The sequence below is a fragment of the Lepisosteus platostomus genome, chromosome 5 (assembly GCF_059453375.1).
Source record: "Lepisosteus platostomus isolate fLepPlt1 chromosome 5, fLepPlt1.hap1, whole genome shotgun sequence".
Taxonomy (NCBI): Eukaryota; Metazoa; Chordata; class Actinopteri; order Semionotiformes; family Lepisosteidae; genus Lepisosteus; species Lepisosteus platostomus.
Genome location: NC_142615.1, coordinates 65,611,674 through 65,683,762, shown reverse-complemented (window position 1 = coordinate 65,683,762; position 72,089 = coordinate 65,611,674). Strand labels below are relative to the sequence as shown.

General features: G+C 42.3%; 2 protein-coding genes, 2 non-coding genes and 1 pseudogene across 4 annotated transcripts; 2 read left to right on the top strand and 3 right to left on the bottom strand.

Moving 5' to 3' along the window:
- Window positions 1–1,068: 1,068 nt before the first annotated feature.
- On the bottom strand, window positions 1,069–4,767 carry LOC148671456 (uncharacterized). The gene has a single exon (XM_088631765.1). The coding sequence runs from the start codon at window positions 4,684–4,686 to the stop codon at window positions 2,275–2,277; it is 2,412 nt and encodes an 803-aa protein (XP_088487891.1). The 5' UTR covers window positions 4,687–4,767; the 3' UTR covers window positions 1,069–2,274.
- An 11,675-nt stretch (window positions 4,768–16,442) lies between these two features.
- On the top strand, window positions 16,443–16,514 carry trnaa-cgc (transfer RNA alanine (anticodon CGC)). The gene has a single exon. It is a non-coding gene; the product is annotated as a tRNA-Ala (tRNA).
- A 2,459-nt stretch (window positions 16,515–18,973) lies between these two features.
- LOC148671454 (antigen WC1.1-like) lies at window positions 18,974–28,734 on the bottom strand. Its single transcript, XM_088631049.1, has 14 exons — window positions 28,588–28,734; window positions 28,420–28,458; window positions 27,667–27,981; window positions 26,437–26,739; window positions 26,143–26,211; window positions 25,631–25,942; window positions 25,272–25,310; window positions 24,778–24,921; window positions 24,302–24,400; window positions 23,938–24,009; window positions 23,393–23,479; window positions 21,431–21,517; window positions 21,171–21,242; window positions 18,974–19,472 (listed from the first exon to the last, which is right to left on the bottom strand). Exons 1-14 carry the CDS (start codon window positions 28,610–28,612, stop codon window positions 19,297–19,299), a joined length of 1,839 nt encoding a protein of 612 aa, XP_088487175.1. The 5' UTR covers window positions 28,613–28,734; the 3' UTR covers window positions 18,974–19,296.
- Window positions 28,735–29,059: 325 nt separating this feature from the next.
- LOC148671453 (scavenger receptor cysteine-rich type 1 protein M130 pseudogene) lies at window positions 29,060–46,634 on the bottom strand (annotated as a pseudogene).
- Window positions 46,635–69,862: 23,228 nt separating this feature from the next.
- Window positions 69,863–69,935, top strand: trnak-uuu (transfer RNA lysine (anticodon UUU)). The gene has a single exon. It is a non-coding gene; the product is annotated as a tRNA-Lys (tRNA).
- The last annotated feature ends 2,154 nt before the right edge of the window (window positions 69,936–72,089 follow it).

The window sequence follows — 72,089 nt, the reverse complement described above, 5'->3', positions numbered from 1 at the left end:
GGGAATGCAACAGCGTTTGCGAGGGAGAGTGTGGGGTGTGACAGGGACAGAACAGCGTTTTCAAGGTAGAGTGTGGGGCATGACACCACAGAAATTAAAGTAATATATTATTCTGCTTACTTCTCATGCAGTCTTCTCAAGTCTTTGGAAGGACTGTGAATTGGCTTTCCCGCAGATGAAATGAAAAACTTCTCTGTCTCCCTTCACAGCTGCTGACCTGGGCATTACAGCTTAGTTTAAGATTAAACATCTGATAAAACACAAATAAAATGCAAGAAAGGTACATTCCAGATTTTCTCAAAATACTGTTCAACATGGAAGCTATGGAGGTGGAGGACATGGATTTTAATTGGCTTCTGTGAAAATTGGCCATGGTGTGAGTGAGTCCTGTGATGGACTGGTGTCACATTATCTGTGATAGTGCTTTGCACCCACTGCTTGCCAGGATTGTTCCAGTTCCACCACAACCCTGAATCGAGTGGATGGGTATATTAATGTAGCCATCAACTTACATGTTCCTCTTCTTCACTCAATGCAAAGGAAGATAGCTGCTGTTTGAGGTTTTGTGCTCTTTAACAGCAATTATTACCATTTTTGTGCCCACGTGTTGACACAACACTTTCTTTGCATCCATTCCTCGACCTGTAATAGTGAGAAAATAAAAATGAATACACCAAACTGTAAAAATCCCATATATATGTAATTTACTCTTTTTGTTGTTTGAAAGTATTCTTACTGTCATGTTCTTTACCACCCCTGGGTGCTATAGGTGGACTGGTGTCACATTATGGGCGATACTCTGCTTTGCACCCACTGCTTGCCAGGATTGTTCCAGTTCCACCACAACCCTGAATCGAGTGGATGGGTATATTAATGTATATTTATCATCTTACATATTCCTGTTCTTCACTCTATAGGCATCCTCTCACGAGGCACCAGTAAATGTAGCGTTTTCTTGCTTAACAGGGACAATTATTAATTATAGCAGCAAGTCACAAAACGTATTCTTTTGATGGTTATTAGAATCAACCTTGCAGGATGACTCAAACAACGCACACACGCAGATACTAATACACAACAATACATTTATTAATACAAAAAATGTGCATAAACATAACAGATCTTACAGAGGGGGTTAGCAGTATACAAAAGGTATATATTCAATCACGAAGAGTTAAAAACCAAGAGGGACATACATTCCGTATATCATTCATTTAGACCGTTTTGTAAATGAACTTTGTTACAACTTGTACATTAGATACTCAAAAGCAAGTACATGACTCATAGGAATTAAATTGCTATCAACTCAGGTTGAGGTAACAATTGAATTCTCAAGCTGTAATGCAGAAAGATGAATACTCATCCGCTCTATGGGGATTCAGATCTCCCGAGGATGCAAAGAAGCAGTGGCAGGCTGTTGCTGTGTCCAATCGGCGCTCTCTGCCCTGGTGCAAGGCAGTGCTGGTTCGACGTGAGAGAAGGAGAAGGAGGGAGAGATTTCTGCTGCGGTGCGCTGCTGATGCTCTCTGAAGACCGGTGTTGGCTGAAACTAGCAGAGTTTGCACACAGAAAAGTCACACTCTTTGAACAGGAAGAAGACCGGTTCGTTCCCGATGTAGCGCGAGTCCTGAATGCTGATATTCAGCTGTCCACAGTTCCAACCGTAGTTCACTCGTTGATCAGGTGAGCGTTCGCGGTGGGTTCACGAGGCTTGCTGCTGGGCTAACCTCGGGTGAATCCTTTGGTTACACGCTGGCAACCTCCGTTCTCAACTCTTAGAACAAGGAAAAGTCCTGGCACTGGGACACACTGGCCGTTACGTGACTGTCTGAGCCGAGTCTGAGGATGTCCAGGGGGAGCTGGAGTTGTACCTGGAGGAACTACGGTCGCTCATTGGTTGAAAGTTCGTTGGGCATTCGAGAATCATTTCGTGACTTACTGCTACAATTAACAATTGTCCCGGGAAATGCACAAACCCCTACAGTTATTGGTGCCCTGTGTGAGGATGAGTAACCATGAACTCTGACCTCGGGGTTGTAAACCACTTGGGATGAGACTCTGCCTTGGAATCTCCCAGACAGTGAGGCACCAGCGAGGCACGTGTCTCAGCTTTGGGAGTTGTTCCTTATCAGAACACACTGTCAGCTAGAAAAACACCTTAAATGTGAACCAAATGGAATCGCCTCTCTGTGTCCAGCACCACTTGAGATGAGGGAGAGAGAGACTGGCAAGGGAGCAGCAAACTTAATTCCTGTATTTTAATCAACCTTGCCGCTACAACAGTCTCTCTCCTGAGTGAATGCGCTGGTGGGTTTTTAAGTCACTTGACAGACTAAAACTCTTCCCAAACTGACTGCAGCTGAACGGTCTCTCTCCTGTGTGAATGTGCTGGTGGCTTTTTAAGCCACCTGACCGACTAAAACTCTTCCCACACTGACTGCAGCTGAATGGTCTCTCTCCTGTGTGAATGCGCTGGTGGGCTATTAAGGTACTTGACTGACTAAAACTCTTCCCACACTGACTGCAGCTGAAAGGTCTCTCTCCTGTGTGAATGCGCTGGTGGGTTTTTAAGCCACCTGACAGACTAAAACTCTTCCCACACTGACTGCAGCTGAACGATCTCTCTCCTGTGTGAATGTGCTGGTGAGCTTTTAAGTTACTTGAGTTACTAAAACTCTTCCCACACTGACTGCAGCTGAAAGGTCTCTCTCCTGTGTGAATGCGCTGGTGTGTTTGTAAGTGGCTTTTCACACTAAAACTCTTCCCACACTGACTACAGCTGAACGGTCTCTCTCCTGTGTGAATGCGCTGGTGAGCTTTTAAGTTACTTGAGTTACTAAAACTCTTCCCACACTGACTGCAGCTGAAAGGTCTCTCTCCTGTGTGAATGCGCTGGTGGGTTTTTAAGTCACTTGACCGACTAAAACTCTCCCCACACTGACTGCAGCTGAACGGTCTCTCTCCTGTGTGAATGCGCATGTGGGCTATTAAGCTACTTGACTGACTAAAACTCTTCCTACACTGACTGCAGCTGAAAGGTCTCTCTCCTGTGTGAATGCGCTGGTGTGATTGTAAGTGGCTTTTCTGACTAAAACTCTTCCCACACTGACTGCAGCTGAAAGGTCTCTCTCCTGTGTGAATGCGCTGGTGGGTTTTTAAGTCACTTGACCGACTAAAACTCTCCCCACACTGACTACAGCTGAACGGTCTCTCTCCTGTGTGAATGCGCTGGTGGATAATTAAGCTACTTGACTGACTAAAACTCTTCCCACACTGACTACAGCTGAACGGTCTCTCTCCTGTGTGAATGCGCTGGTGGATAATTAAGATACTTGACTTACTAAAACTCTTCCCACACTGACTGCAGCTGAAAGGTCTCTCTCCTGTGTGAATGCGCTGGTGGGTTTTTAAGTCACTTGACCGACTAAAACTCTCCCCACACTGACTGCAGCTGAACGGTCTCTCTCCTGTGTGAATGCGCATGTGGGCTATTAAGCTACTTGACTGACTAAAACTCTTCCTACACTGACTGCAGCTGAAAGGTCTCTCTCCTGTGTGAATGCGCTGGTGTGATTGTAAGTGGCTTTTCTGACTAAAACTCTTCCCACACTGACTGCAGCTGAAAGGTCTCTCTCCTGTGTGAATGCGCTGGTGGGTTTTTAAGTCACTTGACCTACTAAAACTCTTCCCACACTGACTACAGCTGAACGGTCTCTCTCCTGTGTGAATGCGCTGGTGGATAATTAAGATACTTGACTTACTAAAACTCTTCCCACACTGACTGCAGCTGAATGGTCTCTCTCCTGTGTGAATGTGCTGGTAGGGTTGTGAAATGCTAGACTGACAGAAACGCTGCTCTCCCCTATGCCATAATATCAGTTTGTCCACTCCATCTGAGCAAGGCCTTGAGTGATTCTTCCTCATCCCCTGATCGTGCTGGGGTCTCTTATTCTGCAAATGCTCCATGGAATGGTCTTGCTCTGTGTGCTGAAAGTGAGATTTGTTTTCTTCATTATGTCCCTCAGTGTTCTGCTCAGCAGTGTGAATCATCTGGGGCTCCTTCTCCAGCTCTCTGAGACTAAAACCGCCCAGTTCATTCAGTTGTTCCTCTCTTTGCCTAAGAAAAGACACACTCTCCAGTTCATTAAAACTTTCAACAATTTTCTCAGTAACCAGATTATTAAACCTGTGTGTAAAGTCATCAGATGCTAAGGGATTACATGATTGTTTGAGACTGTGCAATGACAGTCTCTCCACTTGAACAGAACAAGGCCTAATGATCAAGCCCTGTAGGAGCTGCTGTTGCTCCTCCCTGTACTGACTCTCCTCTCGGTGCTGTATCTCAACACTGTTCTCTTCACCAGGTACATCAGTCTGCTGCTCTGCACAGTCAATCAACTGGGGCTCCATGTCCTGCTCTGTAAGATTAAAGACATCCAGTTCTTCACTGTGCTCTTGTATAGAGATGCAGCCCAGTTCATTACAACCTTGTGTAATATTGATTGTGTCCAAATTATTCATCTTCTCGTTAAAATCATCACATACTAAGAGCCCAGGTGTCTCACTCTCAGGGTCTGTCTTCATCGTGGGTACAGAGTCCAGATCCTTGACACTCTGTCTGCTCTCTGTGTGCTGCTCACTGAGTTTCTCTTTCCCTTCTGCGGCAGTGAGCTCTGTCTCCTGCATCAGACTGGAGCCCCACTCCTCCTCACTGTGCTGCTGTTCAAGAGGAGCCCTTTCCCCAGCTTCAGAGAGAGTACTGGCCTCTGAGCCTGTAAACACAGGACAAGAAAACAAGACCTTTATAATAATAATAAAAAAACTATTTTATATAGCAACTTTAAAGGTGGCTTCTCAAAGCGTTTTATAGAATGACAACAACAAAAAATACACAATATAAGCACGATGAGAATACACAATTAGAGGAGACAGTAGATGGTGGTACTAAGTACAGTAGGAGCAGAGGGGTAAAGAACAGTTAAATAAAGGCTCTTCTGAAGAAAAAGGTTTTGAGTCTGGATTTGAAGGAGTTTAGAGAAGGTGACTCGCCGATATCCTTAGGGAGAGAGTTCCACAGCTTGGGGGGATAACAGGTGAAGGCCATGTCACCTATACAATGTAGACGGGCTTGAGGGACAGTAAGGAGAGCAGAATTAGAAGAGCGAAGGTTGTAAGGTGGGGAGTAGGGTGATAACTCAGACAGGTACCGAGCCATGGAGAGCCTTATAGGTGAGCACGAGGATTTTTAAGTCGACAGGAAACTTGACAGGAAGCCAGTGCAAGGACTCCAGGACAGGAGTAATGTGAACACTTGCACTAGACCTGGTCAGGATTCCGGCTGCCGAATTGTGGACATACTGGAGTTTGTTCAATGGGGATTTAGAAACCCCAGAGAGTAGAGTGTTACAGTAGTCGATTCAAGATTAGACAACACTTTTCAGCCACAGTTAGTGATAACATAGGGCGGTCGAGGAATATTTCTAAAGTGAATGAAAGATGTTTTGACAACATTCTGCGCATGTGGGTCGAACGTCAAATATCATCCTCAAGGTTTTCAGTTTAGACTGAAGCTCAAATACAAGACCATCTACAGATAGGGTTTCACACTGGTTTTATAAAGTTGATGGGTGGTGCCAATAAGCATGGTTTCAGTCTTGTCACAGTTAACAAGAAGGACATTTTGAGTCATCCAAGTTCTTATGTCAGAGATGCAATTAGAATAGAGACAGCCACATCAGCATAAGGTTTGGTATGTATATATGAGTATCATTAGCATAGTAATGATAGCTGAGGCCATGTGATCTTAAAAGCTTCAAGCTAAAGCTGTAAGCTTTAAGCTACACAAACACACGTCCAGAATACTCGCAATCAATTAGGGTTGTTTAAGCACAGAGGAATAAGAGGGTTTAAGTGGGTTTCTGATAATACGTGATTTTAGATATACAAGCTTTGTCAGAAACCTAATTACCGTGTAAAAAGTAAGACTACAGAAATAATAGTAATACATGACATTTACATTAACACTGCACTGAGAAAGAGAGGGGTTAATACAGACACACTGACTGGACACTCCAGTACATGAACACCACTGAGAGAGAGAGGGGTTCATACAGACACACTGACTGGACACTCCAGTACATGAACACTGCACTGAGAAAGAGAGGGGTTAATACAGACACACCGACTGGACACTGCAGTACATGAACACTGCACTGAGTGAGAGAGGGGTTCATACAGACACACTGACTGGACACTCCAGTACATTAACACTGCACTGAGAGGGGGGTTAATTAGCTCCGTAAAGCTGCCCCCCTACAGACAGCACAAACGATGAAACTTACCTCATTCGTTAGTGCTATGTTTGCGTCGGTTTGTGCTGTTAAAAATAGCGTTTGTGCTGCTTTCATTCCCAAGCGCCTTGTTTTTCCATTGATCACGTGACCATGCATGGTGACTTTGACCTCGAGTAAATCCGTCAACCGAGTTCAAGCGCTCTGTTACCAGCGCGAGAGTAACAATTCTGCAATTTTGTTCCTCTGTTTGCCCAGGTACGGGGGGGCCGTGGTGGATTTTGCATTTAATATCATTATCTTCTATGCTTTTGTGTGAACAAGAAAATTAAATTTGTCTCCAATATCATACCCGAATTAGAAGAGTTTCAAGTGTAGCCTTAAAAAGCGACATTAGCGAAATTGTATTTTCTTACAAAGAGGCTTTAACAAACAAGTCTTAAAACCTCGTAGCGGTGACCTTTTTTAAAAATCATAAGAAGTAATCAGTTTCGCATTGTCTCCTTCTTAAATAAACAGGCATCAAGGGACGTGTGAAGATTCAACCTGTCTGTCGAGCCACGTACCATTCTGAACCATTGATGCTCTTTTTTATGCAAAGCCAAAGTGAAAAAGAACCAGGACTTCAGGACTTTTTTTTTTTTAAGGGGCACTATGTACAAAGTATACACAAGTTAATAACACATCCGAGAAACAAGAGTCTTACTCTCTCACACATGAACACCGCGGCAATATTGGAAAATATTTTTATTTTCACAGAACAGAATTGAACATATATCTAGGTTCTCTGAAAAATTGGCATTATCCACGTGTTTGTATTTACAGGGGTCTTATGCGCAAACATGAAACGATTAGCTCACAGTTCTTTTATCTGTGTTTCTGGTCAGTCCTTGGTGTACAATACAGCATGAGGGCACACCTTGACCTCTGAATACACAGATATGACTACAAGGATGTTTACAGGTACCAACACACTCAGTACTTAAATTACTGGATGTGATGAAAACAATAGATGCAATTTGTTTTCCGACTCTGTCTGGTCGGGTGGGGGTGGATGTTTTACATTTTAATACACTGCCTTCTTTTTCTGGCCTTGACGTCACTCTGTGCCGTTGGCACCATACAAAAACCGCAAGTTCGAGACCACCAGATCTTTCAATTGTGATCTCTTGATCAGCTGACCCCAGCCTTTGCAGTTGATGTTTGATTTATTATCTGCATCTCTGGCGAAGATCTCTTCTTCCAAATCGTAAGTTACTTTACAAACTAGAAATGCTATACTGTAATTATGATGCTACGTTGACATTCCCATGAATTTTTTTTAAAGTAAAGATATTTGAGAAACTTGTTTTATATCGCGGGGAATACTACAAAAATTAGTAAGCTGCATTTGCCGTTATCATGATATTTGTACACATGCAAGTGAAACTTGAAAGGATTTGTCACACTTCTGAATTTAAATTGTAATGTTTTGTTTCTGTAAGTGTTACAAGGAGAACTGAACCCCAAAAAAACTCTGACATGTTAGAAATTGCTGATGTGAAAGCAGAAATGATTAAGTGGTGAATGCAATGCTTTAAAAACATATCATAAACAAAAGAAGTGGTGATGGGCCTTGGTATTGCAGTTAACGTGAGTAGGCAGCTCTAAAAAATATTAATTTATCAATTTCTATCTACATATACAGAGACCTTTTGATGTGCACTTAAACTGTAATCCATAACAATGTAAAAAACGTAGTTATTTTCATTTACGCGGTGGAGGGAAGTCCCCATTACCTGTAGAGCGCCTTCACTGGGGTTTCCAGAGAAGCACTATGTAACTGAAAGGATATTATTATAAATCACGTAAAAATTGGGAAGAAGCACAGTTTAAGCCAGGTTTGGTGAAATTCATTTTTTGTTACATTTTTGAGTGTTAATCGGACTTCTCTATACTTTGCATTAAACATTTCCCATAATACCCGGGCCATGGGTCTAGCTAGGGATTCGGCCATCACATGAACACTAAGATTAAAGGGTGACATCATGGAGCTAACAAAAGAGAAGTGTAAAGCTCACCACGATTTGTTGTTTGAGACTTCAGTTCTAAGCAATATACAGTGTTTTGCATTCATCCTTATTTCTTTCTGGGGATTTAAACTACTCATCAATTGCTTGATTTTTTTTAAACCTTGAGCGGTCAGATTCCACGTACTGCACTACATATTTGTGATTTTTGATTGTTAATTCTTAATTGTGTATGAAAAGTAGATATCAGACCTACTGCATGCAATAGCTTATTAAGGACCTGTTGCCTTTCTATTGTTCCATTACCTGTAGAGGAGGAGAGGGGTTTATAATGCACGTTGAAGTACCTGCCTCTGTGAAGTTCTGAGCATCTTTGGGAATGTTTGCACGGTTTACGTTGTTTGTATCATGTCCCAGAAGCAGCAGGCACAAAACTGGTGATTCCACTATTGTAGTAAATGTAGTAGAGTTAACCATTTGACAATATATTAAGGTCTGCCTTCACAGAGCATAGAACAGGATAAAATGAGTTTTGTGTGAGCTTTATTAAGTTATACCCTCACACAACAGAGTATATTAAGGAAGTACAGAGTTGGTATAAAATTGCATCATTTGGTGTGTTACACTGTTACCACACTTAAGAGACCAAGGAAATATACTGGATTAAAGCTCTGCATTGTTCATTGTTATTCTGACATTGTTAAACATTTTACACATTGTTTGGTTACAAAAGTCGATGTGAGGACAGGATTTGTTTTTTTGTATTTTAAACAATGTATGTTGTTGCACCATAGTACTCATTCTACATATTTGCCCTTCATTCCAGGATTCATCACCTACAGGCACTGTTAGGAGGGTAGGAACTTAACAGTACTAACATTCAGGCTGTGCTGCCAGACATAACCTGACAAAAGAATATACCCAAGTGCTGCAGGGCTGCAAAGGTAACAAAGAATCAATGTATACATGCATAACAGAGTAACTGCAAACTATAAAATCACACTTAAAACCTCACACTTAGAACAAAAAAATAGCAGAAGGATACGATGCTTTTCCTTCTGATGAAGTTCTAGAAGAAATAGGTGAAGCAGGGGACCAAGAGCCAAGCTGTACCCTTGATGCATGCCCGACAGCATTGAAAGACTGGGTAACAGAAATCTGTGAAGAATGCAGGTTGCTTGCTGTGGACAGTGGTGATAGAGATAACCTGCATTTCCTACCGGAGATTGTTCCTCATCTCACCAGGCTTGCTTGCTATCTCCCACTCTGGATAGGCTTAATGGTTCCACTTTTCAAAAGTGTGAACATTACTGCAAGTTCAGCCAATGAGGAGGCGGATTTCTAAAACCTAATACAATCAGTGCTGAAGCATGACACTCTGCCAATGCGAGATGACAGGTTCCTTATGAAGCACCTAGCACACATAGGAGGTATGAGAATATCAATGGGTGCTCATAGTGTTTCCCAGCAGTGTGAGAGGGCCGTTGTCAGTGCTACCACCTGTGAGGCAGAGACATCCAGCACTACCTAAAAAACGGAAACCATCTTTTTATCTTGTGCCTTGTTCTGAGTGGTTACAACATAGATTGTTCGGTTCCTGTGAAAAAGGCTGTAGTGGCTCTAATGAGGAACTGAAGCAGCAGAGACCTGCCCCCAGTAAAGGTGAGTGGAGACACTGTGAGTGTACTGAACACTAGTGCCTTTGATGTCAGTGCCTATGCAGTGCCTATTGCGATAGCAGGTCTTATAGCAGGTCTTATAGCCTGATGTTAATCAGGCTGTAGATAGCATCTACAACTGGTGAAACATTTGGCACAGAAAGGTGTGCACAAAGATGTTTATGTTCTAAGAGCTAAAATTTTGAGGGACATCTTTGGTGCAATTAAAACAGAGTCAGAGCTACAATAAGTGAGAGCTGAATGTAATATTTCAGAAATCATAGCAAAAGTGTTGTTAACACTTGTTCAAATTACAGATGTGCAGAACACTCTGATAGAAATGCAAGTTTGTGACCCAGCTTTATCAGAACACATCTTGTGTAATGGTACTGTAGAGCACAGCTTGTCAACTGGGCAACATCCTGTCATTGACTGTGACGTGGGAGATTGGCTGAGTCGTGAAGAAAACACTGTCCAGTCTCAAAATATCTTTGAGAGTCAACTTTCAGATTTTCCACATAACCTGGAATTAAATGGGACCTTCAAATTAAGAGGTGTCACTGCGTTCTGCCCACCTGTCCTGGGTCATTACATTGCATATTGCAAAAGACACAACTTCACCTGGGAGAAATCTGGCGATCTAACAAAGGCAGTCATATCTGTGTCTTCAGAGCTCAAGGTGTGCCCTCATGCTGTTTTCTACACCAAGGACTGACCAGAAATACAGATAAAAGGACTGAGCTAATCATTTCATGTTTGTGCATAAGACCCCTGTAAATACAAACACGTGGATAATGCCAGTTTTTCCAAAGAACCTACATATATGTTCACTTCTGTTCTGTGAAAATAAAAACAATTTCCAATATTGCCACGGTGTTCATGTGTGAGATGATAGACTCTTGTTTCTCGGTTGTGTTATGAACTGTGTAAACTTTGTACATAGTGCCCCTTTAAAAAAAAGTCCTGAAGTCCTGGTTCCTTTTCACTTTGGCTTTGCATAAAAAAGAGCAACAATGGTTCAGAATGTTGCAAATTCAAGTCTTTTTAAATACGTGGCTCGACAGACAGGTCGAATCTTCACATGTCCCTTGATGCCTGTTTATTTAAGAAGGAGACAATGCGAAACTGATTACTTCTTATGATTTTTAAAAAAGGTCACCGCTACGAGGTATTAAGATGTGTTTGTTAAAGCCTCTTTGTAAGAAAATACAATTTCGCTAATGTCGCTTTTTAAGGCTACACTTGAAACTTTTCTAATTCGGATATGATATTGGAGACAAATTTAATTTTCCTGTTCACACAAACACATAGAAGATAATGATATTAAATGCAAAATCCACCGCCGCCCCCCCGTACCTGGGCAAACAGAGGAACAAAGTTGTAGAATTGTTACTCTCGCGCTGGTAACAGAGTGCTTTAACTCAGTTGACGGATTTACTCAAGATCAAAGTCACTGTGCATGGTCACGTGATCAATGGAAAAACAAGGCGCTATATCTCGGGAACGAAAGCAGCACAAATGCTACTTTCAACGGCACAAACAGGCACTATCCCAGCACTAATGAATGAGACCGGTCCGGTTCTCCTAAGACGTTGAAGGGGGCTGAGTGATGTCACAACCCCCCAAAAAGAAGGCGCTATATCTCGTGAAAGAAAGTAGCAGGGAAGTTACTTTCAACGGCACAAACACAGCACTAACGATTGAGACCGTTCCGGTTCCCCAAAGACGTTGAAGGGGGCTGAGTGACATCACGACTCCGAAAAAACAAGGCGCTATATCTTGGGAACGAAAGCAGCACAAAAGCTACGTTCAACGGCACAAACATAGCACTAACAAATCACGTGGGTTTCATTGTTTGTGCTGTCTGTAGGAGGAGCAACTTCACGGAGCATACTATTTGAATGCAGAATCTCTTCCTGCGTGTTTAAGTGTTTAGAGAAAATTCCCACGAAACTACAAAAACTTTGCCCCTCTACTGAGCATATACTATATTTTCCTGATATAGGAAACAGAGCAAATAAAAGTATCACCATTTAATTACATGCAATACCAGATGCAATCTCTCACCATCTTAAGAGCAAGAGTTCACATGAAAGTACATCAAAACCTGATAGTTTCAACAAAAAAGTGTCTCTTGTGGGACAAATATTCAGGAAGCCGCTACAAATAATCATCTGGTACCAATTTTTCTATGTATATCACCATTCTCTCTTGTGTGTTAGACTTTCAGCGATCCACAACCTTGAATTACAATGGAAAATGGTTTTATATATATACTATGTACCAAGATCTCTAAGTAACAAAAACAAAACCACAATAATATTATAAGAAGAAGGAGACATGTTCTCCTGGTTCTGTGGCTGAACCATATATATACACACAAGAATATGCAAAAACTTTGTTTTAATCTGAAATTTTATATACAAAGATTTTAAAGTCACTACGTACAATAGATATTTATCATTAAAATCTTAAAATCATTCACTGATGATAACTTCTCAGTAATATGTATATTATATTGACATTTATATTGGTTATATATACATATCACAGCCTGTTAAATATTCACTTTAAATTCATGAGCTCTTAAGCCCGTAGTGGTAGTGAGGACGAATCAGATGTTAAATCGAGGAAGGGAGACAGTAGATTGAGCCCCACCCCCCAGACAGACTGAGAAAGGGTTCATTGTCACACAGATGAGCACATTTGCAAGACAATGCGAGGCTCCGAACCGCAGCAGCCACAAATCCTGCTCCTGTGTCAATGTTAAGAGGGTTTATAAGACATTCAACACACATTTATTGATTCATGGCGTAACTTGTCCTCCCTATTCACTAACATTATAAGACCACGTCCCAATTTCCAAACTGTACCCTAAGCCCTTTCTCCAGGTCCACACCTCCATGACGCAGCGTAAGAAGTGTGGACTTCAGTGCATGTGGACAGAATTTCTTAAATATGTTTTTGTTTTCCTTTCTCCATTCGCAGGCTGATGAAATTGAGTCTCATCGCGTCTGTCCCCGAACCAAAAGGGAGTGACACGTTGTGTTCATTTGTCTTTAGCAGACTGAACTCCAAATGGGCGAAGTAAACAAAGGAAAACGTGGTGATACCGCCGTTTTTGCGTAACTAAATACATTTCAACTCGACTATCCCGGTACACAAATCACAGTCTGGGGAAAATAACTCATTCATTCGCTTTCTTTCAACACAAACTAGGCAGGACCTCAAAGCTTTGTACTACTGAATACGTCTACTATTAAATATTCCATCTACAAAATATACTGCAGGTAAACCAATATTATATTTATCAAAATGGGGTGACGAAATCAAATCTGTACATCAAAACCTAGAACACAAACAGGATGAATCTGAAAGTAACACATAATCTACAGATAAATACTTAAAGTAGTTCAGGTGGGGAGCTGCGTCAGCATGCGTAGGCTGCAAAGGAACAAGTAGAGGTTTATTCCTGTGCTGAAAAGAGAAAAAAAGAAACATTTCGGCTGTGGAGCCTTCTTCCGGCGTCAAAACCTTCTTCAACAGCTGAAATGTTGTTTCTTCTCTTTCCGGCAGGGAATAAACCTTTACTTGCTCCTGAACCGAAGGTAGTCCAATTTATGTAATTTTGTTTTACATAAAATATGCACGTATTAAAACCATAAAAAATAATATTTTAGTTTCCAATTGTGGGGGAAAAGCAAGCGCTGTCTTGACATTAGTGGTTCTATAATAATTAAGCCTGCTTTACTACACCAGCTACATTAGTTCATCATTGGGTATTCCTCAGACTATATTCAGAAGATGGCAAAACAGAGCACAAAGCAATAACTCATCGCAGCAATTAACAGGGTCTAGGAGGGGAAGCTGATCGAACAAAGTTGTAATCATTTTCTTAAGACTCTTTTGTGCTCAGCAGAAGATTGAAAAGGGCAGCAGAGGACAGTCGGGGATGTAATTTCACAAAAACATTTGTTCTGTCTAAACTTTTTTAACACACTGACTGGACACTCCAGTACATTAACACTGCACTGAGAGAGAGGGGGATTAATACAGGCACACTGACTGGACACTCCAGTACATTAACACTACATTGAGAAAGAGGGGGGTTAATACAGACACACTGACCGGACACTCCAGTACATTAACAGTGCACTGAGAGAGAGGGGTTCATACACACACACTGACTGGACACTCCAGTACATTAACACTGCACTGAGAGAGAGAGGGGTTCATACAGACACACTGACTGGACACTCCAGTACATGAACACTGCACTGAGAGAGAGGGGTTCATACAGACACACTGACTGGACACTCCAGTACATGAACACTGCACTGAGAGAGAGAGGGGTTCATACAGACACACTGACTGGACACTCCAGTACATGAACACTGCACTGAGAGAGGGGGGTTAATAAAGACACACTGACTTGACACTACAGTACATTAACACTGCACTGAGAGAGAGAGAGAGAGGGGTTCATACAGACACACTGGCTGACTGGACACTGCTTTAATGTACAATAAGGTACATTAACACTGCACAGAAGAGATAGTTACCGCCACGTCGATAAATAATCTGCCCACAAACATATTTCCAAGACTCCAAAGTCTCCTAAATTGGTTTTCACATAAAGAAAGTGTATCAGTTGATGACAAATTCAATAATACTTTTTTATTTATTGTTGTTGTCATTCTGTAAAGAGCTTTGAGAAGCCTCCCTTTAAGGCGCTATCCCCATGTACCCCATGTATTAAGAAGACCCCCCCCCCTATTCCAGTATATTACCTGTAGTGTTATATTAAAAAAATCATAAAATAATAAAGAACACTTTCACAACCCAAAGCAAGGTTGTATAAGGTGAGGGGGGGCTGTCTGGTGTGTAAAACACTTGGTTGTAGCATTGTGAATGTTGTGCTTCAAATGCTATTGAGTCATGAAGAGGACCTCCCTATCCCAGTGTATTGCGTGTCTAATAGGTGCCGTATTGAAAAAATCATAACAAAAACTGAAAGAGGTTTCACAACCCAAAGCAAGGCTGGGAAAGGTCAGAGGACCTGCTTAGTGTGTAAAACACTTACTTGCAGCATTGTGGGTGCTGTGGTTTAAATGCTATTGGCTTGTGAACAGCATCCCCCTATCCTAGTGCACGGTGCCACATTCAATAAAACCATGAGAAAAAGAGATTCACAACCCAAAGCTCTGCCAGTCTTCTGTGTAAACAATCATGGACATCATGATTTGAACATCATGGGTGCTGTTTTTAAAAAGCTGTTGAGTAAAGAATAGGAATTTTCCTGCAGAATGAAAACAGGAAATAAAGAAAGGGTTTCAGAAATAAAACAAAGCTTTATTCCCGTGCTGACAGTCTGGGTAATTGGAAACTGCTGTTCTGCTGGTTTTTCGCATGAAACTCTATTGAGCAGTATTTCTGCGTAGTGAATGTATGTATGTATACAGCGGTCCCCCAGTGTTCCAGATGGTGCGTAATTGTGCATCAATCAAAACCCCGACTGTCAGAAAAGGATAATTAGCTCACTGATATGTTTATGGAGGGGTTGTGAAAATTTTCAAACTCGTGGTCTTTAAAATGCATTTGGTTTGAAGGCGTTCTGTGTTATATGATATGTGATATGGACACAAGAATATTCGTGCATGGAATAAAAAGACAAACTGAAGGCTGTGAGAACATTCACAATGTAATTTATACACAGAGCAATTATATATACAAAGCAATTGTTTCATAAAAACAGCCATGCCAAAATCGTTTTCGAACTTCAAGCTATCTTTACCCCGGTCAAAGTGATGAAGACACAGACATTCAATGAAAACGAATTTGATTCACTCTTTTGTTGTGATGTCATTTTAATTAATGTTAGCTGTGATTAGGTGTCGTTTTTGTCTCTTTTAACTTAAGTCTGCTCCTTTCTTCCTGGTATAGAAATAACATGTTCCATGTTTACAACCACCACTATAAATTATTTGTTCAGCTCTAACACCTGTCTGCGTTGACAAGGCATCTCAAAATGACATATTAAATTAGAACACGATCCTTCTGGTTACCATTCCTGTGGTTGGAGCGTTGTTTCACCCTTTTTCGTTCTTCTACAATATTTACAGACAGGGCTTTATCACTGGAGTTGTACAGAAGAAGTGTGCATCGGTCCATGAAAATCATCAGTACTGCTGTTGTTCTATGCATAGTTTAACCGAGAGCACTTAAAAGATGCAAAAAGCTTTCAAAGAAAACAGAATTAAAAGACAGCAGAGTAAGGCGGTAAAAAAGCACTCCCCCGTCGAGAATTAACCACTGTCGCCCGTGTGACTGGATATAAAAATAACTGATTTGTTTTTGCCCAGTCTCTGGAAGCTTCAATGCGATTATTTTTCCTTCCTTATTTCTTCATTCCCATGAATTTACTCTGTAGTAGAGGAAACACGAAAGTGGGAAATTGCAGGCATTCTCCCTGAGCACACACCACTGGGGATGTAGCTCAGTGGTAGAGCGCATGCTTCGCATGTATGAGGTCCCGGGTTCAATCCCTGGCATCTCCACGTGCTTTATATTATTGTGCTCACATCGCAATCTTCTGTTGAGTGAGAACTCTTTGTCGGTGTTCATAGAGAGCCAGGTTTACACAATTAAGTTCAGTCACACACAAAGTGCTACAGTGTTGCTCTGCTGTTTTAAATGTACCTCCAAAGCATTTAGTTCTGTTAACTACCAAATGATTTGAACTAATTTAACGTCATATTCAGGAAATCCAGAGAACGTCTCCACACTTGTCGTGGCTGTTGAAGAAATCACCTGTTAAATCTCACCCGGGATTTCTTGAGAAATCATTCAGCGAGTGAGTCCTCCCTCTGGACTCCGCACTAAACTGAAAGCTGCGCGAATTCCTCACTGCGTGTCCTGTACTGTTACAGGTGCTCTCGTGTAGATGTGGAGCACAGCCATAAGGACACTTTGAACTTTTTCCATATGTTAAGGAAAAGGCAAAAGAGCATGAATAGTATTAATCGTTTAAAATATCCATGGTACAACTCGAGAAAGTACTGAAGGACTAAACAACGACTTTTGATGATTACAAGAGATTCAAGAAACACAACCATCCACACACGGGCTTGGATCCTGAACGCTTAAGTTAAGACCAAGCGAAGGATACGAACTGTAAACTCTCTTCACGTCTTACCGTTTGTGAAATAAAACAATTTCTTACTTTCTTAATAATTTCTTACTGCTGATAGACGATTTATTGCATTTTAACAAAATCACAATTACAAACATTTTGGGTTAAACTGTTATTCACACACTCTAACGAAGATAAACGTTAGTGTCTCCCGGTGTGTGAGCCCATTTCTAATAAGAATAAAAAATAAGTTATATAAATTGAATTGTTCTACTTTTTATACTTACATAGTCTTATTAATATTTCAGTTAAATATTTTCTTCTGTAGTAATACTAGTCTCGATTTACAATTTTTGGACATGGTGCATCTTAAATAACTTTGTTATTAGTTTCGGTTTTGGAAAATCGCGCCCAGAAGCTACCAAAACTGGTAATGCAATAGCAGCCTTCTGGGTGGAAAACAAAAAGTATTTCTTGGTATGAATCCTAGCTCATTTATAGGCGGCATTCTAGGACTTCTCGCTTCAGAAATCCTGTCAACGCATCGTACGTTTCTACTCCATCAATATCAGAAGTGTTATCACTACCAAACGCTAAGAATAGATCCTGGCAATACAAGATCTTCGTTGGAAAATTGTTTATTTTATTTTTTAAAAATATTTTCAATACCATCCAAAAAGTCAAGTTTCAATTGTATGCAACTGATGAGATCTCTCTTCGATGGAAGTTATAAGTACATCCAAAACACGTTTCTTGTGGATCCAGAAGAGGATCATTATGAGGCTCAAAACATGCCTGTCTATTCATTTTTTGAGGACGAATTGATTATTGAGGTGTAATCATTGGTTCAAAACCCAAATCATCTGCTATTGCTGCTGTTTCTTTGATAGTTTCTTCAAATCCTTCAATTGGTCTTCGATATCGAGGGATAATATCATACAAATTGTGGTTTTCTTTTAATCACCAATTTTATTAAAATTTCACCTTCTTTTACAGATGTCTTGCATGTATCACAAGATATAACAGTCCCCTTGCGTCCTCAGGTAAAATGTTTTAAAAAGTACAACAAAAGTACAATATACTGAACAGCATTTATGCTTACATGTATATTAAAATGAAGGTACATATACCAAGATATTAAAATACAATTGTACAGATTTGTGAAGTTTTCCACCAAATCTGCAGTGTAATTTTGAAGTATTATAGCTGAGAATGCAAGGTGAGTATGAAGATCAAATTCAATGAGTGAAAATGATTTTCTTGGAAGTTGCCGATGTTGGTCATTATTGTTCATTCCAGGTGATATTGACTTAGGTACTCAAATGTTTACTTGTTGTAGCTTGAAATGTGCAAAACACTCACATTTCTTTCAAATATAAAGATGTTTTACTGTATCTAGTGCTCTGTACTGGTCAATCTGGGTGCTATAAAATACCTATGGTTTGAGGTGCAGTATAAAGTGAATATTGGGGTGTCTCTAGTGCTGTGGGATGCTGCGTTTTAAATTGAGCAGCTCCTGAAGGCAGGACAAGGAGTCTTAGATAGATAGATGCAATTTCTTCTCATGGGATCCATAAAGTATCTATCTATCTTAACCTTTTGATTTGAAGGGAATGTAAATAACAGCCAGGTTGTCTCTTTGGTTGTGTTGTGTCTGGCTCTGTCGACAGTGCCTTTTGTTCCTTGTGTGGATTAAATCATACTTATGAATTGATCACAAACATTTAGGCATTCTCTCCTTCTGGGGTTGATTTTATCATTGTGAGTGGCCAAAGGTTTCTTATATATTTAATTAAAAGTCTTTAATTGTACAAAATTAAGAAATTACAAATGAATGACAAAATGATTTTAAAAAGTTTATTTTTAAAAAGGAAACGTTAAGAAAATGTCTTTACATTTCTGCACATCAGAAATGTTACATTCAGAATTCTATATCAATTAATCGTTTTATTTCAGAAACATATCATATTATACAAGAAAAAAGACTGAATGGAATAGGGAACTTTAAGGTCTCCCTGTTTTAAAACACAAACTGCAGGTCTTGTAGACAAAGTCAATGAGGACAGTGACTCACTGGTCAGAGCTCTCAAGTGACAGACAGTGTCAGTGTGGAAGCAGTGGAGTGAAGTGGACTCAGGTCACAGACAGTCTCAGTTCTCAAAACTGTTGTAAGACTGTGTGACTCTGTTGGTGAAGCTCTTCTGTGTCTAGACCTGCTGGAGGAGGTTCTCCCAGACAGCTCTGTCAGTCTCACAGCGCCCATCCTCTCCTTGAGAGTCATCCCCAACATCATCGTAGTCAGTCCTGTCAGGGGCAGGGGCTCCTTCTTCAGAGGGCAGTGTGGGCAGGACCCTGTCCACTCCAGGGCCAGGCTGGAGGACACCTGACAGAGAGACAGACTCATGATTTGTCAAATGAGCCAGTTATTGAAATAATATTGTTACATATTAGGATTATGAAAATTGTGAATATCAAAAATGACTGAGTAGATAAATTAAAAAATAAATTAATCATAACCCCCAACTTTTAAAGATTTTGCCAAGAATATACCCAAGCATTTGGTATAGTTAAAGGCACATAAGAGATTTGTTCTTTGGAACAGCTTTATTGAAAAAAAGTAATAGTTGAGACAATTAGTTAAATATTTGTTAACAACACTACACACAACATAAACATACAACACGCAATTACAAATTTGCTAACAAGGTGTTTTAGACACCTACATCCTAAACACCCAGAAAACCCTCAAACTGCTACCAAGTATTCAGCTTTTACAGAACACCTACTTAAAAGAAAGAGATAAACCAAACCTTCTAAACCAAAGACATTATAACCTACAGTTAAATCTCTTTCTTTGTGAACCCAATTGCTACAAAATGAATGGGAACCTATCTCCCTGTTCTAAAGATGCTCCCACTAGCAAGGAGAGGCACTTTTTAACTAAGGGATTATATAAAAAAGAAATAAAAGTTTCTAAAAACAACAGAAAGGCAAGCTCTCTTTATGAGGTTCAAAGACTAAACTCCAGTCTGGTCTTTCCAGTTGATCTGGACAAGTAGTAGAAGCAAGAAGTAGCTCTCGCCTTCTATCATTCCTGGACAGTTGATTGACAATCATTTACCCAGAACTTTATGGCTGCTTTGATCTCTGAATCTCACACCTCAGCATCTCAGCAAACATCTCCTTGCTTTGCAGCCACTAGCCATGTACAGTAATTGGAATTGGAATTGATGACATTACCCAGGTGTACCTAGATTTTTTAAAACACTTACATAGTCACAATAGTGTAGTGAATGGGGATTTTAATTTTCTGTAACAATCAGAAATTATAGCAGTATATTTTGAGAGTACTTGTAGACTTTTAGGAACTAATCAAACATAATAATCTATAGTCTCACACATATATTCTAACCAGACAATATACAATTTATTGATATAATCATAATTTGCATAACAAACAATAAGCATAATAGAACATACTGTATCTGAGAAGTACTCTGCTTTGATATCAATGGCTATTAGTGGGCTAACAGTTATAGTATACAGAATAGATGTTACAATATTGTACTCAAAAGCATTTAATAGGTTTTTTTAATTCAATTGTATCTTTTTGGAAGAATTGATGATTCAGTGTAGAATTCACTTATACTTATGAAGTATCAATGCTCTAAAACCACAGTGAGGAAGACCTAGTAATTTCTGAGCCTAGTAATTCTCTCTGCAGTCAGAGGTCTTGGGGAATCTAAAGCTTTGTTCTGCCCAGACCTCATTCCCTCATCATTAATCAGCTGCTGATCAATTTAAATCAATTTAAATCTGATTGGCTAGGTGTGTCAGTAGGTGGGTTTCAGTGACACTGTGATCTTTGTGATCTAACTTTGTACAATTCAGGTCACTCAGCCTTTATTGGCTGTTATTGATCCTTGTAGGACATGACAGAGTGAAGCTACTGCTACTGCAAAATGCCTGATTCCCCCCTGTCTTGGATGACAGTGCAACAGAGATGGATTACTGGAGGTTATCTCTCTCATCCCTGAACTACCTAACCCACACTGAGCCCCCTGGCTGTAGCCCCTTTTACCTGAAGTGGGGTCTCCCTCACCGTCGCCCACATCACTGTATCCAGAGGGTGTCTCATCAGAGAGGAGTCTCCCTGTGAACAGAAGAGCAGGTCAGTAATGGCTCTGTCATTCTGACACAGACTGGCCTGTAAGAGACCTCTTCTCTTCTAGGTAGTGTTTATTTGCAGATATGAAATTAGGTTGAGACTAATTTCTAATGACAAAGGCTACTGTGGGCTGGTACAGGGGGTACTCCTTAGTCTTATTTATAATAACTCACCTGACACAGTGTCTGGACTCTGGGGCACAGTGATGGCATCATCATAGTACTCAGGGGCCTCTTCTTTCACAGAGAACATCAGCTTTCCTAAAGCACACAGAGCACAGCATCACTGTCACACATCAGCACACTGAGTTATCTAGAGCACAGGACTGCTGGAGCTCATCAGAACACACTGATTAACTGAACATCACACAGGATCTAAAACTCCAGGCTCTAAGTACAGGAGATCAGGGGGAACCTGATTTCCAGTCCTTGAACTTGAACTTGAACTTTATTGCCATATGTAACCGGTACTGGTACAATGGAATTCTTACTTACAGAAAGTCTCTCGATTATAAAACAAGTGTAAAAAACAAAACAAAGTGCAAACAGTGCATCAAGACAATGTACAAACAAACAATAGACAATGTGCAAGTAAACATGCAGACAGTTTGAATGTAAACAATACAGACGTGTAAACAATGACTGGAGACGTACAATTAATAAATTACAATGAGGTAGATGGTGATGGTGTAGGTGTGGTCCGAGGGGGATGGCTAAATGTGTTCGCCAGTCTCACTGCTTGTGGATAGAAGCTATTGAAGAATCTAGTGGTAAGTGTCCGTATGCTCTTATATCTCTTGCCTGAGGGCAGTGGGGTGAAGAGCTCATGCCCTGGGTGGTGACTGTCCTCTGTGATGGCCAGAATTCTACCACGGCAGCGGTCCTCATAGAGCTGTTTAATCTCGGTGAGACCGCAGCCGATGATCTTCTGGGCCATATTGACCATTCTCTGCAGTGCCTTTCTTTCTCGCGAAGAGGTGTTGCCATACCACACGGTGATCCCGTTGGTGAGGACGCTCTCGATAGTGCAGCGGTAGAAGTTCACCAACACATGTGTTGGCATCCCCCATTGCTTGAGGCACCTCAAGAAATAAAGGCGCTGCTGAGCCTTCTTCATGATAGAGTCAGTGTTCACAGTCCAGGTTAGATCTTTAGAGATGTGAATTCCCAAAAGCCTAAAGCTGGTGACTGTTTCCACTTCCGTTCCATCAATACTGAGTGGGCTGTGAGTGTGTGGCCTGTGTCTCCGAAAGTCCACTATTAGCTCTTTCGTTTTCTTTATGTTCAAGTCCAGGTTATTGCTATGACACCACCTAAGCAGCTGTACAACTTCATCCCTGTAAGTGGACTCGTCATCATCACTGATCAGTCCTATTATAGTGGTGTCATCGGCAAACTTGATGATGCGGTTATTGCTGTGTCTTGCTGTGCAGTCGTGAGTAAATAGGGAGTACAACCTTGGACTCAGACAGCAGCCTTGTGGGGTTCCAGTGCTCAGGGTGAGTGGTGTTGATGTTTTATTGCCTATCCGCACCACCTGTGGTCTCTCGATAAGAAAGTCCAGCAGCCAGTTGCAGACAGAGTTGCACAGACCTAATCCCCTGAGCTTTGTCACCAGTTGACAGGGTATGATGGAATTAAATGCTGAACTGTAGTCCACAAACAGCACTCTCACATACGAGTTCTTATTCACAACTGTCCCAACTGGGCATCTGGACTCTGAGGTACAGTTACAGCATCATCATAGTACTCTGGGATCTCTTCTTTCAGAGAGGTTATCGAGTCTCCTATTCACAACGAGTTCCTATTCACAACTGTAATAAATGTAAAACAATTCCTAGATTTTCAAATAAGATGTTGAAGGAAAACAGGGCAGAGAAAGTTTGGCTGTATTTGTACAGTGAGGGTGGTGATGTGAACCCTATGAGATACTGAAGAGGAGCCGGACACTGGCAGCAGTGACCCAGACTGAGTGTGCAGGGCTGAGATCACAGAGAGAGAGTCAGATTCATGTAACTGGTACAGAATAGTACAGACTCCGTATTCAGAGGCTTAGATCCAAGAAAGAGTAGAGAGATTCAGACTCTGTGGGATTGGTGCAGAGTTTCCCCATGTGATTGGACTGAAATAACCCACCTGACAAGGCATCTGGACTCTGAGGTACAGTTACAGCATCATCATAGTACTCTGGGATCTCTTCTTTCAGAGAGGTTATCGAGTCTCCTGAACCACACAGAGAGACAGAGAATTTACACTTCAGGACTCAGACTTACTTTGACCATAGAGCTGCAAAGTAATTGGAAAGTGTGATTTTAAATGTTTTGTGGTGTATAGTTAAGCCAAAACTCTAGGGTCGCTGATTTATCTGATCTGAAAGGCAGCATGCTGTTCCGCAGTCTCCTTTTCTATCAAAACCAATGAGAGCAGCACCCTGTTTACCACCCCAGTATTGACCAGGTCTAGTTTTGCTCAGCATCTATGATTTGCTGAGATAATGCTAGTGTGAGGCAACACTGAAAAACAGACTTTATAAAGTATCAAACACGTGTGGTTATATTTATATAATTCAGGATTTTCTACATAAGTTCTCTAAATGTCAGCGTGGTTTGAGGTGAGAGTGAGTACTGAACTGAAGACCTCCTCACTCCCACACTGAGCCCCCTTACTTAACCTCCGCTCACCTGGTACTGGGTCTCCCTCACTGTCCTCCACATCATCATATCCAGAGGGCAGCTCATCAGAGAGGAATCTCCCTGTGAACAGGAGGACAGATCAGTATTACCTGCAGTCAGACAGCAGCCTCACTGTCCTCTACTGGAAGAGAAGCCAGTGTGTGAGTTTGTGTTTATAAGGCAGATCCAGAATCGTGCTGTGTTGATTTTCTTCACTTAGTTTGACACCAGTTGAGAAAAAACCCTACAGGTTAAAACTAAAAAATACCCTTTTTGTCAGAAACCAGTTGAGTGAGATTTTCTACAAGTGTAAGTCCTCAGATTTTCCTTAGAGGGTGGAGACTAATTACACCTGAAGACTGTCTCCACTCACCTCTCCTGGGGGCGCTGTAGGTTCCCTCTCTGGCCAGTTTGTACTCTATTTCCTCGTAGACGGCATCATGATAGGGGGCGAGTGCTCCCTTAGATAGGGCTGTGTGAGGAAACAGACACTCAGGGTTAACATGCAGGGAGAGGAGTACAAGATAACAATTTTGTCACTCCTAAACCTATTTTGGACATTTGAGCACAAAAATGTTATGATTCTGGATTTGCAAATTTCCTGATATCTCCACCTGTAATTGTTGCTAATCTTTTTCAAATAATCTTTCTTAAACTTCAAATGGATTTCTCTACACTATTAAAATTGCTCACATCCAGCACACCTTTAAATTAGACAGGTTTTACCTCAGGCAATTGTGATTTTAAAGCAGGTTTATTCCTCAAGGTAATTATGTAAATATAAGTTCCATGTGAGTGACAGAACTGACCACTAGAGGTCACTATGTGGATGGAGAGTTCCCTCCCTACCTTTCCTCAGATTCCTGTTCTGGATCAGCTGCCCCACTAACAGGGCCAGCACCACGAAGAGCAGAGCCCCCAGCAGCAGGAGGACCAGGGGCGAGGCAGACAGGCCTCCCAGCGGCTGTGTCTGGGGTGTTGTCCTGGTTCTGCCTGAGAGAGGGGGAGACAATGGATGAACAGGGATCAGGAGAGGTGCTCTTGGGCTCATATATGCTTCGACAGATGGAATGTCCTGTTCTCCTCATGTTCCCATATGGGGCTATCATGGCTTCAGGGTGAACCCAAGATCAACGAAGAATAGTTAAGAATTCCAAATCTAAACCACCAGGACTGTCAGTAAATCAGTGATGAAAGAGAGGACACTAGCAGTAGATCTACACCGGGAAACTGAAAACACTGATCTTCACAATGAGGGAGGAGAGGAGACACTACAGCAACACTGGGAATCTGAAGAGACAGAAAGACAGGAGTTATCAATGACAAGGAGGATTTATGTTCACCTGTAGCTGTTGTTGGACTGGCTGTTGTCTCTGACAAACCTGTAAAAGAGATAGGAGAGCTGTCAATATATTGCCTTTGGTTTTACAGCAGGTTGAATCCACAGTGGTCTTAATAAAAAAAAATCTTTACATTTGTTCCTTGAGGTCAAATCTAGGATTGCTGGATGAATGGTGTCTTGTTCGGAATTAAAGCCTAGTGCTGTTCACATACACAGGGCTACAAAATATCCAAATCTTGTGACTGATGATCTTAGTTGGTTCAGTTAGATATTAAGCAGTGATAGAGTATGGGTGACATCAGTCTAACTTCTCCATTGATCTGCTACCTTGTTTATCTACAGTTCTAAGACTATCCTCACCTGTACAGGTAACCCCTGCATCCTCCTTGTGTCGACAGTCGCTCTGATTCAGTCCAGAGTGACAGCAGTCCCACAGGTGAAGCTCACTGCCTGTGCAGTTCACCTCGTCCAGCCAGATTGCGCCGTTTCCTGGTCCGAATGAGGCCTCTATTGCTGCACTCACTGCATCCCCACAGCCCAGCTGTCTGCAGACCACCTGGGCATCCTGCAGGTCCCAGGAGTCGTCACAGACTGTCCCCCAGGAGCCCTCATACCGCAGCTCCACCCGGCCAGAGCAGTTAGTGCCTCCAACCAGGCGCAGAGCCAGTGGGACTGAAAGTCAACAGAAAGGTTATTCAGTGTCATTAGATCTGTGACTGTAGACGAGAGCAGAGAGGTTACTGAGTGTCTTCAGCTCAGTGACTGTAGTAGAGATTAGTGAGGTATAGAGTGACCCTAGAAGAGAGCTGTATGGTTACTGTTTCTCAGCTCAGGGCTGCAGTGTCTCTGACTGTTTTACACACTGAACTCACCTGGGCAGTGCTGCTGAGGCTGCTGCTCCTGAGGGGCTGGAGTGCTTCTGTCAGCTTCTTTTCTAGGACCTTCAAGAATTAATAGTCATATAAAAACATTATTATTATAAAATGAATAACAATGACATTGCTTTCATTTTTATACATGTTTGGATATAAATTTATAATAATTCAATTGAAAGCTCTTATTATGTTCTGAACTTGGCAAAACACTAATCCACAGAGCTGCTCGAGATAAAGACAATCACTGCAGAGCTGTTTAAGAGGAAGGCAGCATTACTCTTCACTCTCTACCTGAGCAGGTGATATTAGCCACTTCTTGGTCTGTGCAGTCATTCTGACCCCAGGGGGAGGAGGGACACTGCCACAGGGAAGAGTCATGTTTGCGACAGGAGACAAAGTCCAGCCATTTGGGGTCCGGGCTCAGCCTGGAGTTTGTCTCTCTGACGGTGCCCTTGTCTCCACAGCCCAGCTGTTTACAGATCACTGCAGCTGTGGAGTCAGTCATGCCGTTCTGACACACACTGCCCCAGGTGCCATTGTAGTAAACCTCTGCCTGTCCTGAACAGCCTGCAGACAGCCTCAAGAGAGTGTGATCTGTCAAGACAGCAGGGAAAGTCAAAGGAAACAAACCCTGACAAGACAGCCCAACGTTTCATTCTGAACTGGTAAGAAACAACTAGCAATGAAATGAAATGAACATGTAATGAAACAATGACAGCTGTACAATAACACAGTTGACATGAAGGTGACAGGCAGGACTGTGTGGTTCTGTTCATTCAGAATCTGGACAGTGCATCACACAGAACTTTAAAATCCCATTACATGATCAGGTTCTGACCCAAAACATCATTCTGATCAGCTTGGCTATTCAGCAGCAGCACAACTAAGAGACTGAGGCATGAAAGTAGAACTCTTGGCTCAGGATGAGCGGTGCAGCGTTATGAATGGAGAAAACGTGGCTCAGGGTGACATTTAACACTGTGTGGGTCATCAGGATCTGACCAGAAGCCATTCTTGGAACAAATCAAAATGAAACATTTGAGGCAGAAAATCATGAAAGATAATGGCCAAGACAAATACACCCAAACAGACAACAGGTCTTATTGATGTGAGAAGTTTAAAGTTTGGACGCTAGATTTTACTGGAGGACTGAGATGAATATATCCCCATTCACTAGTGGAGGGGAATTTCTCTTGAGTTTCTTTCTCTCTTTATTTATTTTTGCTGGGATGTGAATATGTGCATTCACAACTGTATCATAAATATAAATATTTATTTTAAAATTAATTCTGCATCCAGCTCAGTCTTTTCCTCAACAAGATGCATTTAAGCACTCCAGATGCAAACCATATCCACAATGTGGAATTCCAGTATGTGGATTATTTTATTTAGTTAACTTACTGAACACAAGATTCTCACATTCTCACAAGTCAAACATATTTAGGCACTCTAGATGCAAGCCATATCCACAATGTGGGATTAAAGAATCTGAATCATTGTAATTTTAATTATCTCCCCTACCTGAACACAGGATTCTCAGATCCTCCTTGTGTCCACAGTCATGCCGTCCCCACCCTGCTGAGGGACACTCCCACAGAGACGACTCGTTCCCCAGACAGCCCACCTCATCCAGCCAGATGGGTCCAGTTCCCTGGCTGAAGGAGGCCGGCACTGGGGCACTGAGGGCCGTCCCACACTGGAGCTGTCTGCATAACACCTGAGAGTCTGCCAGGTCCCAGGAGTCATCACAGACTGTCCCCCAGGATCCATTGTGATAAACCTCCAGCCTCCCAGCACAGTCACCTCCTGCACCAACCAGCCTGAGGGACAGCTGATCTAGGAGCAGAGAATTAGAGGTTAGGGGTCCAGAGGTCAGTGCAGTACTAAGAGATCACCATGACCTGCTGTTACAAGTTGAAGATTATCTCGGCCCACTAGGCAAAGCAGATACAGTTCAAGTACAATGTTTCTTGACTTTTGATTAATTTAATATATACTTATTGTAACAGATTGTTCATAAGCAGTATACCAGATAAGTTACTTTTCTGACCCACTGCTGGGCACAGAGACAATAGCTCCACCGGTGACAAATTGCAGTATTCAGATAGATGCGTTTGCTGTAGATCCCAAAGACCCTAGTGTGTTTGTGACACACAGAAAAAACTGCACACACACAGCTGTTGCCTCACTGACTGATCTGGGATTCCACTGAGCAACAGAGACATCAACACACACTGAGAGCCCTGGAGATACAGAACAGGGGCTAATTCATACCTGGTGTTTTGGAAAAGGGAACAGCTGAAGAAGGGAAACCTGTGAAACAAACAGAGAGAGAGAAAACAGACTGTGAACCATGTGTGAGAGGTGCAGTTTAGCACCAGAAATGAAACTAGAATTAAAACAGCACTGATGTGATTAAGACAGTCTTCAATCTCTCTTTACCTGCTCCAGGTGAATCTCTGGTCATATTTGAGTCTGTAAAACAGAAGAAAGGAGCTCATTTCTGTCCACAGGAGTGATGTTTCACCAGTGCAGGGTCAGCTGTGTGTGGGGCTCAACTGTACATAACATCTGTAATTATTGACTTTCTGAGACTCACTTTCTTTTCAGCCTCCTGTTAAATAGGGCTCCATTAATTAAACTAATTAAACAGTTCAGGTGTTAATTACGGGATACTGAGATCCAATACTTTCTTTCATTTTTAGGACAGTGATCTCAATATAAATGTAAAACAGATTTATGTCCACAGTGAATTGTTGTACCTAATCATCTGAAAAAAAAATGACAATGAAAATGATTACCCCTTTAGTTAATATTTGAGTTATATATGATATGATTCAAATACGCTCACATGCTTTAAGGAATATATTTTTACTGGCAGCGTGTAACAGAGCAGGTATTCAGTAAATCATGAAGACAGTGTGCTGCTGTGTGTAAGCACATGATTTTTAAACATAATTCTCACCAGAGCAGATGACTCCTGCGTCCTGTCCATGAGAGCACCCTGCTCTCCCCCATGAAGAGACAGCACAGTGTGAGAGACGGCTCTCATTGCCCCAGCACTCAAACACATCAGCCCTTACTGCTCCACTGCCCTGTCCAAACCAGGCCTGTCCTGGAGCTGCTACAGCCTCCCCACAGCCCAGCTGCTGGCAGAGAACACTGGCATCTCTCAGGTCCCAGTACTGGTCACACACTGTCCCCCAGTCCCTGAAGAGCCACTGTAACTCCACTCGGCCAGAGCAGGAGTCTGAGCCGTTCGCCAGCCTGAACCCTGTGTATCCTGCACACCGGACAGGGGAGAGAGCAGAGACAAAGTGTCACAACACAACAACCAGCAATAACCCTTCAAGTATCCTTACAATACTGAGCTTTAAATTACTGTCATATAAGTATCTCACTAACGTGTTACTGTTCGATCCAATTCAATCTGAAATACTTTCTTCATCAGCAAGGCTGGTAATTTATGGTTTAATTAAGTTACTGTTGATCAGAAGATCATCGTATTGAGTTTTCATGGTTAAACACCAATCCCCAGTATTGAATCAGAGCTATAGCAACACTTATTTGTTTCTCTTCTAAGCTTCAGTTTTGAGCTCCATTAAAAACAAAATGAAATGAATTATCCCCCTCTTACCAAAACACTCCAGTCCCACATCGTTCTCATGGGTGCAGCTCTGTGTCATTGTGGAGGACTTTGGACAGAAGGACAGGTGCGATTCACTTCCCCGGCACTGAAACTCCTCTGTCCAGACCTGTCCCTCCCCCTTCCCGAAATGAGCCCCCTTCAGCACCTGTGAGGGAACCCCACAGTCCAGCTCTCGACAGACAACTTCTGCATCCTGCCAGTCAAAGTCAGAGTCACACACTGAGCCCCAGGTCTCTCCGTGCTGCACTTCCAGTCTCCCAGAGCAGAGATCACTGCCTCCAACCACTCTGACCCCTCGATGAGCTGGAATTTCAGAACAATAACAGAGATCACTGTCCCTGACCTTTCTGACCCCTCAATGAGGTGGAATATCAGAACAATAACAGAGATCACTGTCCCTGACCACTCGATATGCTTGAATATAAGAAAAGATAGGAAGAGAGAGCAGGAATAGAGAGTGAGTATTCATTATTTGAACAAAATTGTGAGGAATTCTAAAGAATACTAAAACTATACACTGTTTTGGAATTTTGGGAAATTGCTCAGCTAAAAATTAATCTGTAAATTATCAGGCACACATTCACTGCAGATCAAGTCACTTCCACAGAAACACTGAGAGATCAATGAAAAATAAGTAAAATGACCAAACCCTCATGACACCCCACTGTGTCATAGGAGCTGACATCCTAGAACTCTGGGCTTCAAAGTGGGAATTTGGTTGTGAAACACAAGTAATTGACCTGCAGATATCTGAGACCCTGAACCAAGATGAAGAACACATTCTACCCCAAAGCTTCCTGATAAACTTGAAGAAAACCTGGGAACTAAACAATGTCCTTCAATATAAAGCAGAAATGAACACTTACATATAAAAAATAAAGTTGTTTTAGACGTCACGTCCAAAGTGGTGCAGAGGTTATAGAAAACCAAGCCTATCACACCCAGTCCAGCTACTGTTGCAGCTGGACTGCCTGACCTGCCCCCTGACAAAAACTGTGAACAGGACTGTCACAACCTGGCACTACTGGGGCAGGACTGTCTGACCTGGGCACTGGTACACACTCTGGACAAGACCACAGACAGGCACTGTGAGTTGTCACAGACTAGCATTGCTGGGACATCTGTCTGACCTGGAACTTGAAATGAAATAGCCTTTACTTCTACAAAGACATACACTCTGGACAAGACCAGGACTGTCACAGCCTGGCACTGCTGGAGCAGGACTGTCTGACCTGGGCACTGACACACACTCTGGACAAGACCAGGACTGTCACAGCCTGGCACTGCTGGAGCAGGACTGTCTGACCTGGGCACTGACAGACACTCTGGACAAGATCAGGACTGTCACAGCCTGGCACTGCTGGAGCAGGACTGTCTGACCTGGGCACTGACAGACACTCTGGACAAGACCAGGACTGTCACAGCCTGGCACTGCTGGAGCAGGACTGTCTGACCTGGGCACTGACACACACTCTGGACAAGACCAGGACTGTCACAGCCTGGCACTGCTGGAGCAGGACTGTCTGACCTGGGCACTGACACACACTCTGGACAAGACCAGGACTGTCATAGCCTGACACTGCTGGAACAGGACAGTCTGACCTGAGCACTGACAGACACTCAGGACAAGACCAGGACTGTCACAGCCTGGCACTGGTGGAGCAGAACTGTCTGACCTGGGCATTGACACACACTCTGGAAAAGACCAGGACTGTCACAGCCTGACACTGCTGGAGCAGAACTGTCTGACATGGGCATTGACACACACTCTGGACAAGACCAGGACTGTCACACCCTGGGATTGGTGGAGCAGGACTGTCTGACCTGGGCACTGACAGTCACTCTGGACAAGACCAGCACTGTCACAGCCTGGCATTACTAGAGCAGGACTGTCTGACCTGGGCACTGACACACACTCTGGACAAGACCAGGACTGTCACAGCCTGACACTGGTGGAGCAGGACTGTCTGACCTGGGCACTGACAGACACTCTGGACAAGACCAGGACTGTCACAGCCTGGGATTGGTGGAGCAGGACTGTCTGACCTGGGCACTGACAGTCACTCTGGACAAGACCAGGACTGTCACAGGCTGGCACTGCTGGAGCAGGACTGTCTGACCTGGGCACTGACACAAACTCTGGACAAGACCAGGACTGTCACAGCCTGGCACTGCTGGAGCAGGACTGTCAGACCTGGGAACTGACAGACACTCGGGACAAGACCAGGACTGTCACAGCCTGGCACTGCTGGAACAGGACAGTCTGACCTGGGCACTGACAGACACTCTGGATAAGACCAGGACTGTCACAGCCTGACACTGCTGGAACAGGACAGTCAGACCTGGGCAATGACACACACTCTGGACAAGACCAGGACTGTCACAGCCTGACACTGGTGGAGCAGGACTGTCTGACCTGGGCACTGACAGACACTCTGGACAAGACCAGGACTGTCTGACCTGGGCACTGACACACACTCTGGACAAGACCAGGACTGTCACAGCCTGGCACTGGTGGAGCAGGACTGTCTGACCTGGGCACTGACAGACACTCTGGACAAGACCAGGACTGTCAAAGTCTGCCACTGCTGGAACAGGACTGTCTGACCTGGGCACTGACACACACTCTGGACAAGACCAGGACTGTCACAGCCTGGAACTGCTGGAGCAGGACTGTCTGACCTGGGCACTGACACACACTCTGGACAAGACCAGGACTGTCACAGCCAGGCACTGCTGGAGCAGGACTGTCTGACCTGGGCACTGACACACACTCTGGACAAGAACAGGACTGTCACAGCCTGACTCTGCTGGAACAGGACAGTCAGACCTGGGCACTGACACACACACTGGACAAGACCAGGACTGTCACAGCCTGACACTACTGGAACAGGACTGTCTGACCTGGGCACTGACAGACACTCAGGACAAGACCAGGACTGTCATAGCCTGACACTGGTGGAGCAGGACTGTCTGACCTGGGCACTGACAGACACTCTGGACAAGACCAGGACTGTCACAGCCTGACACTGGTGGAGCAGGACTGTCTGACCTGGGCACTGACACACACTCTGGACAAGACCAGGACTGTCACAGCCTGACACTGCTGGAACAGGACTGTCTGACCTGGGCACTGACACACACTCTGGACAAGACCAGGACTGTCACAGCCTGGAACTGCTGGAGCAGGACTGTCTGACCTGGGCACTGACAGAGACTCGGGACAAGACCAGGACTGTCACAGCCAGGCACTGCTGGAGCAGGACTGTCTGACCTGGGCACTGACACACACTCTGGACAAGACCAGGACTGTCACAGCCTGGCACTGCTGGAACAGGACTGTCTGACCTGGACATTGACACACACTCTGGACAAGACCAGGACTGTCACAGCCTGGAACTGCTGGAGCAGGACTGTCTGACCTGGGCACTGACACACACTCTGGACAAGACCAGGACTGTCACAGCCAGGCACTGCTGGAGCAGGACTGTCTGACCTGGGCACTGACACACACTCTGGACAAGACCAGGAATGTCACAGCCTGGCACTGCTGGAACAGGACTGTCTGACCTGGGCACTGACAGACTCTCTGAATAAGATCAGGACTGTCACAGCCTGGCACTGGTGGAGCAGGACTGTCTGACCTGGGCACTGACAGACACTCTGGACAAGACCAGGACTGTCACAGTCTGGAACTGGTGGAACAGGACTGTCTGACCTGGGCACTGACACACACTCTGGACAATACCAGGACTGTCACAGCCTGGAACTGCTGGAGCAGGACTGTCTGACCTGGGCATTGACACACACTCGGGACAAGACCAGGACTGTCACAGCCTGACACTGCTGGAACAGGACTGTCTGACCTGGGCACTGACACACACTCTGGACAAGACCAGGACTGTCACAGCCAGGCACTGCTGGAGCAGGACTGTCTGACCTGGGCACTGACACACACTCTGGATAAGACCAGGACTGTCACAGCCTGGCACTGCTGGAGCAGGACTGTCTGACCTGGGCACTGACACACACTCTGGACAAGACCAGGACTGTCACAGCCTGACTCTGCTGGAACAGGACAGTCAGACCTGGGCACTGACACACACACTGGACAAGACCAGGACTGTCACAGCCTGACACTACTGGAACAGGACTGTCTGACCTGGGCACTGACAGACACTCAGGACAAGACCAGGACTGTCATAGTCTGGCACTGGTGGAGTATGACTGTCTGACCTGGGCACTGACAGACACTCTGGACAAGACCAGGACTGTCACAGCCTGACACTGGTGGAGCAGGACTGTCTGACCTGGGCACTGACACACACTCTGGAGAAGACCAGGACTGTCATAGTCTGGCACTGCTGGAGCAGGACTGTCTGACCTGGGCACTGACTCACACTCTGGACAAGACCAGGACTGTCACAGCCTGACACTGCTGGAACAGGACTGTCTGACCTGGGCACTGACACACACTCTGGACAAGACCAGGACTGTCACAGCCTGGAACTGCTGGAGCAGGACTGTCTGACCTGGGCACTGACAGAGACTCGGGACAAGACCAGGACTGTCACAGCCTGGCACTGCTGGAGCAGGACTGTCTGACCTGGGCACTGACAGACACTCAGGACAAGACCAGGACTGTCACAGCCTGGCACTGCTGGAACAGGACTGTCTGACCTGGACACTGACACACACTCTGGACAAGACCAGGACTGTCACAGCCTGACACTGCTGGAACAGGACTGTCTGACCTGGGCACTGACAGACACTCAGGACAAGACCAGGACTGTCATAGTCTGGCACTGGTGGAGCAGGACTGTCTGACCTGGGCACTGACACACACTCTGGACAAGACCAGGACTGTCACAGCCTGACACTGGTGGAGCAGGACTGTCTGACCTGGCCACTGACAGACACTCGAGACAAGACCAGGACTGTCACAGCCTGGCACTGCTGGAGCAGGACTGTCTGACCTGGGCACTGACACACACTCTGGACAACACCAGGACTGTCACAGCCTGACACTGCTGGAACAGGACTGTCTGACCTGGGCACTGACAGTCACTCTGGACAAGACCAGGACTGTCACAGCCTGGAACTGCTGGAGCAGGACTGTCTGACCTGGGCACTGACACACACTCTGGATAAGACCAGGACTGTCACAGCCTGGCACTGCTGGAGCAGGACTGTCTGACCTGGGCACTGACAGACACTCTGGACAAGACCAGGACTGTCAGAGCCTGACACTGCTGGAACAGGACAGTCAGACCTGGGCACTGACAGACACTCTGGACAAGACCAGGACTGTCACAGCCTGACACTGCTGGGACAGGACAGTCAGACCTGGGCACTGACACACACTCTGGACAAGACCAGGACTGTCACAGCCTGGAACTGCTGGAGCAGGACAGTCAGACCTTAGCACTGACACACACTCTGGATAAAGCCAGGACTGTCACAGCCTGGCACTGCTGGAGCAGGACTGTCTGACCTGGGCACTGACAGACACTCTGGACAAGACCAGGACTGTCAGAGCCTGACACTGCTGGAACAGGACAGTCAGACCTGGGCACTGACAGACACTCTGGACAAGACCAGGACTGTCACAGCCTGGCACTGCTGGAGCAGGACTGTCTGACCTGGGCACTGACAGACACTCTGGACAAGACCAGGACTGTCAGAGCCTGACACTGCTGGAACAGGACAGTCAGACCTGGGCACTGACAGACACTCTGGACAAGACCAGGACTGTCACAGCCTGGAACTGCTGGAGCAGGACTGTCTGACCTGGGCACTGACAGACACTCTGGACAAGACCAGGACTGTCACAGCCTGACACTGGTGGAGCAGGACTGTCTGACCTGGGCACTGACACACACACTGGAGAAGACCAGGACTGTCATAGTCTGGCACTGCTGGAGCAGGACTGTCTGACCTGGGCACTGACAGACACTCAGGACAAGACCAGGACTGTCACAGCCTGGCACTGCTGGAACAGGACTGTCTGACCTGGACACTGACACACACTCTGGACAAGACCAGGACTGTCACAGCCTGGCACTGCTGGAGCAGGACTGTCTGACCTGGGCACTGACACACACTCTGGACAAGACCAGGACTGTCACAGCCTGACACTGCTGGAACAGGACTGTCTGACCTGGGCACTGACAGACACTCAGGACAAGACCAGGACTGTCATAGTCTGGCACTGGTGGAGCAGGACTGTCTGACCTGGGCACTGACACACACTCTGGACAAGACCAGGACTGTCACAGCCTGACACTGGTGGAGCAGGACTGTCTGACCTGGCCACTGACAGACACTCGAGACAAGACCAGGACTGTCACAGCCTGGCACTGCTGGAGCAGGACTGTCTGACCTGGGCACTGACACACACTCTGGACAACACCAGGACTGTCACAGCCTGACACTGCTGGAACAGGACTGTCTGACCTGGGCACTGACAGTCACTCTGGACAAGACCAGGACTGTCACAGCCTGGAACTGCTGGAGCAGGACTGTCTGACCTGGGCACTGACACACACTCTGGATAAGACCAGGACTGTCACAGCCTGGCACTGCTGGAGCAGGACTGTCTGACCTGGGCACTGACAGACACTCTGGACAAGACCAGGACTGTCAGAGCCTGACACTGCTGGAACAGGACAGTCAGACCTGGGCACTGACAGACACTCTGGACAAGACCAGGACTGTCACAGCCTGACACTGCTGGGACAGGACAGTCAGACCTGGGCACTGACACACACTCTGGACAAGACCAGGACTGTCACAGCCTGGAACTGCTGGAGCAGGACAGTCAGACCTTAGCACTGACACACACTCTGGATAAAGCCAGGACTGTCACAGCCTGGCACTGCTGGAGCAGGACTGTCTGACCTGGGCACTGACAGACACTCTGGACAAGACCAGGACTGTCAGAGCCTGACACTGCTGGAACAGGACAGTCAGACCTGGGCACTGACAGACACTCTGGACAAGACCAGGACTGTCACAGCCTGACACTGCTGGGACAGGACAGTCAGACCTGGGCACTGACACACACTCTGGACAAGACCAGGACTGTCACAGCCTGACACTGCTGGAGCAGGACAGTCAGACCTTAGCACTGACACACACTCTGGATAAAGCCAGGACTGTCACAGCCTTGCACTGGTGGAGCAGGACTTTATGACCTGGACACTGACAGACCAGGACTACCACTGCCTGGGACTGCTAGAGCAGGAGTGTATGACCTGGACACTGACAGACCAGGACTATCACAGACTGGAACTGCTAGTGCAACTGTCTATCCTGGAACGTTGTTTCTTCAAAGGGAATTTGTCTTGCACATCACAAGCTCACAAAAATAACAAATACAAGAATAGTCCAACACCATAACTCAAAATAACATTCAATTTGTATTCCTACAAATTGGAATACAAATTGTGCACTCCTACAGTACCATAAGGTTAAACCAACCAAAAAAGAGTACCTTCCAAAGAGTCAGACAACATTAATATCTCTACCTGCAAACATTTTTCGATTGTTCAAAAACTGAATGCTTTTAGTTGTAAAGAAGATTAATGTTTTCTTAGTGTTAATACAGGGAATTGGGTACCCCCTCATAGATTCCTCTGAGACATCTAGTCCTGAAACTGTCCACACTGACCAGGATGGAATTTCTCAGTCTGTTGTAACTGTCAAACAACTGGTCCTGAAACTCTAAACACTGACCAGAACAGTCCCTCAGTCAGCTGGACCAGAAAATGTCCACACTGACATGAACAGAGTCCCTCAGTCAGCCGGTCCTGAAACTGTCCACACTGACCAGGATAGAGTCCATGTGTCAGTTGGACCTGAAACTGTCCACACTGACTAGAACAGAGTCCCTCTGTCAGCTGGACCTGAAACTGCCCACACTGAAGGATAGAGTCCCTCAGTCTGCTTTAACTGTCAATCAGCTGGACCTGAAACTGTCCACACTGACCAGGACAGAGATCCTTATTTAGCTGAACCTGAAACTGTCCACACTGACAAGGATAGAGTCCATCAGTCAGCTGGACCTGAAACTGTCCACACTGACCAGGATGAGTTTCTCAGTCAGCTGGACCTGAAGCAGTCCATACTGACCAGGAGAGAGTCCGTCAGTCAGCTGTTCCTGAAACTGTCCACACTGACCAGGATAGAGTTTCTCAGTCAGCTGGACCTGAAACTGTCCACACTGACCAGGATGAGTTTCTCAGTCAGCTGGACCTGAAGCAGTCCATACTGACCAGGAGAGAGTCCGTCAGTCAGCTGGACCTGAAACTGTCCACACTGACCAGGATAGAGTCCCGCAGTCAGCCTGTCCTGAAACCGTTCAGAGTGACTAGGATAGAGTCTCTCAGTCTGCTGGACCTTAACCAGTCCTCACTGACCAGGAGAGAGTCATTCAGTCTGCTTTAACAGTCAAACACTGGGAAAAACTAAGATTGCTGCTGGAAGAGGTGTAAGTGGGGCCAGCAGGGGGCACTCACCCTGCGGTCCATGTGGGTCCTAATGTCCCAGTATAGTGACAGGGACACTATACTGTAAACAGGCGCCGTCCTTCGGATGAGACGTAAAACCGAGGTCCTGACTCTCTGTGGTCATTAAAAATCCCAGGGCGCTTCTCGAAAAGAGTAGGTGTGTAACCCTGGTGTCCTGCCCAAAATTTCCAATTGGCCCTTACCAATCATGGCCTCCTAATAATCCCCCTCTATGAATTGGCTACATTACTCTGCTCTCCTCCCCACTGATAGCTGATGTGTGGTGAGTGTTCTGGCGCACTATGGCTGCTGTCGCATCATCCAGGTGGATGCTGCACATTGGTGGTGGTGGAGGGGAGTCCCCATTACCTGTAAAGAGCTTTGAGTGGAGTGTCCAGAAAAGCGCTATATAAGTGTAAGCAATTATTATTATTATTAAACAGCTGGTCCTGAAACTGTCCACACAGACCACAACAGAGTCCCTCAGTCAGCCTGTCCTGAAAATGTCCACACTGACAAGGAGAGAGTCCCTCACTCAGCTGGAACCCGAAGCTGTCCACACTGACCAGGACAGAGAACCCTTAATCAGCTGGTCCTGAAACTTTACATCCTGACCAGGACCAGACAAGACCACTGACCAGACCAGAGTCTCTCAGTCAACTGGTCCTGAAACTATCCATACTGACCAGGACAGAGTCATTCAGTCAGCTGGTTCTGAACCTCTCTGAGGAATATATTCTTTAGATGAGCACTATTGAGACTGCATCAGAGATGTGAGATGACCACAGTGTGATATCTCCCTGGAATAAAGGTGACTGATGTTGTCTGTAAAGTCAGAAGACTCTTAGCTAAGGCCAGTGACCAGTAACCCTGTTCCTTTCAATGCAGGTACAAATGATATTGGTGTAAATCATATTGTTATAAATAACATTCTTAAAGGTGTGAAATTCAGACACATTGGCAACAAAGAGAAGAACATCACCAGATTTTCTCAGTAGATCTACAAAATCCAGGGTAAGGAAAACTACAAATTTAATTCTGTGAACAACATACTGGATGTGTTAACACATTGATATGCCAAATAGGGCACTGATCCAGGTGGGTGCATGTGGTCAACACAGACTGTTGGCTCATTTTTACTCACTCTGCTTCAAGAATATGGGTATCATCAAAATCCCATCTTTGGAGAACAGGATTCGTGGTGACCACACTTCCCTCTAATCATTAACCTAACTGACAATCTCTAATCCCATTGCTCACAATACCCTAGGCTACACCTCAGTGGTATAATTGTTTTCTTACCTCGTTCTGCTCTGTAATCTCCTCCAAGGTCATGCCCGAGGTCTCAGAGCAGAGAGACATGGACAGCTGCCTGTCACACTAATCCCCTTGTGGGGTAGTAGCAATGCAAACCCTCTTCCAGTAGGACCCATTTGTCCTGAACTGCTCTACCTCCCTCATTACCTTACCAGTGGTCCAAAAAGGCAATGACTGAGCCTGTTTGTGTTTCAGAGCCTTCTGCAGCTCCTTCGTGCATCACTCTCTCTGAGAGCCAGGCTCCTTGGCGCAGCACTAACACACTAGCAGCTGTGTTCTGCTAGGCTGCTCTTCAAAATTGTGGTGGCATACAGCTGTCAGCACCTCAACCCTGTGACACCAGGCTACAGTATGTCTCACACATACATTAAATGCTAAATTACAGTAGGCATATGCCACAGAGAAATAACTGCGGATAATAATATTCCAACACTGTGTAATGAAATTAAGAATTTATTTTGAAGACATGGATTTTATGAGAGACTTTAACTTTCCCCATATACGTAGATTAGAAAAAACCTATAAGAAATGTAGGAACAGAAAACAAAATGGAAGATGGATAGTGACAGCTTTCTTGTCCAGTTGGTTAGAGAATCTACAAGAGGAAATGCTTATTTAAATCTATTTTTTTAACAATCAAGACAGAGAGTAACAAAAGTGAGAATAATTATGGAACTGCAATAATAGTATGGTGTGCTTTGAAGTACATTTTGAATTTGAACAGGTTGAGGCCAATCTCACAAATTTACAGAAAGCAGATTATGAAGCAATTCTGAGGCAAGTAGAACATCTGTTGTAGCAGAGATACAACAGATATTAATATGCAGATCTGACCAATTCAGCACTGTTTAATGAAATTAACATACTAGAGTATGCAGCCCAAATGACAACATGTGGGTCATATTTTATCCTTTTTTAAGTCACTTGAGGGACATCAGTCACTTCATGTTAACAAACAGGCACTAGCTGATCCCTTTTGGCCAGTGTCTCTGTACCTTTATCCCCTGACACAGTGGTGCAATTCTGGTCACCGCTTAGGAAAAACAAAATAAACCGCTACACTAGTATCAGTCCATAAAAGGATAACCAGATACATATTGGGGTATTAAAGGATATTCTACACTGACAGGCTGAAGGAACAACACCTTTCTAGTCTTCAGGAGAGAGGGAAACTGACATATGTATTTAGAAATCCTCATGACATGGGCCATGGCAATGTTAACCCTGTGGACGTCAGAGAAACAAGGTGCAGAGGACAGAAGTTGAAACATTTAAAAGTGAGAACAGGATGCAGCTCTTTACACAAAAGGATCTGGGGGTTCGGAACAAGATACCTAACAATTTTGTTGTGGCCAAAACCCTGCTTTCCTTTAACAAAGGTCTGAGAAAGAAAGAGGTCCCTGGATTAAAGAAAAATAAAATAAGATAAATGAACTCCTCACATTTCTAAATAGTATTAAATTATTGTTATATTTAATGTTTTATTTCTTATTATTTAACCGAGATATATGTATTTTTATAAGTTAATATTCATTGTTGAATGCAGCCTGTTACCTGAACAGATTACTCCAACATCATAAATATGGGAGTAAACTTTTGATTCTGAGCCACAGTCCCTCAGCGTAGACTCTGACCCGCTGCAGGAAATGTGACTCAGCAGGATTGATCCAGACCCTGGTCCAAAGTGAGCTCCTCCTGGTGCTGAAACAGCAGATCCACAGCCCAGCTGTCTGCACACCACTGCAGCATCATTGATATCCCAGCCACTGTCATCAATCGTCCCCCACTGTCCACTGTGATGAATCTCCACTGTCCCCTCACAGGGACTGGCACCATTCACCAACCTCACATCAGTGCTGCCTGGAGAGAGAGGACAGGATCTAATAACACAATGTCTGGAGAGACAGACAAACTGATTAATACACACACTGACTCACACAACTAATGTCATTGACATGAGAGAAAAAGATTGAATTGTATGTTTGAAAAGATGGAAATATTGCTTCATTTTTTCTGTAATCCAGGAGCTGTTGTCATGACAGCAGACAGTGACAGTAATGCCTGTATGACACCAGAAATCTGTGACTTGTGTTGCAGTGGTTCTGGGAGCTGGGGTTACTGCACTGGACCTTGGTTATAATGACTTCATGATGTCAAAGTGCTGGGACTTGTGTTACTTGGCTTTTGGGAGCTATTGTCACCACGGTAGACAGTGAGCAGCTGTAATGACTGTATGACTTCAAACAGCTGAAGCAGTGTTTAAGCATTTCCGGAAACTGTGATCACTACGGAGGACAGTGGTTTTAATGACTGTATGACTTCAGAGGGTTCCATCTTCCTGGGTTTCTGGTCACTACAGTGGACAGTGCCTGTAATGACTATGAGTTCAGGGGGCAAAGACTACTGTTTCTGTTTTTTTTAGTAAGCTTTGGTCACTATTGTGACTAATGACTGTATTATTAGGATTCTGGGAGCTGTGGTCACTTCAGTGGTCTGTGGCTTTAATTACTTTTTTACTTCAGAGGGCTGGGACCTGTGTTCCTTTATTTTTTCTGGGACCTGTGTTTACTAACGTGGACAGTGTCTGTAGTGATAACATGACTTCCGGGGTCTTCGATTTATGTTTTTTTTAAAAAAATAATTCCTTACACTTATATATCGCTTTTCTAGACACTGTAAGAGGACCAGAGGAAGGGTCATCCAGGACAGGTATTTTAGGAACGATCTGCTCACTATACTTGACTTGGACCTGACCAAGATGGCCGCTAAGAGAAACCAGCTGACCCGCAGATGGAAAGGGCTCAGTCTGAAAGACAACGAGACGCAGGTGGGTCTCATCAGGAAACAAAATATATTATGCCCCGAAAACAGCGAACCGGCGCGGAAGCCAGTAGGTGAATGCGTTTTAGAGGAGATAGTGGAATCAGGTTGGTGTGGATAAAGATTTAAGGACAATGGATTTACGGAATAAATAAAGGATAACGGTATACGGTTTGTGATTTGGACTCGGCGCGGATTTGTGGGGTTTTACGGACTTTTGGAACACGGACTGAATAAGGATAGAGAAAACGGATTGCGGACTGGTTTGGAAGACAGACGAACAAAAGAAACACTCTACTCAAAGTTCTTTACAGGTAATGGGGACTCCCCTCCACCACCACCAGGATGATGCAACAGCAGCAAGTACACTCACCACACATCAGTTCTCAGTGGGAAGGAGAACGGAGTTGTGAAGCCAATTCATAGATGGGGATTACAAGTAGACCATGTTTCATGAAGGCCAGAGTGAGAGTTGGCCAAGACAAAGGGGGAAAACACCTCTACTCTTCTCAAGATACACCCTGGGACTTTCAATAACCATAGAGAACCAAGAGATTTTACGTCCCATCTCAAAAACATTGTTTTTTTACAGTAGAGTGTCTCCATCACTATACTGGTGTGTTAGGACTCACACTGACCATAGAATGAATGCCCCCTTACTGGTCCCATTAAAACCTCTTCCAGCAGCAACTTTAACTTTCCCAGGAGGCAACCCATCCAGGTACTGGCCAGGCTCACACCTTCTGAGGGGGTTTCCAGGTGTCAATTGCAGGGTTATATAGCTGATGTAAAAGCAACTTTTTAACTTATGGTCATTACAGCAGTCAGTGGCAACAATGTTTCTGACTGTAATGACTGTGTTCCTTCTTGGTGCTATGGTCACTATAGTGGACAGCGACTGTAATGACTGTTTCCCTGTGTTCCTATGAGCTGTGGTCAACACATCAACACACCGGTCAGTAGATTTAATGACTGTGTTCCTAGTTTTTGGGAGCTATCGGTACCTCAATGGACAGTGGCTTTAATTACTATATTTTTTATCTGTCCCAGCTCCTGTGACAAGAGGGGTTTCACAAACACTGATAATGACAGTCATTGTATGATTGTGATGTTGAAAAACTGCTAAAAGTCCTGCAGTTATGAATCTCTACATGATTACCTGTTTAATATTTCAAAACTTAAATCATATTATATTAAATAACTAAATATACTGATGGAAAAAAAAATGCAACACCTCCCCTCCACACTCTGGCCTGGCTGGAACAGGCTGAAGAGTGACTCATTCGTGAAGAGGACCTGATGCCACTGCTGATGAGTCCATCGCAGCCCCTGTCTGGCTCAAGCCAGTCGGGTGTGACGTCTAGAAGGTGTGAGCAGAGGGCCTCTGACAGGTCGCCTTGCTCTAAGGCCAGCACCATTGAGCCTCACTCTCCTGTCACTGATGCAGGCATTATAACTGCCGACAGTTTCAGCAGCAGTACAGGTGGTAGATCTGAAACAATCTCTCAGATGGTCTGATGTGGCGGTACTGCTCTGGTCTGGTCACTTGAGGGTGACCGGATCTTGGACAGACATCTGTCCTGCTGGTGTGCTGAAACCTTCTCTGCAGTCGGGACACAGTGGAGCGGCTTACTCCATAGTGTCTGGCAACGTGGGCACATGACATGCCTGCCTGCAGCATGCCAATGGCCCTCTCCTTTGCTTCTGGTGACATTCGAGGCATTATGGAATGCACAGAAAACTAAGAAATGTGGCCTTTATCTTGCAGTGACTTAAGCTTTGAATTAAGGCCTTTTTAAAGGTGTACTGCTCAGGCATTGTTACACCTGTACCTCATTGGCTAAAAGTGCACCTAACGAGCTTTTGTGTGATTGGAAAGTTGCAATGCCTCACTGCACAAGCTGTATTGCTGGTCAGAGGGATTAAAACAAAGTGACAACTTTTTTGTGAAAGGACATAAGTTTTAACTATGGTATTCTCATTCCAGAAATGTTTATTTTTTCCATCAGCATATTTAATTGGCATTACCCTTATGTACATACATATTTTTATACATTTCTAATGTACACAGAACAAATACACATTCTTTTTAAAACCCCACAATATGCAAAAATAACCCCTGTTATTATGATACTAAGATAAGATCTAAAAACACAAACTAAATTAATTAGCTGTGAAATAGCAGTCAAATCCTGTATTAACATAAATCACAACTTCCATTTTTTAATTCTTGTTATAATATGACATTCTACTGTAGCTCTTAAATTATTGCTATTACACCTCAGTTTCTAATAAGACACCAGTTTCTAATAATGCAGCATCCATACTAACAATTTTCACAACTGTTATTAAATTCTGCATTTTCTGACTTCCAAATCAGTAAAGAATGTTTCATTTGCATTACAGCATGCCTCTTCAATGTCTTAACACAGAAAACCTGGTCTACATGAACCAGATACAGTAGTACTAATATTTTAACACTTTAAAAACTACAATTGTCCTAGCACTCCAGTACTTTACATTTTTAAAACATAATTATATAACTTCCTATCACAATGGAACACCTATTCCTGTAAAACAGAGGAAATATTTGTTTTCACAACAAATGAATCTCACACATCTTAAAGACAGATTCATGTGAGATTCATTTGTTGTGACTGTTTGAACAAACAAGTGACATAATGAAAGCATTAAAACTCCAGTCTTAATTATCGCACGTACATGCTTTAATATTTAGTTGTTAATAACACACTTACTGTTTATCTATTAAAACATCAGTCTTTAATACTAAAATATCAGAATCTCAAAGATATTCCAGTCTTTAATAACACACTTATTCTATTACTATTTCTGTCTGTAATAATAAAATATCTGTGTCTTAATAATACTCTAGTCTTTAATAACACACTAATATTTGTTAATACACCAGTATGTAATAATAGCTTGTACAATGTTCAGCACAATAAAACAATAAACATCCCAGGTAAATATTTCTGATTCACCCTGTATGGTATAATATTATTATAGAACCATTTTTCTTTATTGCTCACACTTCTTCTGTTTTCACGTAAATGAAGAATGTCTCACATGTTCCAGCAAATCACTCAAATTGCTGCTACTATATGAAGAATTGTATTATTGTTATTATTTGTACATAACGTTTTAAGAGATTAGCACACAAAATATTTTCACAAATTATCAATAGAGGATGATTGTGACCAACCGCTACTATAGATGATTAACACGGCAGCAAAAAATAACCCAATCCTGACCCAGCCTGACACAGTGTAGTGTATTACCAACGTGAATATGGAATTAACTGACAAGTAATTAAGTAAATTAAGTGCCTTGGGGTAACCCTGTTGAGAAAGTCATGATATAAAAATAAATTGAAGTGAATTGAAGTATACTGGGGAGATGAGTGGAGTACATGTAGCACCCATGGTGTAAATATTAATTATGTTTCCTATATGAAATTATACTAAATAAATATTAATAAAATTATTGTAGATTGTTAACTTTTTTGGAACTAACAAACCCAGAAAATGTAATTTGGAACAAATTTTGATAAAATACCACAGTTTCATTTAAAATAAATTCTCCATTTTCCAAATTCTCTCATTTTCCCATTACTTTTTTGCTCCATTTCCATCTAAAACTATAACCATATGATTGTACATTGATGGAAATGAAATTATTCATACAGTGCTTTAAAAAAATTGTTCTAGGCAATAGCTTTTTTTCCTGAATTGTACTATCAGAATAAAATTAATTATAATATTAATAATTTCAGATGTATTATTTTAATAATATTTAAATAAAATCCCATAGAGCTGAATTTAAAATAAACACAAAGATCTCAACTTAAAACGTTTCTAAGCAACTAATTATGTTTCTGCACACACAGACTTAGAAAAAAATACATAATTATTTTGAAAAATACAGACACATTTTAAGGTAAATAATTAATTTTTCTACCCACTTCTTGCTACTTTTCCATCTAAACTTTAATTCCAGTTATTGTCTGTCTGTCTGTCTGGACCTCGCAACCCAAACTATTTAAAAAAATACTTTTTCATCTAAAATATTAATTGCACTTGTTGTCTGTTTGGAGAGGAGAAGACTGGACACTTACTGGCTGAGCTGTGCAGCACCAGGACAGCGAGAGAGAAGATGGACAGGCAGCTCTCCATTGTCATCAGGACAGAGCACAGCTGAGACCCCTGTCTTCACCCCTGAAATCACAGGGCAACTGAGCTACTGCTCTGCACCCTGGACCCCCAGTAACAACACAGCACCCTGCCCCACCAATCACACACAGCACTGCCTTTTCAGACTGACAGCAGGAACCTCTCACACAGGCGGGACGCCAATCACACAGGGCCCTTTCAGTCATCTCCATATATATCAGAGACACATCACTGTTTCCTCTCCCTGAAGACACTCCCAGCAGTGCGGAGGAGAGGAGAGACAGGAGCAGCTCTGTGTCTCACTGGAGGAAACACAGATACAGATACAGACAGCAGGGCTGCAGGTGCTGCAGGGGCAGGAAGAGATCAGATATTAAACAAAAAAAAATCTTTGCAGTTCTAGACAAGTATTATAATTGAAAATCAGTATCAAGATAATCAATTATGTATATATGGTCCTGTAATTCTTGTTGTCTGTATCAGGAAGTGTCTAGAACTTGTTCCTGTCTTTCTGTCTGTGTAAGGCAGTGTCCAGTGACTGGTGTCCTGAATATGGTCCTGTCTTGCTGTCTGTGTCAGGCAGTGTCCAATGACTGGTGTCCTGAATATGGTCCTGTCTTGCTGTCTGTGTCAGGCAGTGTCCAATGACTGGTGTCCTGCAGTGACTCACAGAGTTGTTGTGTCTCCAGACAGTAATGTCTTCTGGTCATGGTCAAGGGCAGTGTGAGGAGAGCCTGTGCTCAAGGTGGCAGTGAGGTCACTCAGGTCAGCACAGGAATACGGAGACAAGGTGGACTGAATAAGAACTGGCTGTCCTGTGACTGTGATCAATAATTTAAATGAAAAAGAAAGAAAGCCCAGCAGTGATTGTCCCTTATGTATTGAGCCTGTTGGACAGCAGCTCTTCCAGTTGACTCCCTCAGACCCTCAGTCTATCTCTGCGCAGCTCCAGTCCACACAGATGTTCCAACCCCTCCAGCTGTGGCCCCAGTGTCTCTCTGTGTGGAGCCGACTGCATGACTGAGACTCTCTAACAGCACAGTGGAGCTGAACTGATACTGATAGACTGATGCACCACCAGGCTGAACAGTGTGATTGCACAGCTCACATCCTCTTCCTTATTATTATAGGTAGTAGAAGCAGTAGTAGCAGCAGTAGTATCAGTGGCAGCAGCAGTTGTGGTAGCAGTAGTAGTATTAGCAGTTATGCTGTATTTAAACTCTCCTGTTCAATATAGCAGAGTTCTTGTGTTACAGCTTCACCATAATAGCTGCAGCAGCAGGAGCCACAGAGTCAGTTTCAAATTTGAAAAAGCAACAAAATTATGAAATAAAAAAAGTTCAGTCCTTGTTAATACAGTGGTGATTTAAGGCAGAGCTGTACTGGAGCTACAGGTCAGGCTCTGCAGTGAGACTGTGGTTTGTGCTCCTCCGAGCTCTTCCAGCACAGGAAGCCAAGCTGTACTGTGAGGCTGTGGGTGTCAGTGTGATGTGGCAGTTGAGAGCTGAGCTGTACAGGGAGACACACAGGGAGCCCAGTGTTCAGAGCTCTGCTGTTGTACAGGGACACACAGGGAGCCCAGTGTTCAGAGCTCCAGTGCTGCACAGGGAGACACAGGAGAGTCCAGTGTTCAGAGCTCTACAGGGTGACAGGTCCTCTGCCTACACAGCTCTCTCAGTGTGTCTCTCAGGGCTGAACAGGAGGGGCTGTTCCTGTCAGAATGGAGACTGACTCTCAGAGCCCCAGTGTCAATATGAGGAGAAGCTCTCAGACCTGACTGCTGCCAGAGCCTCTGAGCCTGAGTGGCCATGAGCACTGAGCTCCTCAGCAGCTGAGAAAAGCCTCCTGTCTCCTGTGGTCACAGTGTGGTTGAACACCTGCACTGTCTCCCTCGCTGTGTGTGCTCTTATCTGTCTAAATCTCTCTCCTCTTCTCTCACTCTGACAGACTGTGCAGAGTATCTGAAGGGGATGTAACATTGCTTGACAAAGGAAAAGACTTCTCAGAGGCAGAATAAAACTCATACTCACACACAGAGCTCTTGGTCCCTCAGTACTTTACCCAAACTCCTCCCTCCTGAACAGACAGAAGCTCATCTCCATGCTTCTCTTTATCCTGACAATTCAGAACCAGAGGACATTCAGACAATCAGTGCTGCTACATGAACAATATCAGACAGAACAGCCTGGACTCAGGTCACATCTCCCCCTTTTCTCCTTCCTCACAGCCTCTTAGTGTCAGAATATGTGATTATCTCTTATTATTATTTTTTACTGATTTAATGAACAGCAGTATTGCTACTCTTATAAGTGTAATATGATTATCAGCAGCAGCAGACTGATGGTCTTGTCTACAATAGTGACCAGTTGACCAGACTGTAGCTCTGAGCAGCGGGACTCAGATCACACAGAAGACCTGTCTGTGTGTTATTCCACACCAGCCCTGGGATTCATCGTCTCCTACACGGCTCTCACGGAGTCTTATAAATATACAGTTAAACAGAGTCTAATAACAGTTATACAGTTAATTAAATCATCAAACTGGCTGAGGAACTGAGAGTGGAAATAAAACCAGGAGATGCTCTTCAACCTCCAGGATCAGGAGTCTGATCCTCCTTGCTTCTATTCTGTGGAGATTCGTGTAAAACGCTTAAAAGCGCTTATTACAGGGACTTGTGCCCTTTCTCTTCTGCTCTACGGGAGTATGCTATACAACGCATTAGTCTGCGAAGTAAACTATTTTTTTTGTTTCATAAATTGTATTCCTCGGTTTGTCGCTCTCCATTTCCAGCTGTTATGAATTGCCTTTATTTTTGGAAATGTTATATGTGTAAGAAAAGCCCCCCGGGCTCCGGACAGGAGTCTCCTCCAGCGGAGACGCGCTCTGCTCTGTCAGAAAGAGCGCTGTGGCGTCACAGACACCAGCCAGAGCGCCGGGATCAGAGAGCGAGACCGCGGGAGGCGCGCGGAGCGCACGGAGGAGACTTATTGATCACTTATCTATCGACAACCAATTAATTCAACCGAAGAACCATAGAATAATCGATTAACTTCACTGATTGGTGAGTACTGATTCTTTTCCCGTTTTGACCCTGTTTTAAATATCTAGAAAACAGTCAATACAGCCTGTATCGATCAATTTCAATAGCGCCTTAGTGTTAATAATGTTCAATCCAAAATTAAATAATTATTATTCAAATGATTGTTTAGGAATTGTATGCTAGAGCTTAAAATTATATTCCAAGTTGATAAATACTTAAAAACTTTATTCCAAGTTGATAAATTTGTGTAAGTAAAAGCTTAAATGCATTTTTCCACTGTTTACAAATCATACGTATGGTAACCACGGCGACAGGCGCCACGTCACTGTGCACTGCTAGGTGTCTCGCCTTCGTCACAAAGAGCGGTGTGACGTCACGGATAGCAACTAATACTAATATTGTCTTCATGTTAATATTAGTGTGAGTACAGTCGGTAGTTTTAAAATTAATGCTAGTGTTCATGTGAGTATTAATGATGATAGTGCTACTGATTGTTTTAATGCTAGTATTCCTGTTAATATTAGTGATAATTATAGAGATAAGGTTAGATTATTTACACTAGTAGTCATGTTAGTTTTAGTGATAGCATTACTGTTATTATTAGTATTATAAGTGTAGTAGTATTTTGTGTCAGTGTTAGTGATGATGATAGTGTAAGTCTTAGTGATAGTGTTACTGTTGCGATATAATTGTTATTTGTATTAGTGTTATTTATAGTGTATTTGTAGTTATGAGCGTATGTGTTTGTGAGTGTGTGGTGTTTGTGAGGAGTGTGTGGTGTCTGTCAGTGTGTGAATTTGTGTTTGTGAGTGTGTGGATGTGTGTCTATAAGTATTCGTAGTGTCTATGTGTGTGTCTGTGAGTCTGTGTGTGAGTGTTTGGATGTGTCTGTCAGTGTGTGATAATGTGTGTGAGTGTGTGGGTGTATATCTGTCAGTGTGTGTGAGTGTGTGTTTAGGTGGGCTTGGGCTCCACTGGTGTGTCTGACAGAAGTGACCCATCAACAGGTGTTGAGGTCCAGAGCTGTTTGCGAATGGAATCACTTTCTAGAGTCCAGACCCACATCCACAGATCTGTGAGTGCCCTGTTTTTATCACTATTACTAGTATTGACAGCAGCAGTAGTAGCAGGAGTATTATAATAATAATAATAATAAACTTTATTTTATATAGCGCCTTTAAAGGTGGCTTCTCAAAGCGCTTTACAGGATGACAATAACAATAAATAAGAAGACTACAACAATAAATAAGAAGATTTCACAAGATAGGACACAATTATAATTACAACAATACAACAATAACAATAGAGGAGACCGTGGAAGGTGGTATTAAGAAGAGCAGAGGGGTGAAGAATGGAACCAGTTAAGTAAAGGCTTTTCTGAAGAAGAAGGTTTTGAGTCTGGATTTGAAGTAGTTTAGAGAAGGTGACTCTCTGATATCCTTGGGCAAAGAGTTCCAGAGCTTGGGGGCATAGCAGGAGAAGGCCCTGTCGCCCATACAATGTAGACGGGCTTGGGGGACAGTAAGGAGGGCAGAATTTGAAGAGCGGAGGTTGCGAGGTGGGGAGTAGGGCGATAAAAGTTCAGACAGGTATTGAGGTGCCAGGCCATGTAAAGCCTTATAGGTGAGCATGAGGATTTTAAAGTCTATGCGGAATTTGACCGGAAGCCAGTGCAAGGACTCCAGGATAGGAGTAATGTGAACACTTGCACTAGACCTGGTCAGGATATTAGTATCAGAATAAGTATTAGAATCTGAAGTCATGGTGGTAGTAGTAGTAACAGTAGTAGTATTAGCAGCAGAAGCAGTAACAACAGTGGCAGTTGGATTATCCAAGCAGTTACTTCAGAAACTACAGTTTTACACATTTATATTCTACTTTTCTATGCATGTTTTGTAAATTGCCTTGATGCTCTGGATTAATTAAATTAAATTAATTTTTATATAGCGCCTTTCACAATAACTAGGTTGCCCCATGGCGCTTAACAAAGGAAGTGACTGTACAGTGGATATAAAAAGTCTACACACCCTTATTGAAATTGCAGGTTTTTGTGATGTTAACCCAGAAATCAAGATAAATCATGTCAGATGTCTTTTCATCCTTAATGTGACCTTGCAACCAACAAAATTCAAGAGAAAAATTTTGGAAAAATAATTGAAACTAATAAACCTACAACACCCTGGTTGCATAAGTGTGAACCCCCCCAACTAATACTTTGTGGAAGATCCTTTTGCATTTATTACAGCAGTAAGTGTTTCTGAATAAGTCTCCATGAGCTTTGCACACCTGGACTTTGCAATTTACTCTGTAGACAAGCAAATCTGTTCAAGGAAGAAACCCAGTTTAGTGAACTACTGGTGAATTCAGCACAGCTTTTGTCATCGCTTGTCAGGTTGGCTGAGTGGTCTAAGGTGTCAGACTTGAGAACTGATGTCTTTCATCTTGGTTGGGTGTTCTGGTCTCCGAATGGAAACATGGGATTAAATCCCACTTCTGACAGCTACTTTTTTTATTTTTTGTGCATTGTTCCTGTCTTATTGTGATGACAATGACAATAGGAGGAAAACAGAGAAACCGCTTATCAAGAACATGATGGGCAGGAAAATGCTTCGTCAATACTTAAATGTGATTAGCAGAAAGGAACTTTTAGATGGGCTCCGATTTCTGCCTTAAGAACATTTTGAGCTGTCTGTAAGTAAAGAAAGATTTCCGGTAAGGCATGCATTCAAAAGTCAAAGACCGAAATATAAAAGCAGCAACACTGCGATTTGTGAGTGTTCTGTAGTGTTAAGATCCACAGGTTTCCATGCTTCTTGGATTTCTTAGCCCAAGAAGTGATTCCTGTTTCATTTTCTATTCACCAGCTCGATTTGCATTACGCTCCTCAAACCTCAAAACCGAATAACAAACGCTAATCAAAGTTGTACAAGGGCTACACTACTTTGCCCCATCTAAATACCATAATGTGAAATTAAGAAAAAGCAGTATTTTGACAAAGTGCGGTCTTCAAACAGTAAACGCTCATGTGTTTATACTTACTCGTGAGCAGATCACCCTCGATTTAGGAAAGCCTTTGCTTGCCCCTTGCTTTCACAGCGATATCTGAATCGAGCCCCAAAGTGGTAAGAAAGCTGAATTACACAAAGCTCATAAGACATCGGGTTGTCACTGTACCCTACCACGTCTTGCTTGCACTGTCCTACTAAAAAAATAGAGGGATCAGAAAGGACACAAACAAACCTTGAATCCACAATTCTGAACTTAAGGGTCACCAGCTCTACCGACTGCACCTCTCTTGCTCCTCTACTACAACAGTAATATTTCTAGCGTTGGTTGAACATGGTATAGTAGGCTGACAGCTGAAACACATGGCTCACAACCAGTGACAGTATCATCATCAGATATCGCTGCGGCATATTGGTTTGGAAGCAGGAGTAAATATCCCATGGAAACATGTATGCCTCCATTAACATTGTATAGTAGGTGGACATCTTGGCTATGAGGGTTCAAACCCTGTCCGTGCTTCTTCATTCTGCACCACGTTTCTTTATCTAGGTCTTCAAATTACTTGGCAAAACATTGGTTCTTGTTACTCTTTCTCTTAAGCGGAAGATTGGTAGTTCAAGCCCACCTAGAGGAGCACGTCTTGTGATTCCCATGTAAGCATAATATCTGCTCAAACTGGATTATTGTTCTCAGTGACACCTAAAACATCTTGTTATTTGCAAGAATTGCAAATATTGTGCTCGTTTAAAGCTACAAGAAGTAATCAATTTAGTACTTAAGTGAATATGATCTGGAATGCTCAATAACGACCAACATCAGCAGCTTCCAAGAAATTAATTTGAATTTCATACTCACCTTGCATTCTCAGCTATCATACTTCAAAATTACAGTGCAGATTTGGTGGAGAACTTCACAAGCATTATTAGGTTTGGACTGTACAATTGTATTTTAATATCTCTGTATATGTACCTTCATTTTAATATACATGTAACCATAAATGCTGTTTAGTATATTGTACTTTTGTTGTACTTTTTAAAACATTTTACCTGAGGACGCAAGGGGACTGTTATATCTTGTGATACATGCAAGACATCTGTAAAAGAAGGTGAAATTTTAATAAAATTGGTGATTAAAAGAAAACCACAACTTGTATGATATTATCCCTCGATATCGAAGATCAATTGAAGGATTTGAAGAAACTATCAAAGAAACAACAGCAATAGCAGATGTTTGGGTTTTAAACCAATGATTACACCTCAATAATCAATTCGTCCTCAAAAAAAGAAGAGACAGGCATGTTTTGAGCCTCATAATGATCCTCTTCTGGATCCACAAGAAACGTGTTTTGGATGTATTTATAACTTCCATCGAAGAGAGATCTCATCAGTTGCATGCAATTGAAACTTTCGACTTTTTGGATGGTATTGAAAATATTTTTAAAAAATAAAATAAACAATTTTCCAAAGAAGATCTCATGAAGTATTGCCAGGATCTATTCTTAGCGTTTGGTAGTGATAACACTGCTGATATTGATGGAGTAGAAACGTACGAGTGGAGTAGAAACGTACGATGCGTTGACAGGATTGCTGAAGCGAGAAGTCCTAGAATGCCGCCTATAAATGAGCTAGGATTCATACCAAGAAATACTTTTTGTTTTCCACCCAGAAGGCTGCTATTGCATTACACATCTTGTGAACATTACCAGTTTTGGTAGCTTCTAGGCGCGATTTTCCAAAACCGAAACTAATAAAATTATTTAAGATGCACAATGTCCAAAAATTGTAAATCGAGACTAGTATTACTACAGAAGAAAATATTCAACTGAAATATTAATAAGACTACAGATGCAGCCATTCAAAATGGGTGAGGTATTTCGCGGCATACCGCGACACGCCCACCGGGGTATCACGCAGTTCACGTGTGTCACGTGACTAACTATCCGGCGTCGCCTTGTAAAACTGCCAGGGGGAGCTTAACCATGTACAGCATTTGAGCCTTTAATTTTGAACTGTGTATTACAGCATGTTAATCATCAGTCATTAAAATGTTGGTATATTTTATGAAAGCAAGATTGCTCAGTTGGACAAAAGTACACAACCTACCTTTATCAGAAATATTTATGCATCAAAGCCTTTACTGAAGATATTACTAATAGTATTAATAATGGATGACTTTGGACAAGCTGTATACTCAAAGTATAATTTCTTTAGCACATTTGTACAAGCACTTGGAATCTGTCCAAGCCATACTTTGTCAGGCATTTTGTTTTACTTCAACGGGCATAAAAACTTCCTTGCTTTTAACAGGGCGTTTCATAATTTCTAACTACGAAAATGATTTAAAATGCGACACCTATCATTCAACTAGAGCTTAAAATATCACAAGGATCCTCAAGAGCACAGCAAAGATTGTATTAAAAGACACTTGTATTTATCAACGCTTTCTTTTCCGTATACCAGATTTTATGGAACCACTTCAGAGGGGTGTCAGCCTGTCAGATTCCAGGAATCGGCACTTTAAAGGAAAAATACACACCGGTATTCCATTTCTCCCTAACGATTTTAAGCATCGAAGTATTTAACTAGCATGTGAAATAGCGTGTGAAAAAGTGGTAGTTTTAAGCTTTTATGCTAATATAATATGGAATCGCGTATCTAAAGAATTCGTGTATTGCGACAGGGCTGTGTAGGGCTGTTTCGCCTGCCTGGTCATCCGAGCTGTCTTGTAGCCTACTGGTCTAGGTGCGTGACTACCAACTACCAGGTTGTGTGTTCAAATCCAGCTGGTGCTGGACTTTTCATTTTTATTTATTTATTTTTTAATCGCGTAACATAAACATATTACCGTATGCAAACTGTACTGTATACAGTATGTATATGTATATTTAATGTCTTAACTGTGCCCATTTAAGTATTGAATATTCATATCTAATTTTTTAAAGGTATTTAGAAATGAGTTATTTCAAGATGAAAAAGAAAACATACACGAAACATGGTTTCAATACGTTTAAGTATTGAATATTCATATCTAATTTTTAAAGGTATTTAGAAATGAGTTATTTCAAGATGAAAAAGAAAACATACACGAAACATGGTTTCATTATGACCAGAATCGGTCTTGAGATATTTTTAACTTGATTTACAGTATTTGAGAGGTATTTCTTAACACCGATACTACAGTGCTTAAGTACTGCTCACGTATATGTTTCTAGGTTTATATTATGCAATTCATACGGTCAAATTACTTTTGAGCAACTAATAAGAAGCGCGAAACGGTATGCGTTTTAGTTTCGTTTTGTGCTGGGACCCGTGGATTGATTAGAGATATCAAGTACATACAAGTCATTTTTTAAATGTTGTAGTTTGTCTTGAAAAAATGTTATGAGTACATCATCTATCAACAATTACACAGGTTCTGTTTCCATATTGCGGATTTTGGTTACGTAATATTATTTTCTAGATTTCACGTTGTGAATATATGATTTGGGCAAACAGAGCCGCAAAGAAGTACACTATGGGTTGTTTTTTTTTTGCAGTTTTATCTAGAACAAGCGATGCTTAAACCTTTGTCTGATTCTTGTGAAACTATCCACACGACAGTTACAGTACCTAGGAGTTGACTTCAGTGATGTCACTGATGGGATGTTTCTAAAAATCCATCCTCTGTAAAACGTCTTCTCTAGTTGTCCTGCATATGTATTCGCTAATGAAGCTGTGTGTTCTGAGCCTGGATCTCTACATTTCTGTATGAACCAGCTTAGAGGGCTAAATACAGCTTGTGTTTAAATTGAGTGTAAGGCAATTTATGCTTCTAAAGTCATGGTCAGCATTTATTTTTGTACTGTGCTGTAAACTTGTTCTGTGCCAAGTCACATTATTTTATAGCGTTTTTATAGCGTTATCAAATCCGGTGGCGCTGTGTGTTAGTTTACTGACTCCTATGTCACATGGTCTGTGATTGAAACCTGTAAAACCGGTTTAATTCGTCACAGCCAGCACTCTTCAGGTGTGAGGGTCTTCTGCTCAGAATGAAATGCTAAAATGTTTGTGTATATTCTAATGGTAGTGGGGGCAGGGTGTGTGGGAACAGGTTTGGTTGAAATTGCATTGGAGATCTATGTTCTTCACACCTGAAACATTTTCTCTGGAAGCATTTTCTTCGCAGTTTAACCGATCTTGTTACAGCATGTTACAGTTTACTATTATTAACCATATTAATTTTAAGTGCTTAATGTAAAATCTTGTAAAAATATATTTTCATTGTTCAAATATACATTAAGTCTGACTATCATATAACAAGTTAAATACAAAACTAAAGAAAAAATAGGGTTAAATATAATTCAAAATATTTTGCTAACAATGTTAACTGTTTATGAATAATAAAATGTAATATCTAAGGAGTAGGATGGCACAGTTGTTAGTATGTTTTTTGTTTTGTTTCTTTTTCATAAATACAACAGTAGTACCTGATGTCTCAGTGGCTTTCAAAATTAAATTATGCATGCAAACCTGTGAACTAGAAAGAAAACTAAGATATCCATCCATTATATTCCATAATATCCATGAAATATATGGCGCTGAAATATGTGTGACGCAGTGGTGGCCTGACATGGTGAGGTGCCCTGGCAGCTGTATGATGCAGTGGTGGCCTGGCACGGTGAGGTGCGCTTGCAGCTATGTGATGCAGTGGTGGCCTGGCACGGTGAAGTGCGCTGGCAGCTGTGTGATGCAGTGGTGGCCTGGCACGGTGAAGTGCGCTGGCAGGTGGGTGATGCAGTGGTGGCCTGGCACCGTGAGGTGCGCTGGCAGCTGTGTGGTGTGACGCAGTGGTGGCCTGGCACGGTGAAGTGCGCTGGCAGCTGTGTGGTGTGACGCAGTGGTGGCCTGGCACGGTGAGGTGCCCTGGCAGCTGTATGATGCAGTGGTGGCCTGGCACGGTGAGGTGCGCTTGCAGCTATGTGACGCAGTGGTGGCCTGGCACGGTGAGGTGCGCTGGCAGCTGTGTGATGCAGTGGTGGTCGGGTATGTAGAGGTGCACTGGCAGCTGTGTGTTGTGACGCAGTGGTGGCCTGGCACGGTGAGGTGCGCTGGCAGCTGTGTGATTCAGTGGTGGCCTGGCACGGTGAGGTGCGCTGACAGCTGTGTGGTGTGGTGCAGTTGTGGCCTGGCACGGTGAAGTGCGCTGGCAGCTGTGTGATGCAGTGGTGGCCTGGCACGGTGAAGTGCGCTGGCAGGTGGGTGATGCAGTGGTGGCCTGGCACCGTGAGGTGCGCTGGCAGCTGTGTGGTGTGACGCAGTGGTGGCCTGGCACGGTGAAGTGCGCTGGCAGGTGGGTGATGCAGTGGTGGCCTGGCACCGTGAGGTGCGCTGGCAGCTGTGTGGTGTGACGCAGTGGTGGCCTGGCACGGTGAAGTGCGCTGGCAGCTGTGTGGTGTGACACAGTGGTGGCCTGGCATGGTGAAGTGCGCTGGCAGCTGTGTGGTGTGACGCAGTGGTGGCCTGGTACGGTGAGGTGCGCAGTTCATTAACCCTTGTATGTGCTGTCCGCGCCCAAAATGCAATTTAAAAAAAATCAAAAACCGTGCTCAAATGCAATTTTCAAAGTGCAATGAAATACAATATTGTTGTTGCTGCTGTTCTGGTTGTTTTTATCCCATAAAGCGTTTTGAGAATCCACCTTTAAAGGCGATATATGTTGTAGAACCGCTGATTCTTATGGAATGTGTTCCGCAGGAGATTCAAATTTTTATTTATTTTTTAATTGCGTATCTAAAGAAATCTCAGTATAACTTTGTTCATGAACAAATAGTGACATGTTACATTATCATTGTTTTTTTTAACAAGGCTCGCCAGCTAATGTGAATCGAAACCTGTCTTGCTAGCTTTTAAAGTCGTGCATGTGTAAACGACAATTGAAATAGAGAAAAAAAGACCTGACTGACAAGCCGATACATACTCTTAGAGTTTGATTAATAGGGAATATAATACAAAAATACAGTAAGGGACTTAAAAGTTAAAGGAGATGCTTCATATTGCTTGACTAATTTTAAAAACTAAGTTATAAATGCAGACGCTCCCTCGGTGCGCTGCTCTGGTGCGTCGGCTCTTACACAGTGCCTGTCTGCCGTAAGTGTTACAATATACATACCCAACACTGCTTGTACCCATCTGTCATGCAAATAAAACACCTTGAATTGAATTGAATTGAGGGGAGAAGGGGGGAATACTAAAGCCAATACTGGCTCAATGGGCTTTGACGTGCTAATGCGTTGGTTTAACAGTCCGGGTGTGGCAGGCTTCCAATGTCAACTCGACTTGATTGGAAGACAATGAACGTATTTTAGCCCTAAATGAATTAATAGCAACCATGGTTTACATAAAATACATTTTTCCAAGAAAGTTTATAATAATACGATCTATAGTTGAAATCTGAGCCTACTTTAAAAATAAAGGAAAAACATTTTCAGAGAGCAATCACGCTGTGTTTATGTAGAAAAAGCGATTAGGTTTATGAGCAATCTATTTACCTATTCGCTTATAACGCTATATAAAATAAAGTTTATTTAGAGATGAATGATCAGTGTCGCAGTTTAAATAATGGGAGTCAGGAAACTAACACACAGCGCCACCGGATTTAATAACGCAATAAAAACGCTATAAAATAATGTGACTAGGCACAGAAAACGTTTACAGCACGGTACAATAATAAATACTGACCATGACTTTAGAAGCATAAATTACCTTACACTCAATTTAAACACAAGCTGTCTTTCTGTATGAACATCTAAGCTGGTTCATACAGAAAATGTAGAAATGCATTAGCCTGATTATGATTAAAAAACACATAATTAAACACGCGTTTGCGATTTAAATCAGAACACGATTTAAATCAGTATAAATGTTTATATTGTAACGCATACTGTCCAGCCTCCATTTCTCTATAAAAATTTACTCTGTTGCACACACACACACACAATAGAAGCAGGAACCGCTGTCAGAAGGGAAGATATGTTCAAAATATCGCAAATATCGATCATGTTGCGATATTTTTAAATATAAAAGTCAATTGATTGTCCATAATATCGCTATTCTATTTTTTCGAAGAAATGTTTATTAAAAGAAAAGTCCAGCACCAGCTGGAATCAAACACACAACCTGCCAGTTGGTAGTCACACACCTAGACCAGTAGGCTACAAGACAGCTCGCATGAACAGGCAGGCGAAACAGCCCTACACAGCCCTGTCGCAGCACACGAATACCATTATTAAATTCTTTACATACACGATTCCCTATTATATTAGCAGAAAAGCTTAAAACTACCACTTTTTCACACGCTATTTCACATGCCAGTTAAATACTTCGATGCTTAAAATCGTTAGGGAGAAATGGAATACCGGTGTGTATTTTTCCTTTAAAGTGCCGATTCCTGGAATCTGACGGGCTGACACCCCTCTGAAGTGGTTCCATAAAATCTGGTATACGGAAAAGAAAGCGTTGATAAATACAAGTGTCTTTTAATACACTCTTTGCTGTGCTCTTGAGGATCCTTGTGATATTTTAAGCTCTAGTTGAATGATAGGTGTCGCATTTTAAATCATTTTCGTAGTTAGAAATTATGAAACGCCCTGTTAAAAGCAAGGAAGTTTTTATGCCCGTTGAAGTAAAACAAAATCCCTGACAAAGTATGGCTTGGACAGATTCCAAGTGCTTGTACAAATGTGCTAAAGAAATTATACTTTGAGTATACAGCTTGTCCAAAGTCATCCATTATTAATACTAATAGTAATATCTTCAGTAAAGGCTTTGATGCATAAATATTTCTGATAAAGGTAGGTTGTGTACTTTTGTCCAACTGAGCAATCTTGCTTTCATAAAATATACCAACATTTTAATGACTGATGATTAACATGTTGTAATACACAGTTCAAAATTAAAGGCTCAAATGCTGTACATGAGAGGTTAAGCTCCCCCTGGCGGTTTTACAAGGCGACGCCGGATAGTTAACCACGTGACACACGTTAACTGCGTGATACCGCGTGATACTGCGACACGTCCACCGGGGTTTGCCGCGAAATACCTCACCCATTTTGAATGGCTGCATCTGTATCTTTGCTTTCTAAAAGTGTGCCCGAGATGACCGTTAAGTCTAAACGGTAATCGCAGACGTCACTTTGAGCACTTGGTGTTTTATAGTACAAATCATCACACGCTGCTCTACATGGGCGTGTCTTCAATATCGTTGAGAACCAAACCTTTTGCTTTCCGAGGCAAATGAATCAGTGAAACGAAAATCAAACACATGTACACACTCGCGTCCTAGCGTGAAAGAAAAATCTACACCCACTTTTTAACCCTGAAAATGATTCAGGAAGTACAGCAAAGTTCTAAAACCAGCGAATGCATCTGCATACATAAAATGTCAATTTTTCAAAAGTAAAATCTTCAGCTTTGAAAGATTGTCATCCATATATTTTCGTTTTTCTCTTTTTTTACATAACACGCTTTCGAGAAACAAACTGTCTTGTAATTAAGGCTGCATTAGAAAATGTGTATCTTGGTTTGCTAAGTTAAAATCGGCACATCCCAGTGGGCAAAAGATGTAGAATATACGACTGTCAAACACATACCTTAGATGTGTAAATGTGCTCCGTAACTGGTCTAGAATGAAATTCTAATATACGTATGTTGTGGGAAATCCTTCATCCAAGGAGCAGGACACAGTCTTTGTGGATTCAGTTGTTTTATTGAGCTCAATAATGACATCAACGCGCGTTGGGTCTGCCCCGCAGAACAGACAACACTGGGTTTCCCAGCTCTTATATACAGTGTGATCTCAGGAAGATGTTTTGTTTTACTGCTTCATGTGTATTCGTCTTGCCCTTTTGATATGTAGCATGAGTTGACCAGTTGGTCCTGTCCCGAGTCCTGTCCTTTGATATGTAGCATGAGTAGACCAGTTAAGTCCTGTCCTTTGATGTGTAGCTGTCCTTTGATATGTAGCATGAGTTGATCAGTTAAGTCCTGTCCTTTGATATGTAGCATGAGTTGACCAGTTTGTCCTGTCCCAAGTCCTGTCTTTTGATGTGTAGCTGTCTTTGTTGGAGCTGCTTAAGATATGCTAAGACAGCCGACACATTACACAACGTGCTTGATTTAATACCGTAGTGTCGAATACAGATAAATTATATATATATATTTTCCATCAATAATATATATATAAGTGTTTTATGTTCCACTTCACGTATATCATTATCCGTCAATTAGACATCTATGATTATATGTTTATTATACATAAATGGTTGGAGTTCTATTATACGGATGAATTTAGAGGACTATTATACATATATAGTTAAAGGTATATTATACATCAAAGAAAGATTTTTATAGGTGTAGAAACTAGTAAATAAAGACAATGATTTGTTTTAGAAATTTATTCTTAAAATATACAATTATTCACACCTGAAAAATATGTAGTTCAAATTATACATTATATACAATATTGTAATCAACAAATGTCTCATCATCATAAAAAACACAACTAGTAAACTTCAGTTACAAATTCTAGTAACATGGCAATATATATATATAGTAATGACAAACAAACTTATTATATGAACACGCTAATATTTAACTCAAAACCACATTTCGATTCAAATATAAATTTTAAAATTTACAACTTCTTTATTTCCACAAAAATATTATTAATGTAGCACAAACGCTACTTTCTAATAAAGACAGAAAGAAACTGTTTGTTTTGTGTCTCATGGTGATCCTCCTCTCGATACTAATGCAATGTTTAATATGATCCCTCGAGAAACAAAAAGGAGTCCATTTCCGCCTGGAATGATTGATGCCCCATCAAACATTTTGTAATATCCCTGGAAGTTTATACAGTAGAATCCTGGTTCGTGGCTTAAATTCAAGGTAAACAAGACTAAGGAAACAAGTTGGAAACTTGATGTCGAAGTGAGATTTAAATCATCCGGAACATTTCACTTCATTGGGTAGTATGTGCCTGAGAGCAATCTCTGACATCTCTTCGGTAGCTAAGTTGGTATAGCGGAGGAGTATAGTGGAATCAGAAAGGAATCCTTAGATCGCTGGCTCGATGGAAAGTGCTTTTTGTGTACTTTAACCAAAGCGTTAAAATAGCGAATCTGTTTCATTCAGACATTGATCAAAAGCTCAATAAATGACGAAGTAGAGGTTCCTGTTCCGAATTCAGCCCACGTCTGATTGTCTTGTTTTGGCTAAGATCTGATCTTTGAATTAAGGGACTACACTGTCTGCTTTGAAATTCAAAAATACATACAAATGTCAAGTTTTTTGTAGATATAAAGGTGTTCTCTGTTTTCAAATGATAGGTACTTAATTGGCATAATGGTTTGGTATTGATTTTGTATCGTTGTATTATAAAGTTTGTGCTTTCTGTGTTTTTATCGTATTGTGAACTTATTTTTTAAACAAATGCTTACAAAGGCAAACACGACACACATCTGTTTATACCAGCGGTGAATTGTACATTTTTATTAAGTACAAGCTACTGTGCACTTCTGGGAGTATAACAGGTTCGATATAAAGTGGCAAAAATATAAAAGGGGAAAATACCCCACACTGCGTGTAAAGCCCTCGTTGTGACTGTTTTAGATAAAAACGGCGTACTGTGCACGAAATGTTGCAGAAACACAATCTGATATTTTGATACAGGTAGGCCAGTGCTTCCAAAGCATGCAGGTGTAGAACAGGACTTAATGCATTTTTATACAAAAATTTGTATTCTATATTCTGGTCACTTGCAGATTAGAATGGCATATGTTTAGCAATAATATTATTTATGGTACCTGAAAGTTTCAGATTGTTGCACAAAGCTAAGGTATGCGTATACGTGATCTGACGACTGGAATCAATTTCCTGTCGTTAAACTCTGTTTATTTTTAAGTTGAGGCCCAGGATCCAAATTTTCAGTTCTGATTTTTTAAAGTGATATCTTTCCTTCCTGTCGTGGAAGTCACACGATGTGAGCAATTGTTTTTTTTACGTTGCGATCCAAAGAGCCTCAGACGCACAGTCTAACAATAACCAAACCAGAATGGATTCTGCTGGGAGCCGGGCTGAGCTCATTCTCACTCCCTGTGCTGAAAACAGAATTATTTCTTCCCCGAACATCGTCTACAGATCACTTGTGCGCTTTTAACCTTCTCGCAGCTACGGGCGAGACTGACGCTCATGATATGAAGGCACCCACAGGAACACATTCTCTAACTCTCACAATCGCGACAGACTTCGCTTTTTAAAAAAAAAAGTAGATATAGCACTGAAAAAAGCATTAGCTTTATCAGTTTTTACATTAATCTATTTTGAATCAAAGTTTGATTTTTTTATTGCATTTTACATTATAATTATAATAATCATTATTGCTTACACTTATATAGCGCTGTTCTGGATACTCCACTCAATGCGCTTTACAGGTAATGGGGACTCCCCTCCACCACCACCATTCTCCTGAATGATCACAGAGAGTCAGGACCTCGGTTTTACGTCTCAGCCGAAGGACGGCACCTATTTACAGTTTAGCGTCCCCGTCATTGTACTGGGGTATTAGGACCCGCATGGACCGCAGGGTGTGCGCCCAGCGACAAAAACCAGATGTGTGTCGGGCTCGGCTGCGAGCAGGACAATGACGTCACGGGGACAAAGTAGAGGAAATCAAAACGGTTCTATAAAAGACCTGTGTCAGCTGTTGGTTTTCACTCTGGACTCTAAATCCTCCGATCTGATTTTAAATCTCTCTAATACCTGAGCTGCAGCTTCTTCCGAGTATTTATTTGTATACTTATTATGTGTAAGTGTATAGATGAAACCTTTCATATATTGTTCAGTTTAAATCAAAATGCTTTACTAATACAAGAGGGAAGTATAGTATGAAGGATGTGACAAATGTATGATTTCTTGGAACAAAACGGTTTTTATTTGCATTCGAAATGAAGCGGAATTTTAGCACGACACACAAACCCTTTGTCTTTTTTAGAGAGTGATTTTTAAACAGACAAAAATGTAGAAAACGTGTTTTTTTAGCCCTGCAATAGCAGGGTCAGTGACGTAATGAATAACGCGTCAGGCCTCGCGTCAGAAAATTATAGGTTCGACTGCCGTCTGGCTTGTTGAGTTTATACCACTTACATTCTTTTATATAAATGAACTGCACCTGAAAGCTATAGAAAACACTTTGGGTAAGTTGTCTGCAGCCTCATGCGAATTTCGACAACTTACCCAAAACACTGTACTGTCTGGAGTTCAGCTCCAGCTCTGAACTCAATTGCAATGAAAAACCATGCGTAACAAAACTGGAGAACAGCTGAACTTGTGCTCAGTTCGGTGATGAAGGTTCAGAACTGCCCTTGTTGTAATTAGCACGAACTGCACAGGCTCTGAATCAGACCATGTCAATTAGTCTGATCAGTATAGGACACGTTAATGTAGAATTATTAATAGGTTTATTAGTTAGTTAGTTCAGGTTTACCCACCTGACCTAATGTAGAATTATTACTTGGTCTGTCTCTTGTTTGTATATAAATGAATGTCTCTGACAACTTAATGTTAGTTTTACGAGTTAGTCAGGCGTTGACATACGCACGAGTATACGAAATGTCTCACTCCTGATTCAACTCATGTTCTATAGGAGATTGGCGATTCCTCCTGTTTCTCGTACAACCATATCAGAACAGAAGCCCGTGTCACCCAGCTGTGATTCAAGATCGACTTGCATCTTTATCCCTTTTTTGTTCGTGATCATTATTTTCTTTAGTTATGATCAATATTGAACTTTTTCGAAATGAAATGACAATAATCAAACATGCAGGCAGATTTTTGAAAAGTATTCGGAATTGACAGGGTGCCCCTTTGGAACAGTCGTCAGAAAATGTGAGAAAAAGTTATGTAAGCTCTCACACAAAGCATTGAAGATTGGAATCTGAGTGTAAAAAAGCTACCCATCTCTCAATGAAAGGCAGGGATACACACCATGACTCGAATAGACTCAGCGAACTCTAACACCTATGATATTACGAGTGCTTTGCACGTGTCGAATTTCAAGAAGGAACTACTGCAACAGTTGTGGACATAATTCATTACCACCAGCAAAGTCCAATGCCGGCAACTTCTGAGAAAATAATGTTCACTCATGGAATTTGGTCTTTGAACGGCTGGCGGGAAAATTCATTTATACTCCTGTTGCACCCTCAGCTGAAACATGTTAAAATAACAACGCAGATTTGTTGGAGAACCTGACAAGAATTATTGGGTTAGCACTGTATGTATTCTGGTATATTTACTTTAATTTTAATATAAATGTAAACATGCATGCTGTATAATCTATTGTAATTTTAAAATATGTTAGCTGAGGATGCGAGGGGGGCTATTATACCTTGTGAAACACGCAAGGAACTGTAAACACAAGATCACAAGAAAACCAGAATTTATGTGGTATTATCATCAATATCCTTCAAAATCTATGTTCAAATGAAGGATTTAAAGAAACTATGAAAAAAGCAACAGTAATAGCAGAGGATTTTGATTTTTGCTCTTCAAGTCAGTAGATCACCATAGAGTTACGCCCCTACAAACAGCACAAAGGATGAAACCCACCTCTTTCGTTATTGCTATGTTTGTGCCGGTGAAAGTAGCATTTGTGCTATTGAAAGCATCTCGGAAGATGAAGGTGCAGTCACTTCCACATGTCATGATATCATTAGATCCGACGACAAGAGCTGAAGCCCCCGGCATTTTCCAAGCCAGCAATGTGAGGAAGATGGATTCGAAGGAAGGTAGCGTGGCTGAGCGGTCTAAGGCGCTGGATTTTAGGCTCCAGTCTCTCTGGGGGCGTTGGTTTGAATCCCACCGCTGCCAAATGTTAGTGTTTTAAGACCTGCAATACGATCAGTAAAAGCGCTTTTTGTTAGGTTGCGGGAGGTGTTTAGAGATAGACTTTCTAAAAGACAGGCTTAACATCAAGGCAGAAAAAATATTTTGTTTTCTCAACAGAAATTCTCTTTGGCACGTTCAGCTTTATGTAGGGACCAACATCTGCCGAGATCACTTTTGAGGCAGTGCACATGATAGTGTACCGGCAAGTACATTTAATATTGGCTGTGGTGGTGAGCTGCTTTTGTCTGTGAAACTTTTAATTCTTCACGCCGAATCGTTGGCAGGGGTAAAGCTTATTAAATCTTTGAACATAGCGCTTCATCAGAAATACTTTGTTCGTGCTCAAAAGAGATCAGAGGATTAACTTCATGAACTCACAAAGCATACCTTACAGGAAAGATTTAAAAGGGGAATTGATTGTGCTTCCTGATGTTGTTCCTGTCGTTTCTTTGGATACAAAGGTGAATGTTCTTTAAAGTTCTGCTAGAGTATCCACTGGGTGGGCTTTATCAATCAGCTCGGATAAGTCATCAGTGCTCCGTCTCCGGAAAATAATCAGCACTGTTGTTTTTTCCTGTGCTGTCTTTTAAAACATATAAGATCACGAGTTTACAGATTTCTCTAAATAACAACTATACATTTTAACCCAGCGGTTAGCATTCCTTCAATCCAATAGTTTTACTTCTGGTAAAAAGCAGCAAAATATATAGAGAGATGATATTCAAATATTTCAACATTCTTATTGGATTACCTGTATGGATATATCGCTCAGAATTCCTAATATGATTTTGAGTTCGGTTTTGCTTTACTGCTTTCAGAGTCTTTTATTGACCTTGCTGAAGCAGAGAAGTGACATAATCACAAATGCGACCTACCTGTGCTGCTGTTTTTGGTTAATAATGATAAAAAAAAAACAGCTCCTTGCATTAAGAGCAAGAGCAACGAACACGCTTGCTGGTTGTGTTTGGTATTTTCCGTGGTGCTCTTCCTCAGCTGCAAAGTTATTTGGCGAGCAAAGAACTCTGAGAAGGAGTCTGAATCCGTCAACAATACAGGAATTCTAAGATCGCACTGCCGTCTTGTGTACAGAGATCTGCCTTTTCCTTATAGAGTGTTTTGGTGTTTAAGAACACGTATCCTACCTTGAATGCTAGTTTCAAAAGATATGTTACCGGATCACAGATTTTCTTGAAAAGATTTGGGGATACGCTTACCGGGATTCAAACCCGGCTCAATTATTTAGAAGGCACTTATACCACCAACGCACTTCTGAGAAACACCGGCACATTTCTGCAATCCTCCCTCTCACCTACAAAGTTATGAAGAGACAGACGTCCAATGAAAACTAATTTGATTCACTCAAGGCTCCGCTCTTTTGTTGTTATGTCATTTTAATTAATGTTAGCTGTGATAAGGTGTCGTTTCTGTCTCTTAAAGTTTAAGTCTGCTCCTTTCTTCCTGGTTTAGAAATAATGTTCCATGATTGTTTACAAACATCACTATCAATTATTTGTCCAGCTCTAACGCCTGTGTGCGTTGACAAGGCATCTCCAAAGGACATATTAAATAACATGATCCTTCCTGTTACCATTCCTGTGGTTGGAGCGTTGTTTCGCCGTTTTTCGTTCTTCTACAATATTTGCAGACAGGACTTTTTCACTCGAGTTGAACAAAACAAGTCAGTCCATGAAAATCATCAGTACTGCTGTTGTTCTATGCGTAGTTTAATCAAGGTAGTCGAGTGAGGAGGTAAAAAAGCACTCCCCGTCGATAAATCAATCATCGTCGCCCGTGTGACTGGATATAAAAATAACGGATTCATTTTAACCAATCTCTGGAAGCTTCGATGCGGTTATTTTTCCTTCCTTATTTCTTCATTCCTATGAATTTACTCTGTAGTAGAGGAAACGCAAAAGTGGAAAACTGCAGGCATCCTTCGTTAGTGGTGGATTGTGTTCAGAGAGCATCAGCACATCTCAGTTACGTTAATAAGTCTGTTGGGGATATACCTCAGTGGTAGAGCGCATGCTTCGCATGTATGAGGTCCCGGCAGCTCCAGGTGCTTTATATTTCTGTGCTCACATTGCAGTCTTCTGTTGAATGTGAACTCTTTGCTCATGTTCATAGAGAGCCAAGTTCACACAATTAAACTCAGGCACACTCGAAGTGCTACGGTGTTGCTCTGCTGTTTTAAATGTACCTCTAATGCATTTAGTTCTGTTAACTACCAAATGATTTGAACTAATTTTATGTCATATTCAGGAAATCCAGAGGTCTTCAGACGTGTCGTGGCTGTTGAAGAAGACACCCGTTGAATCTCACCCGGGATTTCTTGAGAGATCATTCAGTGAGCGAGTCCTCTCTCTGGACTCCGCACTGAGCTGAAAACTGCGCGAATTCCATTGTACAACCGAGAAAAAAACTGATGGACCAAACAACGACATTTGATGATTACAAGAAATTCAAGAAACACAACAGTCCGAACACAGGTTTGAATCCCGAACGCTTAATTTAAAAGACAAAGCGAAGGATACGACCTGTAAACTCTCTTCGTGTCTTACAGTTTATGATATAAAAAAAACTTACTTTCATAATAATTTCTTGCTGCTGATAGACTATTTATTGAATTTTAAGAAATTCACAATTGCAAACATTTTGGGTTAAACAGTTACTGACATACTTTAACGAAGAGAAACGTTAGTGCCTTCCGGTGTGTGAGCCAATTTCTCAAAACAATATTTGTTAGTCTCTCGGGAGGCTGCGCAAGGTGTTTAGAGATAGAATTTCTAAAAGGCAGGCTCCCTGAGCTTAACATCAAGGCATAAAAAAATGTTTTTTCTCTACAGAAATGCTCTTTAAATTTCAGCATAGTTACAACTCCCTTTATAAAGGGTGTGCAGACATATACAACGAAGGCATTGAAAGTTTTTTTTAATTGTTGTTCCAAAAAATGTTCCATTTGTTTTCGTTCTTAATGTTGTTGATTAAAAGATCTTATTAAATGCGAAAAAATCTGAATGTGAAAAAAGGTCAAAATGCTATTGAAAAAATCAGTAATGTGAGGAAAGATGAATTGTGGGAGCCCCTTACCTCCCCATGTCATGCTGTATTTTTCACTCATTCTACTGGGAGTGGTGCCGTCGCTTCTGGATAAAGTCTGTCAGTTGACCTTCCAGACGGGTCAGGTACTGTATGACTGCGCTTCGGCACAAGAAGAGACATGTGACTTGCGAGGATCACAGCAGTATCATTCACTGTTCAGAGCCCGGATAGCTCAGTCGGTAGAGCATCAGACTTTTAATCTGAGTGTCCAGGGTTCAAGTCCCTGTTCAGGCGTTTGTGTTTTCCTTAAGTGTATTGTGAATTTCATTATTAATCGTATTTTATCTTCCACTCTTCTAGCTGTACTGTCGATATTTTAAAAGTTAATCACTTGTATTTTCTTTAGTGTTTCCTTTCACAAACCGAAAATGTTCAAGACTATTTTGTCACCACACTCCACGTAGATAATCACAGGAAAAGAAAAGGAAACGCAGTGAGGAGCTCACACAGTGAGTACTGTTGAATACAACAAGAGGAAAGGCACACTGTACATCTGCAGAACATCACATCCGAGTTTACAGTGACAGCTTCTATTTCCACTGATGAATGAGACAGATTCATGAGGAGATCCTACGCGCAACTAAGCGAACACATCGCTATTTTGGTCTGATGTAGAGGCTCCATGTGTGTCAGCAGTACTATAAATGTAAGTCTTATACACTTTCAGGGGCTGCATCTGTAGCGCTTCATCAAAGAAGACTGTTTTACTTTACCACACGGTTACATTCACCCACCCAATCTATTCTCAGAATACCCAATGGCTCAATAACCCTGTTTTCCCCTGGGAACCACCAGTGTACAGTCCCATTCCATTCAAAAATATAACAAATATATTAAATTAATATATTCAATGAACAAATATAGTCAATGAACTGTGTAACACAGATCTGCAACTGTTTTTTGGGATGGCTGAGTGGTTAAGGTGTTGGACGTAAGCCCACTAAACAAATGTCTATGTGAGTTCAATCCCTGCTCCTGTAATTTGCTTTTGAAGTGACAGAACACTTTGAAGATTTACACTCTATTAAAATATGTATTTACTAAATTTCAGTTCTCTTCACTCCCTGGGATAACTGAATTCTCACTATCACATACTCAAGGCTTTACATGCATTAGCTGTGATACAGCTCCTAATAAAGACAGAATGAAACTGTATCAATAATAAATGACATGTTTTAAACAAACGTGTATTGATAATCTTCATTATTAATAAAAGTCGTGTGACGGGAAAGCAAATTAAATATTACAATGATATTCCAAGCAACTGATGTGTGCCGGAACCAAATGTCATCCACTGTGGGCTTTGTAAATTGTTTAAAAATTGTAAGTGAAGTTGAGATAATTAACAATTTGTTGAATCCTGCAGTTACAGATTAAAATGTGAGAAGATTTTCTCTGGGTTTATCTCTGTCCGAGTGCCTGATGTGAATATGCTGAACGCAGTGTCTTTGATTTATGTACTCAAACAACCAAAGAATCCCATTCTTGTCATCCTATGGTTTGTCAAACGTGATTTTTTCAAAGTGGGTGAGATTTCGTTTAGTCTTTCGCTCTTTTACTAGAGCAGTAATGTTTCTAGATGCGCATGAGCATGGTATAGCAGGCTGACAGCAGGAACATGTGGCCCACAAGCAGTGACAGTATCAGAGGTGTCTGCAGTATGTTGGTTTGTGAGCAGCGATAAAATAAAATGCCGAGTAAGCAGGTGTGCCTGCATTAATAAAGCTCCACCGAGCGGAAAAAGTAACAGAAGAACCAACCTAAATCCAACAGAAAGTTTCTGCAGCTGAAATCACAGGCAAAACTGCCACAAGCTTGAACTCACAACCTCAGCATGACTTCACTATGTACTGCTATATAAGTACAAGGCACTGACCAACTGTGCCACTGGAGCTGCGCAATGGGCTTGTTACATGTCTTAGATGTATTTACTGGAAGGTTGCAGAAATCATAAATCACTGATTTCATTATCTGCATGTTTAATATCCAGGAGAGAGAACTCCTTCAGGTTCTACAGCTCATAAGTGCACTTTAAGAAGTCTGCTTTTGTGAGATGGATCTCCGAGGTGCAGCTTTTTTCTTATTACTAAAGATACCTCTACATTGTAAACTATTTGAAGACCTAGAAAAAGGAACATGGCGTTAGTTGAAATAAGCACTGAATGGGTTAAAACCCACGCTCTTTGAATTGCTAAAGCGATGCCTTGAGGAGAATAAATCAACATACTGTATTCACACAGGTCACTCGGCCACGGACAAGAATGATCAGCTACCACCACTATTATTATCATTATTATTATTATTCAACCATTTGGGGAACAATACAGTTGAACAATCCCACTGTTCTTATGGCAAGAAAAATAACATGAGACCACTGTAAGAGGACGA

Excerpts from the sequence above, each read along its gene's own strand:
- LOC148671456 (XM_088631765.1), bottom strand. The coding sequence starts at position 4,686 with ATGCAGGAGACAGAGCTCACTGCCGCAGAAGGGAAAGAGAAACTCAGT.
- LOC148671454 (XM_088631049.1), bottom strand. The coding sequence starts at position 28,612 with ATGACCAGAGATTCACCTGGAGCAG. Across the intron at positions 25,943-26,142 it reads GCCTCAGCAGCACTGCCCAG|TCCCACTGGCTCTGCGCCTG; the intron begins GTGAGTTCAGTG and ends GTTGACTTTCAG. Across the intron at positions 24,010-24,301 it reads CTACAGCGCCCCCAGGAGAG|GGAGATTCCTCTCTGATGAG; the intron begins GTGAGTGGAGAC and ends TCCTGTTCACAG.